Source organism: Siniperca chuatsi, linkage group LG8 (assembly GCF_020085105.1).
Source record: "Siniperca chuatsi isolate FFG_IHB_CAS linkage group LG8, ASM2008510v1, whole genome shotgun sequence".
NCBI classification, from domain to species: domain Eukaryota; kingdom Metazoa; phylum Chordata; class Actinopteri; order Centrarchiformes; family Sinipercidae; genus Siniperca; species Siniperca chuatsi.
Genome location: NC_058049.1, coordinates 27,150,206 through 27,222,294, shown reverse-complemented (window position 1 = coordinate 27,222,294; position 72,089 = coordinate 27,150,206). Strand labels below are relative to the sequence as shown.

At 39.9% G+C, this 72,089-nt stretch overlaps 2 protein-coding genes across 2 annotated transcripts; one reads left to right on the top strand and one right to left on the bottom strand.

The window, feature by feature from the left end:
* Window positions 1-26,067: 26,067 nt before the first annotated feature.
* Window positions 26,068-29,675, bottom strand: LOC122880766. The gene is made up of 4 exons (XM_044206193.1): window positions 29,577-29,675; window positions 28,032-28,127; window positions 26,504-27,584; window positions 26,068-26,072 (listed from the first exon to the last, which is right to left on the bottom strand). Exons 2-4 carry the CDS (start codon window positions 28,101-28,103, stop codon window positions 26,068-26,070), a joined length of 1,158 nt encoding a protein of 385 aa, XP_044062128.1. The 5' UTR covers window positions 28,104-28,127; window positions 29,577-29,675.
* Window positions 29,676-29,785: 110 nt separating this feature from the next.
* Window positions 29,786-34,410, top strand: LOC122880765. The gene is made up of 6 exons (XM_044206192.1): window positions 29,786-30,151; window positions 32,208-32,615; window positions 32,702-32,787; window positions 33,257-33,393; window positions 33,837-33,896; window positions 34,271-34,410. Exons 2-6 carry the CDS (start codon window positions 32,265-32,267, stop codon window positions 34,408-34,410), a joined length of 774 nt encoding a protein of 257 aa, XP_044062127.1. The 5' UTR covers window positions 29,786-30,151; window positions 32,208-32,264.
* Window positions 34,411-72,089: the final 37,679 nt, after the last annotated feature.

Here is a 72,089-nt window from a genome sequence, read left to right as displayed (position 1 = left end):
ACTAGGTACCCCCGTCTTTATCACGTCCTGTGTGAAAACAATGCAATGATCAAGCAACCCATATCCAACCTCTTGATCTTCTCTGGTTCCCGTGTGTGTGTGTGTGTGTGTGTTTGATGCAGAGATTAGCCTCTGAGATTTAACATTTATTTTACTTTTATTTTACATTTGAGATGTTTATTATCCAGACCTCCAACACGGAGCTTCACACAGAAACTTGTCAAAGTACATTTGACATCAGGCTCAGTGTTAAAGACACTAATTGAAACTTTAAAGTATAATCTTTTTTCAATATGCCTTAAGACCATAAAAGAGACATTTCTTGATCTGTCTTCATACAAAGGGCCTTCAAAAAGAGCAGGAAACATTGATCCTTTTAGGGACACAGGATGTATAGATGATTGAGAATTGCCTTAGGCAGCTGTATGGTTTTATTTACTCTGTGTGTGAGGAGATTCACAAGCCGATTTCAAACTGTCTTTTGGGGTGATGGTATTACAGAGGAAATTCTGACGCCCTCATTCCTTGATCTTCACACGATCTGCACAGGAGTTGCAAGAGATGCTGCATGTAGACATTCATCAACGGATATCTGGACATTTATTCAGCTTCAGAACTTTAATCATTTATTTTTTAGTTCACATTTTCACAAAATCATCGCCTCACGCATGCTCCTCCTAACCTGTTTAACCATTGGCTAACCCTCCCTTTGGTTCACGCAAACCCCGCCTACCCTCCCACATCTTTCCAATTCATTCACACCTCACTCTGCACAGGACAGACAACAGAGAAGGATGTGTCTTTTGCTCCTGAAAGATTAGATTTTACAGATGGTAAATTTGTCACTTATTTTTATACTTTTGATACTATTGATTTCACTTAAATGATTGAATTATTTAATCATATTATTTAATTTACAGGGTTTTTCATTCCCATGCCTACTTTACTCCCATTCGCTCCTGCTCACTACGCATGCTTCACGCTCATTGGCTCCTGCTAACCACGCCTGCTTCACGCTCATTGGTCCATGCATAACGCCACGCACTTCCGGCGTGACGCACTTCCGAGGGGGAGAGACGGTTTAATCAAAGGTCAAAGGTCACCATCAATCATTTGTCAATTAAAAGTGACAGAAGGTATTGTTTATCTCTCTCTTATGGGACATAGCTTGAGTTTTTCCTGGTCTCCTGTAAAAAAGGAGAAACAGAAGGGTGTAGTTCTCTTTTTTCTTTTGGTTTTTGCTGTTTTTGCTGCTAGTCTCTGTGGACTAGACTCTTGTATATTTGATATTCCTTATCCTTGATTGACTATTTTGTTGAGTGGTAGAGAGGGACATTTTTGTTACCAGTTAATATAGCATTTTTAGCAGCCTTTTGCATTTTGCATAGAGGATTTTGATAATCTATATCATATCAGATTTGTTCAGCTTTAAATAAAAACAGATTGTTTACTCTACAATCGAAATACAGTTCCTGTAGGACTCTGAACAGCCTCACATCTAAAAAGGTATGGTTCTCGTTGGTATAGGTAGACAATTTAAGTAATTATTTGATGCTAAATTATCAAATTGGTATTGAACAGCTAAATGCTAAAATTGAACCCTTTCAGTTCCACAAATTGATGCATTATTGAACAATTATAAGTCAACTATATGAATTCTTGTTAATATTGTTGAATAATATTTGATTGTTTGCTAATATTATTGAATAATATTTGATTTGTTGCTAATAGTAATAAATAATATTGGGATTGTTGCTAATTCTATTAGATAATCAGTGATTTGTTGCTAATTGTATTGAATAATAAATGATTTGTTGCTAAAAGTTGAGTAATATTTGATTACTTATAACCTTTTCCTGTCTGATAGATCTCAATCACTTTCTTTCTCATTTGTTCCTGAATTTCTTTGGATCCCGGCATGATGTCTAGCTTTTGAAGATCTTTTGGTCTACTTCACTTTGTCTGGCAGGTCCTGTTTAAGTGATTTCTTGATTGAGAACAGGTGTGGCAGTAATCAGGCCTGGGTGTGGCAAGAGAAATTGAGGTGTGATAAACCATAGTTATGTTTTAATAAGTGGGACAATCACTTTGTTTGGATTTTGTTTTCCCTTAATAATAACAACCTTCATTTAAAAACTGCATTTTGTGTTTACTTGTGTTATCTTTGATTTGTTTGATGATCTGAAACATTTAAGACATGCAAAAAAATAAGAAATCAGGAAGGGTGCAAAGACTTTTTCACACTACTGTATACACATGCTAATAGTGGTATGCCGCTGCTGTGTGGCACATAAATCTTTTAGAAAGTGGTTACAGGTTGATGGAGAGATTCACATCCTCCACAGAGAGCAGCCAAATAGACATTAATATTTATCAAATGTAGCAGAATATTACTTTAATGCCAACATTAGCTGCTTAGTGTCAGTATAACCTAATCTTTGTTTGTGTCTTTATCTGTTAATGTCTCTATTTTCCTGCCTCACATTAAACTAAGCCTCCTCATGGCTTCTTGGTGGTCCTATAGTGAAGCCGATCCACCCACCCACATGTGTTAATGATCCTCCCGCTCATTTCCTCTCCACACACTCTCTGCCCCATCTGTTTACGTAATTGGCTGTAATTAATTATGTCATACACAATTAGCAACCTGGTTAGTCATTCAATAAAAGGAACAATTTAAAATGGCCCAATGTATTTATCAACTTCAGTCTGTATCTTAATCTATGTTTGATGGTGCATGTTTGTGTGTGTTTCTGTTTGCATGTGTGGGTTCATTCTTGTGTGTGTGTGTGTGTGTGTGTGTGTGTGTGTGTCTGAAGACTTGGCTCTAGCATAGTAGAATGGTTGATTTGACAATAAGTTTAATGCAGGATGAGCAGTGTTTTAGATTTAGGTTTAATGGAAATAAGCAGCTCACAGCTCAGCGCCTGTCTTCCCTCTTTACTACGCTTCAGCTAAACTTAATCAGTAGTCGGAACCTTTCATTAATTACTCTGGAGCTGAGAGAAAAAAACGCCTTGTGATTGTTTCATGAATTAGGATGAAGGGAATCGTTAAAACAAGTCAGCTTTATGTTGTTGATTTTGTGTTTCTTTTTCTCTCTCAAGACTTTTCCAGTGTGCATTAAGATTACACTTAATAGTAAGATGTGTTAGGAATTACACAATGTTAAAAATAGGCACTAGGTTTTCACCGAAAGGTGTGAACTGAAATAAGCAGCACTTCATTTTTATAACACTTTAACATTAAAAGGTCATTAATCACATTTAAAAGAAATAAACAGAGCAGAGCTGTGAAGACATGCTATTCAACATTTCATGACTAAGGCTGGAGTGAAACAGTAAAAATAAAAAGGAACAAAAAAGATATACTAAATATATAAGTAAATATAGGAATTAGGACTGGGACCATAAGGTTTTTCTTCAGGGAGGAATAAGCTGAAACAGAATACAGAGTACATGATACAGTCAGAGAGTGCGGAATAAGATAATTTTAACAACATTAAGGTTACTTAAGATAAAATGAAAGGGAAACTTTAGGTGCTACAAATTGAAATATTTTCTACTCGTTTCTCCTTGTACTCAGAAAAAACATGGTCGTCGGAACACTACAGATCTGGAAAAGCAGTCTCTTATACAGATTGCTTACTATAAGATTGATTCCTGAACAGTTTGCGATCTATAGTAGTTTAGCTTTTGAAATCACGCTAAAATCATATATTTACTATCACAAAATCCTGTGGTTGGTCTGTTTGCTTTCACACTACAAACAAACTACACCAGAATCAGCTTGAAAGTGGAGACCCTTCTTTGGAAGCATTATTGGTCTGGTTGTTTAGGCCACACCAGAGTTCGATTGACACCGGCTATCGCATCAGCCTAAATGAACTGTACTAACCGAGCAAAAGTGCCAGGGTTAACTACAGGGTAGGTGTTAAAGCACCCTAAAAGAGTAAATGAACAAAAAGCAAAAACAAATGCAACTAAACCAAAAGGATGGCCTGATCAACTTTGTAACACAAACAAGAGGCTACATGACAAACATCTCAGATCATGCCATCTCAGGACACACACACTTATAAGGTCACAAGATGATTAGACATTACATTTGTTCCAAATCAACTATTTAATCCATATATTTAATTATTTCTTAATAAAAACATGAATAGTTCAAACATTACTAGTCTCAAACTTGATTCTTCACATTTAACTTATAATACAATCACAGAATGAATCACATTTCCATTCATATATGCTGATTCAATGATTATGATCATACTCTTACTTACCTTTAGCATTTTAAATCTTTTTCCATCTAACCTCCATCTCCTCTTACTGCTGTTTCCTTGGTGTTGTTCCTCCCTTTCGCAGGGCCTTGGCTCTTCTTTGGTTGATGGCAGATCAGGTATTGGAGACATGCAGGTCCGATAATTGATAACCAGCTCTGGTTCTTCTTTCTCCTTTTCTGGGTCTCCTGTGTTGGAATGGGCCTGCTGCGATTCTTCTTCTAATGGAACTCTTTTTCTGGGCTTCCCTAGTTCTGTTTATGTTTCAACAGGGCTATTATCTACTGCCTATAAGGCCTCCTGACACTGAGGTCCATTTTTCTGTCTTCTTTGACACATACAAAGAACAATGCCTCAGGTAAATCTGCGACAAGGCCAAATCATTAACTATTCACAAAACAGATATCTGAACCTTTACCATCAGATAAACCTGGGGCAAGCAAAAAACTAAATGCTGCTCCAAATGTTTCACAGGCCTCTGCATGGAGAGATTGTCCAGGAGGTTGTCACACATGATAAAACTGCCACTTTCCTGTAGTGTTAATACCTAAATAGGACCAGTGAAGAATTCTGACGTGGCACCCTGTGATGTGTGTGGGGTTACATTATAAAAAAATAAGCATAGGTGTATCATACGTTTCCAGTGTATGTTGTTGTCACAACCATAAGCAGCATGTACATATGATGTCTTTCCCACACAAAAAATATCTTCATGTGTTTTTAAAATGTGGAGAAGGGGAAAGTAAAACTCATGATTTATGTTTAATTCCTTCTGACCATGCAGTGACTAGTGACTGAAAATATGGCCATATGAAAATTGACCTTTGTGAACATTTCTGACATTTGGGTGTAACCTGCCATTCATTTGGCCCTTCAAAATTTCTCATTGAAATGTATGAGAGGTGTCACGTGTCGCACGCAGCAATGTTACATGCTAGAGGCTCTGAACAAATATGGACATGGTCCATTTGGGCCTGGCAAAATCAGGGCTCTGGCATGTTTAGAAAAAATGTCTCACCTCATCCTCCCTTGATTATTCAAATATACCAGATTATTTTTCCCAGATGCTGAAGAGGAGATTTGGTCATGTGGGCTTGCTCTAGGCCCCACCTGTGTGTGCAAAATCTGGGCTCTTTGGGACATTTCTATTAGAAAATATTTGAAATATTAATAACAAAACATTAGGGAACCTGGCAACCTCTTGACCTTTGTGCAGGTTTGTAGGCACCTTAACATGCACCCAGGACCATCAAATTCATGTCAGCGCAACACCGTTCAGTTGGAAAAGGTTGCAACTTTCTATCTCAACAGTCAGTGGACACTTACCAGTATCAGAAAACCCACTCTAATCAAGAATATAAAAAACTGAAATAAAAAAGCTTGAAAGCTTGAATTTTTGCTTGTTGTCTCAAGTACAGTAACTCCCTAGTACTTGTTCTTTTCTTCTGACCCTTTAACATACTGGGGATACTTTTCTATGTTATGTAAGTTTTTAGAAGATTGCAATTCACATTGGCATTCTGCAATCATTCTTTCCTCCTCTCTCTCTCTCTCTCTCTCTCTCACACACACACACACACACACACACACACACACACACAACCTCATAGTGTTGTTGAGGAAGATGAATGCAACATCAGACAAGCTAAACCCCAGAGTGGAAAATCTGACTCTTACATGCCCTGTCATTTATAAAGAAGCCTTCAAACTGGTCATGATTTAATCATAGCTAACACACACACACACACACACACACACACACACACACACTCTATTCAACATGCACACTCTACATGCACACAGACAGACATCCTCTAACTCATTCTCTCTCATGCACACTCACTTAGCACACATGCACATGTTATATATACACAGTACTATAGGGTATCTGTAGCAAGCATAGGTTTGAAATGAAAGATTATTCCTTCCGAATTTTTTACTATTTTCAAGTTCTGGGAATGTCAGGGACAAGATATTAAAAGACTTAAATATACAACAGGGTCATAACAACTTCCCTCATATAAATTCAAAGTTTATTTACAATATTTACACAATATATATCCAGAAGAGGAAATGCCAACCATGTCTATAGGTAAAAGATAAGGATGTAATTCTCACAGCATGTTGGCTTGTTGCGTCTAGACACTGGTCTATCAGATCAGGACCCAGTCACACCAGAATTGTAACAATGAAGAAAATCCATTAATTTTAATGGTTTGGTGTGATTAGTGGATTTGCTGGCGGAGGCTTCGTGCTGGGCTTTTGTGTAGATTTTGGTGAACTTTGACACCTGTTGGTACCACTGGGACTCCACAGATGAGTTTGTTCATTTGTGACTTTAACTGAACTTAGGAGACTGCATGCTCTTTTTTTCTGTAAACAAAAGAGGCCCCATTGAACTCAGACTCTCACAATCCATTGGTATTCACACCAACTGTAGGTGTGAACTCCCCATGGACCCAGGTTCCAGCTACCATTCTGACCTGTGACCTGTGATCTCACCAGGTCAATAAAAGGATCAGCAGCCAGTGTTATTTCTCTCTTCTCCAAGAATTCTTCTAAAGCAGCAGACAGCTGCTGTTGTCTCCCTCTCAGTGTGGCCTGCTAGCCAGCAGACACACAGCAGAAATGAACTCTCAGCCATTTTTAGCATACATATCAATATGCATAAGCACCCGTTGGGTGATACTTGAGAAGATATGAGCAGGTGAATCCATATTCTAAACACATTCAACACAGAATGAAACTTAATGTTATGGTTTTGGTTTTAGTTTTGTAATTTTCTGATTTATTTTGTAAGACTGACCTCTCCTCATGTGTTTTGTAGTTTTACTTACTGTCTTTGTTTGCCTTTCCCGCCGGTTTTGATTAGTTGCACCTGGATCTCCCTCTAAGTGTCAGTGTATATGACCCTAAGTCATTAAACTGGTCATTCATAATTAACATCACTGCAACACTTGACATAATTGTTCAATATTCTGTGTTAATACTGCTGTGCAATATACTCTTTTCAGTTTAAAATTCCCTATTTGATATTTATTCATACTTCTATTACTACTGTGCAACATCCACTGTTTCATTATAATCTTAATAGGCTACACTTAACAGTTCATGCACTATTACTTATTACATTGTATTACTGTATTATTATCATCAACCGGTAAACCCACTTTGTACTTTACACTTATTTTAATTTTATACTTATACCCACTTGGTACTTAATTTATCTGACCTGTATTATAGTGTATTATATTTTTTGCTTAGTACTTCTATTCCTGTGTGCACTGATGTGATAGTGAGCTGCTGTAACAAAAGAGTTTCCCCTCGGGGATCAATAAAGTATTTCTGATTCTGATTCTGATCTTGTTTTGTGTCACCTGTGTCTTGTTATCTGCCCTCACCTAGTGTATTTAAGTCTATGCTTTTTCTTTGTTTGTTGTTTCTTGGACATTTTTATCTCGTTTGTTGGATGTTATGCTTGTTTATTGGTTTATTCCTACCTGCTCCTTTGGACTTTGGATGCCTGATTTGGACTACATTTACTGGTTTCAACCCTAACCATCCCTGTAATCCTTTGGTATATTGTTTTTTTTTAAATTAAATCCTATATCTCCTGCTTGACACCTAAATGTGACACTTAGACTTCAAGTAAACATAACAAGCTAGCGATATCAGTCAAAGTTAGGTTAGGATAACCTAACCTTAGTAAAACCTTAGCTTCACAAGCCTAAACTAAAACAACTTGAACTGTATCACTCACTGCATTTACAAAGAAAATATGACTAGGTCTATTCACATATACTAAACTTTGTGCCAAAATATTAATGATAACATTGCTGTCAGTGGGCTTATTTGCTAGCTATTCACCGCTAAGGACAAAACCCAGCACAAAGACAGCACCTTAAGGTACATGAAACAGGTGATTTACAGTTCATTTTTAATATAATTTAGCAACAAAACTGACAACAAAACATTATACTCTGAGGGAACATTACTATGTTTTTTTTCATGTTGGTTTTGAGAGTCTATGCATCCTCACTAACCTGGAAAAAGTTGTAAACAGTAGTAAGTAAATACACTGTGTCGTTCTTTTTCAGCAACAGTTTGCTTTATGAGTCAGAATGGCACACCCGTATCCTCACACTCCGGTCCCCAACTGAGGGTGCAAAATATTAATCTCAGGGTGTAATGCATGCTTTTGCACCCTCGTAGAACTGGGCCTGTCCGGTGGTCACGTAACTTTCACCTTGCAGGTCGCATAAGTCCACTGAGAGGTAGGGCTAATATGTTTTGTTTTGCCAAATAATGAAACCCATCAAACCCAAAATCAAAGTCCTGCCAACATCATTTTCAGACAACACTGAAGCTGGAACAGCAATTTCTGGGAGCAGTTAATTTTTCACAATGATCAAAGAAATATGGCAGTTTTAAGAGTTACTACTTCTGTAAGTCGACTTACAACAAATTGTTGAGCTGTGTCAATCTCATACACACTCGCATATTCTGTTGCTATATTTCTATGGACGTAGCTAGGTAGCGTGCTACGTAGGAAGAGGATGTCCCTTTTGTTAAAAAAACTGATGAGGTTCATTGTTTCTCCAACCAGGGGAACAGTTCTCAATGAGCTATGGGCTTATATGGACAGTTATTCAGAGGTCTGGAACAAGGCTGCTTTGTGGTGTGACCAAATAATTAATACAACTGGTGCAGCTTTTAATGTGTGTGTGCATGGTGAGCCACACCACAGTTGTAGCTACTTTGGGGATCCCACACTGGTCAAACTGTGATGACGGTTTAGGTCAGGTGCCAGGGCAACAGTCAAATACATGGATTCTGTCTTGAGCAGGCTGGTTCACCCACCAGAGGAATCCACAATGCAAAAAGACATGAACAAGCGACAGGGTGAAAAGGTTACAGCTCTGTCAGAAGGAGCAAGGAAAACATAATCATTCCTACTGGTTATCATTTCATTATCAATCTATATGAGTACTAGACAACAAAGAAGCTCACCAGCTGAAATTACTGCTATCATGGCGACTAACATTTTACCGTGTTTTGTTTTTTAATGTCTTTCATATTGTGTTTATTCTGAGTGAGGGAGAGGGATTAGAAAATGCCATGTTCAACTCATCCGCCATTCATATCACTGTGGGGAAACCTTTTCAAAACAGGTACTCTGTGTTTTTGTGGAGGGTGACATGGAGAAAGAGAACACACACATAAAAAAAGGAAACAAAGATGCAAACAAAACTTAAGTGTCAGCTCTTTAAATGCACTCATATGCCCTAACACACACGCATGCACACAGTCGTATTTCCATCACCTCAGAGGACATTACATTGACTTACGTTCATTTCCTGGAGACTTACCCTAAACTTAACCAGAAAAACAGCCGAGGCACGTTATCTAAAGATATACAGTAGTGTGAAAAAGTGTTTGCCCCCTTCCTGATTTCTTATTTTTTTGCATGTTTGTCACACTTAAATGTTTCAGATCATCAAACAAATTTAAATATTAGTCAAAGATAACACAAGTAAACACAAAATGCAGTTTTTAAATAAGGTCATTAATATTAAGGGAAAACAAAATACAAACCTACATGGCCCTGTGTGAAAAAGTGATTGCCCCACTTATTAAAACATAACTTAACTATGGTTTATCACACCAGAGTTCTCTTGCCACACCCAGGCCTGATTACTGCCACACCTGTTCTCAATCAAGAAATCACTTAAACAGGACCTGCCTGACAAAGTGAAGTAAACCAAAAGATATTCAAAAGCTAGACATCATGCCGAGATCCAAAGAAATTCAGGAACAAATGAGAAAGAAAGTAATTGAGATCTATCAGACTGGAAAAGGTTATAAAGCCATTTCTAAAGCTTTGGGACTCCAGCAAACCACAGTGAGAGCCATTATCCACAAATGGCGAAAACATGGAACAGTGGTGAACCTTCCCAGGAGTGGCCGGCTGACCAAAATTACCCCAAGAGTGCAGGGACGACTCATCCAAGAGGTCACAAAAGACCCCACAACAATATCCAAACAACTGCAGGCCTCACTTGCCTCAGTTAAGGTCAGTGTTCATGACTCCACCATAAGAAAGAGACTGGGCAAAAATGGCCTGCATGGCCGAATTCCAAGACGAAAACCACTGCTGAGCAAAAAAGAACATTAAGGCTTGTTTCATATTTGCCAGAAAACATCTTGATGATCCCCAAAACGTTTGGGAAAATACTCTGTGGTCTGACAAGACAAAAGTTGAACTTTTTGGAAGGTGTGTGTCCCATTACATATGGCGTAAAAGTAACACAGCATTTTAGAAAAAGAACATCATACCAACAGTAAAACACGGTGTGGTAGTGTGATGGTCTGGGGCTGTTTTGCTGCTTCAGGACCTGGAAGACTTGCTGTGATAAATGGAACCATGAATTCTGCTGTCTACTAAAAACTCCTGAAGGAGAATGTTCAGCCATCTGTTCATGACCTCAAGCTGAAGCGGACTTGGGTTCTGCAACAGGATAATGATCCAAAACACACCAGCAAGTCCACCTCTGAATGGCTGAAGAAAAACAAAATGAAGACTTTGGAGTGGCCTAGTCAAAGTCCTGACCTGAATCCTATTGAGATGCTGTGGCATGACCTTAAAAAGGCAGTTCATGCTCCAAAACCCTCCAATGTGGCTGAATTACAACAATTCTGCAAAGATGAGTGGGCCAAAATTCCTCCACAGTGCTGTAAAAGACAAGTTATTGAAAACACTTGATTGCAGTTGTTGCTGCTAAGGGTGGCCCAACCAGTTATTAGGTTTAGGGGGCAATCACTATTTCACACAGGGCCATGTAGGTTTGGATTTTGTTTTTCCTTAATAATAACAACCTTCATTTAAAAACTGCATTTTGTGTTTACTTGTGTTATCTTTGACTAATATTTAAATTTGTTTGATGATCTGAAACATTTAAGTGTGACAAACATGCAAAATAATAAGAAATCAGGAAGGGGGCAAACACTTTTTCACACCACTGTAGTTACTATAGATGGCATTGCCCTGGCCTCCAGCACCACAGTAAGGAACATGTCTTTATTCATATATATAACATTGCAAAAATTAGGCACATCCCAAAATGATGCTGAAAACTAGCACATGCATTTGTTACTTCTAGGCTGGTTTATTGTAATTCCTTACTATCAGGCTGCCCGAATAAGTCCCTTAAGACTCTCCAGTTGATCCAGAACGTTGCTGCACGTGACAAGAAATCACATTTCTTCAATATTAGCTTCTCTGCACTGGCTCCCTGTAAAATCCTTCTCCTCACCCACAAGCTCTTAAGGGTCAGGCACTATCATATCTTACAGAGCTTGTGGTACCCTATTACCCGATTAGAACACTGCTTTCCCAGAATGCAGAATTACTTGGGGTTCCTAGAGTCTCCAAAAGTAGAATGGGAGCCAGAGACGTCAGCTATCAAGCGCCTCTCCTGTGGAATGAGATCCCAATTTGGGTTTGGGAGGCAGACACCATATCTACATTTAAGAGTAGGCTTAAGACTTTCCTTTAAGATAAAGCTTATAGTGGCTCAGGTGAGCCTTGAACCATCCCTTAGTTATGCTGCTATAGGCTTAGGCTGCAGCGATACTTCCCACGATGTACCTCTCACCTCTCCATCTGTATACATTCTTATCCCATTAATGCATGTTACTAACTTGACACTAACTCTTTCCCGTAGTTTTGTGCTTCCTCGTCTCTCTCCTTCTGTTGCTTTTAGCAGGTATTTCTGCCTCCAGAGCTGTGGAGTCTGGATCTATGATTGCGGGCCTCCTACTGCCCCCATGTTCCTGTTATTATTTCAAAATTCTATGTGGCATTTGCATTGTGCTACTGTATTTTCTCTCTCTCTCTCTCTCGTTAGGTCTCTGTAAATAATATTATAAAGAGTATGGTCTAGACCCGCTCTATAGGACAATGAGATAACTTTAGTTATGAATTGGCATTATATAAAAAATAAATTAAAACCTGACCTTAACCTAACCTTAAATCAAGTCTTCACACTATGATTTACATTATGGGGACTTGCATTTTGTCCCCAAAAAGAAGGCAAGTCCCCATAATGTGACTGTGTAAACAGATTTATGTCCCCACAATATGAATAATACATGTCCACACACACATTACTATTTTACTTGGACTCATTGTGTTTGTCACTGTGAAATCAGATGAACTCACATGCATGCCGGGGGTGACAGGGAGTTTTAGCTGTTTGTGTGTGTGTGTTTTAATGCATGCTTACCATGTTTACCTACCCCTGTGTGCCCAGAGATGACTAAGCTATGACTTGTCTGTTCAGACATTGGCTCACATCTGACTGTTTAATGCCTCTCTACATTCTTTCACCACTCATCTGTCTTCTCCTCCACTCATCTCTAACCTCTACACCTCTCTTTCTCTCTATTTTCTCATCCCTTCTTCCTTTATGTTCCCTCCTGGGCATTTTTTCCACCCTGCACCTTTCATCTTGCTCCAGATTCTTTCTGAAAAACCAAAACAATTAACACCCTAAAACATCTGGTAGAACGGAAGGTAACTTCCGAGTTGAGTGTTCATTTTCTGTGGGTTTGTCACTAGAAGCGACAACGTTTGATCTACTGTTACTATATAATATTGATTAGTGCAGCTTTAAGTAACCAAAAGATTAGAATTAGATCTGTCTTTTAATTTAAGGTTAACACCAAAGTAGAGTGTTACTCCCATGTGAAAGGCTAACGAGATGTAATTCTGGTTACACAAAGACACCTCCATGCAGTGTTCATGATAAAATCTTACCAACTCATTCATAGAGACTTGTTTCAAGTCCCAGGTCAAACTCTTAATTTTTTAGATTTGATACGGCTCCTGATAGATTAAATTGTGGGTTGGCAATGAAATTAACAAATCCTTTGTCTTTGAGATGAAACACGACATGAATAAAGGAAGAAGATAACCAACACTTGTACAGATCAAGTGAAATGATCTTAAAACAGAAACTGAATGCTTGTCTGTGTCTGTGTGTAGGTGTGTGTGTATGTATGCGTGTGTCTCTGACAAAAAATTCAGAAGACATTAAAACTAATAAATGCATCTAATAATCAATGACAAAATGCAGCACCTAAAACTACATTGACAAAACGTTGTGTATTTTCTTATAGGGTTAAATTTGACAAAATGACAGTATATTTGACTAACAGTGTCTGATACAAAACACTTTACAAACAATAAAAACCCCATATGAACCACATGCTTCCTTTACAGGTCTGTACTATTTCATCTGAAAAATCCTCTGAAAACTTAGTGTTTCCTGGGGTGATTTGGTGAAAAAGCAGAGCCAACACCCCTATAAGATCAAATAAAATACATCTGTCAGGATCTTCCAAGAAATGATGAAATTATGATGAAATGACACAGGAAGGCAGTGGATATTATTACAACAGCCACAGACCCGAGGCAAGTCTACTATAGGCTGAGCCTCCTCTGACTGGGTGAAATGAACAGCAGTGAGCTTCATATTTAAGACTGCACATTATATTTGGCCTATTATTCAAAATCAAATTAAATAACTTACTTATTGCTCAGCAAGTAGTTATTTATTTTCGGTTGCCCTAAATTTGGTCATTGTCCCCTCTTTTTCTTCTAAATTAGGATCAGTCATTTCAGTTTTCTCTCCTGAATGATCAAATAGCATTAGTAGCCAGTGTTTTTATTTTCTCCTGATAACATCAAATCACATAAAGTGATAATATTTTTGCACAGAGAAAGTTGACCATTCCAATATTTCCTCATCTAAGTACTGGAAATATCTGGTCCATTCGGTGTTGTCCACCTCTGATATGATGCTTTATTAGATTATTTTATTAAACTTGAGCATTTAACCTCATACGACATGAATGATCAATGTGATGAAATGTGATCAGATTCCTCACATTCACATTCCAGATTTATGCAGGAAACATGTTATCATTTACAGCCATTGTAAAAAAAAGTCCCTTCAGGAATTAGTGATTTTGCATTCATATGATTTAACAGAATTTCAACCAATCCCTGCAATATATGCAAGTCTATGCATATTTTTTCAAACCCCTTGCAATTTTTCACCAAGCAAGACTAAGAGTCTACAGTCATGCTAGCAGCTATGTGAGGCTGTGCTTAGGCACAGTGATGCTTTGAGCTAAATACTTATGTCAGCATGCTAACATGCTCTCAAAGACAATGCTAACCTGATGAAGTTTGGCAGGCAATGTTTACCACAGTGACCATGTTAGTTTAGCGTGTCAGCATGCTAACATTTGCTATTTTGCACTAACAGTGTCACAGACACGCCAGGCTCCACAACCCCACATACACATCGCACTCCCTCACCTGAGTACTAAATTCAAACACCTGTCTCTAATCACACACCTGCACTTAATCAGCACTTCACCTCACTATAAAACCCCATTCAGCACCTCAGTCAGTGTCCGGTCTCGTTCGGAAAAGGACAGATCGCAGTATCCAGCCAAAGTACGATATTACGGACTCTACCTCGCTACATCAAGATGCCTTCTTGGTTCCAAAGCTCCCGATCCTGGTTCCGTGTGTATCCAGTCTCCCGTGTGTGTCTTCTCAGCCCCAGATCTCCAGTCTCCCGTATGTGTGTCTGCAGCCTCAGATCTCCAGTTCGGCTAGTCAAAGGACGATATCAGTGCCATTTCCTATCTGCCAATCTATTACGTGTACAATAAAAACCTCCTGTTTCTTACTGGTGTTTCCGGGCCTGCTCTGTCCGTAACAAAGTGCAGCTGAGGTTGATTTTGATCTGATGATGGTGCTATATGAAATCACCAAAGTTATTACAATTTTCCAACTGGGAAACATGAATGTGTGTACCAAATTTCATGGCAATCCATCCAACAAGTGTGGTGACATTTCAATCTTAACCAAAAAATTGCGGCATGCTAGTCGCACTATAGGAAAAGTCAGGCGATCACCAAAATCATTAGGATACATTATCTGGGAACCATCAATGTCTGTACAAAATTGTGCCAATCAATCATTAGATGTTGAGAAACTTCACTGGATGATTAAATGTTGACCAGCTGCTGGCAGTTGATGAAAAGTCAGGGGGTCACGAAAGTCAGTAGGATTCATCCTTTAGGGACCACGAATGTCTGCACAAAATGTCATTGCAATCTATCCAATAGTTGTTGAGATATTTCAGTATGGACCAAAATGGTAGACCAACCAACATTGCCATCCCTGCAGCCATGCTGCTAGTGTAGCTAAAAAGGGTCAAAATGAATGCGTGACAATTTTATCATTGGCCACAGTCCAAATTTAGAACCAGAGCCAAAGTCAATTCAAAAGCATTCAATGTCATTGCTGCAGGTCCTGGTAGTATGGATTAGTAAGTTGATATCTCTCTTATTCCTCGCATACAGCTTGTCATCCAAGTAGAGGAGAACATCTTTGGCTGAGGGGGTTCAGGCCTATGCATGGATAATGCATCACCTTGGTATATGCCACACTTGATGGTAACTTGTGCAATTGGCTTTAAGTTGGTTTCTAGAGTTTTCCACAGCCCCATTGAGTTCTTGATGAAGGCTCTTAGTGTCCTGTTGATCTTGTACATTTCCAAGCATTCCAGTATAAATGTATGTGGCAATGAGTCGTAGGCTTTCTTTTAGTCAATCCAGGCGGTGCACAGTCTCGAGTGACTGCTCTATCGACCAGTATTTCTACCAATTACCTTATGGGCTCTGTCCATGTATTGAGCCATGTGCCTACTCATCTTATAAGCTATGATGCCTGACAGGAGCTTCCATGTTGTGCAGAGGCAGGTTATTGACCGGTAGTTGGAATCGTGCCGTTCTGGGGATCTTTCATGATCAGGACTGTCCGTCCTTGGGTTAACCATTCTGGGTGGCAGTTGGTTCATTTGTGCTGCCAGGTGTTCATGGAGTGCAGTTAGATACTTCCACTAGCCACTGAACATTGGTGTTATGTGATGCCTCCTTCTCCCATATGTTCTTCCAGTACTGTTCCGTCTCAGCCCTGGGTGGATCTGTTCTTGCGTTATTACCCTGCCACTGCAAGTACACTTTGGATGGTTCGGTGGAGAACATGCGGTTTATTCTCCTGGCTTCTGCTTCTCCTGTGTATCTCTTCAGACAGGTAGCCAGTGCTGTGAATCTTTGTTTGGCAGTCTCCAGTGCCTCAGGTAGATTAGGTAGCCCTTTCTTCCTTGCAACTTTCTGTAACTCTGAGAGCTGACTAACTTCTCTCTGTTTTGCCTTGATCTTTGCTTCTAGCCTCCTCCTCCATGTGCTCTCTGTGGCTTATGGTGTTCATCGTATAGCCAAGCATCTCTAGGATCACTGTTGCTGTGGTGTATATCAGCTCACTGGTCTCAGTAGAGATAGTATGTAGTGCTTCATTCACATCTTCTGGCAGACTTTCAGAGGAAGTGACTTTTTCACTTAGCCTTGGTAATCGTGATCGTTGTAATTTGGGGTGCCAGGTGTCCAGCTTGGTCATGATATTCAATCTCAGGTCAGTCGCCCTTGTGTTATGTGAATCTGTGCCGTAAGGGCTTGTTATTGGGCTTGGTACCCAATCTCGGAGTGTGGGAATGATGATGATGATGATATCTCCCCCTGATCTGTCATCCCGGCTCCTCCTTGCCATAGCATGTCTGTTGTACCTCATCAATCTCTAGTTGTGATAGCAGTTACCGCTATTGCCAATGTTAGAACACTGAGCAATGAGTTGTTTCTTTGTCAGTGTAGGTATTGGATATAAGCATCCGTATATCCCATAGCCTCTGCATATAACCCCTTTCACTGGGGTTGCTTGTATAGTAGCATCGCAACAGTTCCATATTTTCTGCTCTAGTCCATGAATGTCTTGTATATATGTGGGGTTCTCTCTTTGTTGCCTCAGGGCAACATTTTGCAGTTAGCCTACTTTTCAGAGTAGTATTGTGCTCACTGAACACCATCGCAACAGTGTGAAAACATACAATACACATTTTTTATGAGGCTTAGCACATACACTACATTAGCAGCTCTGATCGGCTGTTTGTAGACATGGATGTATCATAAGATCTGGATACCAGACCCAAAGATGGCAGCTCTTCAGTCCAGTAAGAATTGCTCACCTGGCGCATAATGGTGGTCTATCGGGAAAATGCTAGGCAACCGCGAAAGTTGGGGAAGGTTTTAAGTTTTTTTTTTTTGTTTAAGTTACATTACAATCCATTCACACATTAGCCATGTGGCAATAAAAACATTTAATTAATGTAAAAAACTCCATACAGTACCTTACATTAAAGAACAGCTTTAGGCTACAAAATAATTTTTTTATTAAATGTCAATGTATACAATAGTGGAACAACGACCAACAATAAATTCCATGTTTTTGCTGCTGTGAGTCCGTCTGCAGACGCTTGAAGTAAACCTACAGAAAGACAAGTGATTGCCTTGAGTGTTTCTTTATTCCGAAGAAATTGGCTCTACAATTTTCTGCATTTTCACTTGTGTGAGAGGACTTGGGCGCTCGGAGCGGCAGGTTAAGACCGTGCACGGCTAGAGTTTGGAGGAAGGGTGGAGACGAGGGGGACTGCTGCCCTGAGTGTCCGAGGCTCGCTCACCGCTGTGATCCAGTGAACCTAGTGGCTGTGGCAGCACTATCTTTCTGGTGAGTTTATTCAAGGGGGCCCAGGGTATACCGATTCTCGCTACCATGAGGGGTGTGAGTGACGTGTCAGCCGGGCAGGTCTGGGACCGCTGTGTGAATCATTGCAGTATTTGGCCAAAATCTTCACTGTTGGACAGGGTGTTTCTTACAGACTGGTTCGTTTCTGCAATTCTTTTCTACACACTCATTGGATTCCCTATTGGGTTATTTAAAGCTTCGTAGTTTGGAACTCATCTTTAAAAAAGAGGAGTGAATGTGTGAAAGGAAAAATAAATAGATGAAAAACAAAACAAAAAATAAAATTATATAAAATATATAATTAAAAAACTGAATGCCAAACGGATGATCTGGGAAGGCAATAAAACAGGCCGCTCTTACAGGCATTGAAGGGTTAATATTATTATTATTATTTTTTTTTTTGGTTCTCAAGTAAGTCTGTAAACTATCTAACTGTCTTTCCCCTAGCAGCCAGCTTCAAGGTCCTTTTTTTCTTTCCTCTTAATTGTGGCAGAAGCGCTCCTAAGAATCCAGCCAAAATATGAAAAAGCACAAAGAGGCCATTTAAAACATCAAACAAAGTTATTATAGTTGGAATCCGGGTTAAAGAATAAATAGCAAAACTTCTGAGAATGAAAGATCAAACCTGCTATCACCTATGTTGAAATCCCCTAATATAAACTACATGATTACCAATTATGGTAAGCAAAGTATTGACCAGCTGGACATCTGGGTAAAAGAATTTGGTTTTCCATCAACCGGCAGTTTCTCTCTCAGACAGATAGAGATATTAAAAGGCAAATTAGTAGAGAAAGAACAGGTCACTCAAAAGAAAAATAAGCAATTTAAAGCAGACTGGAAGGCTTATGCTTGTTGGAGCCCTGAACATGAAGCCCATATCAGGGATAAAAAAATAAATAAGGCAGGGACAGATCAGTCAAACACTTCTGTGTCTCAGTATGTCCCACAGTGTACCAAGCTGGATCTGGACCTGGACTCGGCCCCCATCAAAGGAAGTCAGCCTCAACAACGAGCAGCAGCAGCTACAGCAGCAGCACCAGCAGAGGCACAGCCACCAACTGCATCCTCAATATACCCGGATGAGGCAACGGGAGGACGGATCATTCATTCCCGCACCTCCAACACCCAAAGAGGCCTGCAAATCACATTGGGGTGGCCCAATCACCCCCAGTCGCCTTTCCAGCCCTCATCGCACTTGAAGCAACAAAGAATTCTGGCCCAGATCAAACTCCTGCACCTCCTTGAAAGTGATTACACCAATGATGGAGGTGGCAGCAGGAGATGGAACTCACAACTGATTTTCAGACCATGGACATATGCTGACCTGAAAGAAGCTGCACAATGCCTCAAAGACATTTGAGGCATTGTGCTGGCATACTGCCAACAGTTCAGACCCACCACCATCGAGATACAGAGACTGTTAGGAACTCAGATGGGCACAACCTGGCTTGGGGGGATATAAGGCTGAAACAGACAGAGTGGGACCATGCTGATAACATACCGTATAAGCAGGCCATCACTGACCTCTGTGACAAAATAAAGACTCTCTTTAGACCGTTTCATGAATGGCATCCACCCTGAGATTGCGGACATGGTGAAACGTGACTGTGTGACCTGGGAGTATGGTAACCTGGAGACCATAGAGAGACACGCTATCGATGCAGAAAAAGTCCTCAAAGATGAGCAAAGGAAGAAAAGTACGCAGTTGACGGACAGATGAGGCTGTACGAGAATCAGAACAGAGGCCGGGACCAAGGCAGACGAGGATGTGGACGAAGGGGGAGAGGAAGAAGTGACGCTTGTTTCAAATGCGGCAAAATGGGACATTGGGCAAAAGATTTCCCCAAGAATCACGATCAGGCTGACTGACTAGACATAGTGTTAAAGCCAGGTCGGGAAGGGGCTGGCTTTAACACTGAACTGGAGACGACAGAGCGTTCTTCACATCAGGCATGTAAGAGCACCCACACTGACACAAAAGAGCATGTGAACACACGACACACAGCCACACACACAGACATTGATAAGTGAGGCTATTTCTTATCTTGAGCACATACAAGCCACTGATGACAAAGCCCCAGCAGAGATATACACCGAATATACACATGATAAATACAAACGCATGCCTGAACACACATTGCTGGAAAAGATATTGTTTTTCTTGTAGATTCCGGTGCGACTGATTCTGTCATCAGAGTCAGAGTTTGCAGTCCTTCCAGAAAAGAGCGTCAGATTTGTGAGGACAGTAGGAGTTTCAGGAACACCCCTGGTGGAAAGGTATACCACACCATTGTCATGCAGTGAAGAAATTGAGAAACACTTTAAACATTTATTCATGCCTGATCAATATTATCAGAGGACATATGATGATAAGATTAGGAATTATCCTTATTTCCACTCCCCGAAGGCATCATTGTAGCCAGAATTTCTGACACTGCATCACAATATGTGAAACACAGTAGCAGGGAGCTGATCTCCCTACTCACACAGCTGCTGGCTCTGTAAATAACACTTTGATCACCGAAGTCAAAGCTCTCTTTACAGACAACTATACACGAATAGACATCAAGGAACCACAAGAGTTACACTGCACATCACATGTACATCTTGGGGTTGATACACATTTCGAGGACACATGGTTCAGACAAGACAAAGAGAGAAACACACTAAAGCTGACCTGCTTGTACTGGAATGATAAAAAATGCAAAAATTATAAAAGTCTCAGTAGCTTTCAATGATCCACTTTGTAAAGCTTTGTTTCAGGTCCCTAACACATATCCTCATGTCCCCCTGGTCAAAGCAAAGCAGGATACATGGGAATGCTTGGGCCCTTGGACCAGACGTTGTGAGGAAGCTGCTGGTGGGGTAAAGACATCAAACTCAGGTGTGGATTTTCACAACTAACTTCAGGTATTGTGGAAAAGATTTTCAGATATAGCAACAGGGGTAAGAAGCATTGAGCTCATTCCAGATTCAGAGTTTTTAAGGGCCAGTTTGGTAACATCAGATGATGAAATCAGTCATGACAAAAACATTTTTGTGAAATACTAGTGTTGTGGACACAACACAAGTATGATGTAGGATTACTCAAAGGTGCTGAGCCTGTAGTAATCACACCAAAATCTTCATACAGGCCATGTCAGAATCAATATCCTTTGAAGAAGGAAGCTGTTGACGGTATTAAATCGGTGTTTGATTCTCTTTTGAAAGCAGGAGTGATTATTCCATGCACAAGATCTCCAGTCCGGACACCTATTTTCCCCGTACGAAAACTCCAGGACGCCAGAGAACCACAACATTGGAGGTTCGTGCAAGACTTGCAGGCAGTAAATGCAGCAGTACATGCATGAGCACCCAATGTTCCCAACCCACACACAATGCTCTCACAGGTGCCACCTGGGAGTAAGTAGTTTTCAGTTGTTGACCTGGCTAATGCTTTTTTCAGCATCCCAGTGGATCCTGACAGCCAGTATTGGCTTGTGTTCTCTTTTGAAGGTAAGAGTTTTACATTCACCAGACTCATCCAAGGGTATTCGGAGAGTCCTGGAATCTTTAAGGATGCGTTAAAAAATTTTAGGAAACGTTAAAATTGACAGAAGGAAGTGTGCTCCTACAATTTGTAGATGACCTTATGATCTGTTCAAAAACAAGAGAAGCTTGTGTAAAAGACACACTAGCTCTGCTCAATCACCTTGCAGAAAATGGCCACAAAGCTAGCTTGTCCAAGCTGCAGTTTGTGTCTGAAAAGGTCACATTCCTGGGTCATGTGATCTCAGCTGAAGGGAAGTCCCTATCACCCAAAAGAACCCAGGCAATTCAGCTCATCCCAAAGGTCTCCTTGACAGTAACATACCTTTCACACAGACTGTTGACGAGACGGGTGGGTTCCTGACTTATGTGCTACTACAAGAACATGGGGGGAGACTGAGACCAGTGGGCTATTTTTCCAGCAAGCTTGACTCGGTAGCAGCTGGGCTGCAAAAGTGTCTGAAGGCTGTGGCGGCTGCAGAGAAAGCTGTTATAGCCTCACGTGACATTGTGGGTTATGCTGATCTGACACTGTTGGTTCCACATGCTATCTCTCAACAGCCAGGTGGTTGATACAACACCATATTGCTTGAAATGTCTAATATCACTGTTAAGAGATGTACAGTGCTTAACCCAGCAACTCTCCTCTCTACAGCGGCAGATGCTGAACCTCATGATTGTGTGGCAGTGATAACAGATAACAGAGACTTGATCCCCCAGACCAGATCTGCAGGAAACATCAATGATCAGTCCAGAGCTGGAGCTGTTTGACGGTTCAGCATCATGAGATCCAGCAACTGGCAAAAATTTTGCAGGGTTTGCAGTGACAACATTGTATGAAAGAATTCTGGCTAAACAACTCCCATCAAATTACTCAGCACAGGCTGCAGCGTTAGTTGGGTTAACTGAAGCATGTAAATGTGCTAATGACCAAACTGAACATTTTCACAGATAGCAGATATGCATGGGGAGTAACGCATGACTTTGGAAAACTCTGGGCAAACAGAAACTTCCTTACATCCACAGGCAAACACATTGCACATCACACACTGGTTGCTGAACTCTTGGATGCTGTGCTGTTGCCTAAACAGATTGCCATTTGTAAATGTGGAGCACACACTAACAACCTTGATCCTATCTCACAGGGGAATGCCAGAGCGGATAAGGCAGCAAAAGCTGCTGCCAAACAAACACTGACCACTCAATGTGTTGCGTTAACTAATGAACCTCTGACATCTACAGCTGATCTACAGGAACTGCAGACAAGAGCAATGGCAGAGTAAAAAGCAGTGTGGTGAAAGGCAGGCTGCACTATCACAAAGTGTGGTATGGACCAATTGGCAGACCATGCTTACCGAAGTATCTGTTCCATGATTATGCTGTGTTCAAAGGGGAGCATGGTGCTGGAGCGGAACAGATGCTGGTTCGCAAAGGGATTTAATACGGTGTAGTCCCTCATTCGTCCAGGAGTGTTCTATCGTAGAAAAGGTTTCAGTCGTAGTCATCTGGACACTGTTTTCAGAATCAAGGCGTTTCGGCTCCCATCTGGAAGTCATTCTCAATTGTGAAAAAATTGGACGGGGCGTCAAGGAAGCCATTTTTGTGAAAAAAGAGAACCCCTCTTTGAACAGAAATGGTGGTCTGAGATTTAATCTGCCCAAAGTCTATCAGAGTGTATTATCACCTTGGTCACACCAATCACATGCTAATCAGGTACTTAACAGTGATGAAGTAGATGCAGCCAGAAAACAATAGGCCTGATTACTGATTACTGGGCCATCTTGGAACCATTAGGTCAGTTTCAGGTGAAACTAGCTATTAACAGATACTCAGGCAGATTCCTTCCTGAGGGCAGGGCTTATGTAACACAGAGTAGCTTAAATTTCCAGTTCCCGTCCAATTTTTTCACAATTGAGAATGACTTCCAGATGGGAGCCGAAATGTCTTGATTCTGATAACAGTGTCCAGATGACTACGACTGAAACCTTTTCTACGAAAGGGATTTAATAACTTCTCTCAAAAATTTAATTTTGCAAAAAATGCAGATGTTTCATTGAGCTGACACCCAGTGAGGGAAAGAAATATTGTTTGTCATTGTTGACATGTTCTCTAAATGGGTAGACGCCATCCCAACAGCCAAACAGGATTCAGCAGCAGTAGCAAAGAGTCTTATATGGGATATCGTCCCCCGCTGGGGTATTCCAGATAAGCTCTCCAGTGATAATGGTACACCTTTCATGAGCGCAGCATTGAAGAGTGTAGGAGAGTATCTTGGTATTGATTTAAAACATCATTGTGCTTATCACCCAGCCAGCACAGGAGCCGTGGAGAGGGAGAACAGTTCTCTGAAAAACAACCTTGCTAAGTGTTGTGATGAGACAGGGTTGCCCTGGACAAATACACTGCCCATTGTTCTGATGTACAGGTGGAATGGTCCCTACCAGATATTGCTCACCACTGCAACAGCTGTAAAGGTGGCGGAAAGAGCTACATGGATCCACGCCACCCACTGCAAACGAGTACCTGAGCCGGGGCCAGCAGCCAATCACCAGACAAGTGAGATCGAGATCAGTGAGTGAACCGAACCTTCCTCCCCTTTTGCATTCAAGAGGTATTGGAGCGGAGTGGAAGTCCCATGGTGGAATTTCTCTGAGCACACCTAGAAATTCCACGGGCGATGGAAGGGTGACGGACTATGGTTGGATTCCTCAGACAGTGCTACACGTCTAGAGATCACTTCCTGGGGACTTCAGCATGCAAACAGATTGTCACTACAACATGCGGCACCAGGTGGAACAAGGGAGGCCGAAGCGATTGCAGGGGACCTCAGCCATACATCGCTCAGCTGAATCTGACTGACACCACCAGCTTACACCGCCCAGGAAGTGACAATCCCATCGTCCTGATGCCTACGGAGGATGGATTTGGATCCCTAAGAGAGCACGTGTGGGTATGTGGACAACATGTTTATCAATCCCTCAGACCGGGGTGGTGTGGCACCTGCTACCTTGCTAAGCTGATAACATCTGTGAACCTTCTACCCACCATCACTCATTTTCACACCCACTATGCTTACTATTACTTACCACACAGAGCACGGCGATCCACTACGAGAGTGTCACCAGGGGAGAAAGGAATCAGTGGCATCCTCCCCTGGTGGGGGACTGTGAATAATGCATACAAAATAGACCACCTGGCCATAGATCTTGAGAACTTGACGGCACTGGTAGAGGTAGGGTTTTCCACTCTCACTCCTACCATGCAGGGGATCAAAAACGTGGCCCTGCAGAACAGAATGGCTTTGGACTTGATGCTGGCTAGTCAAGGAGGAGTTTGTCATATTATTGGGACTGATTGCTGCTCCATGTTCCAGACATCACAGACAATATGACTCATGCACTGCAAAAACTCAAAATCTTGCCAAGTATATTTTTCTAATTTCTAGTCAAAATATCTCATCACACTTAATATAAGACAAAATCACCTAAAGAGCAAGATTTAAGTGAGATAAAGGAGCTTGTTTTTAGACAGTGCATCTTGAATATCTTGTTAAGTGAAACTGCCTTGAAAACATCTTGTTTTGAGTCATATCTCAGATGAAACAAGCTTTTTTGACATGTCATAAGGTTTTTAGGCTGGTTTTTATTTGTAAAAGATGCGTCATCTCGTTTCAAGAAATAGATTTAACTTGAATTGAGACAACAAATCTGCTTTATTGAAAACATGCTCAACTCACAATGCACAGTATGGCTATTTTTTTACATTTCCATAAAAAAAAGACAGAGGCAAAAGCTGTAATTATGTTTCCTTCTAATAAGTAAAAAGAGTAATAAGTAAAACAAAATGCTGTCATGAATTACAGTGTCTGTCAGTACTTAAAAAAAATTAATTGCGCACAAATACACTCAATACAAACTCAAGAGTGATGATGTTTGATGATGTCTGTGAGATCATACTTCACTGGAATGTACTTGGTATTATTGAAATTAATACTGTAGTATGGTGTATAATCAACAAGCTTTTCAGCATCGATGAAAACATTGGCTTGAGCTAGGTCAGGAACTTCTACCTCATAAGCTAAATAATGATCATTCCACCCAACTGTAGAGAGAGGTTGGCATTCAAAACAATACACTGAAGCATTTAAAATATAAATGTTTTCACATGTGCAAACTCTGGAGTATCATTAATGACATTAGAAATAACCAAAGATTTTCCACATGTATGCTTATTTCCATGTTCCATAATCCACTGTACCGAAACTATATGTTCAACGTGCTCTATTCCTAAGAAGTCCTTAATCTTTCCTTCTACGTAGTGAACATTTTTCACCTCAGAGGCTGGGCCCATGTCAACTTCACTTGAACAAATTGGATGTTTCTCATGCACATTCTGACTACATTCATAAAGTTGGTTGTGCTTCACAAGAGACTTACATATATTTTTAAAACTACTTTTCAAAGCCCACTGCTTAAAAAAGCAATGCTTTGACTCAAAGCGCATACACATATGCCTCACTGTAGGACCAAGTGCCTTAATCTGAGAAGGAAGATGCAGCAAGTAATGCTGTTTAGGTATAATATTTGCATCTGGAAACAGTTCTTTGAAATGTTGTAAATGTTGCTCTATTAAAAGCTTCAGCTTTGAAAGAGTTGAGAGAGCAATAATAGGTGAAAACAGAATTTTGACTATCTCTAACAACTTAAGTAGTATTTGTGTGTAATCGTTTTCTCCAATTTTGTCTATGAGAAATGGCAGAATCTTTAACAAAACCAGCATCTGCCCAGCTGACTGTTTCAATTTATTGTCATTTGATGACAGTGTATTGACAGATATGGGGCAAGGCTTATCCCTTGCATCCACAGGAGAATAAGGGAAACAAATAATTGCACTGTTGAATGTGTCTAAGTCCATATGCCCTGAAAGCACAAGATGCTTTAAAACACATTTGATTTCATATGGGGCAACACCTTCAAGAATGACATGCATGATGTCTTGTGGGGATTGATTGATTATATCAAAGTGAGGAAATTCTGATAATTTGCTTCTCCTGTTTATGCCATATGTCATTTTTAGATTGTCTTTCAGAAAGTCAGTATTTGCCTTTTCAATGTCATTGCATTGCTTGTTATGACTTGCCATTGTCCTTTTAACAAACATATCTTCCTTAAATTGCTCCTGCATGTCTTCAAAGTTGCACTCGCAGTGCCTGCACTTACTGTAGGCAAATCCCACTCCTATCTTAAATCCAGCCACTTCATGCTGAGCAAGAGTGTCTCCGCACACAGACATAAGTGCCCCATAAATTGTCCTCTCACCATTTGCAGTGACAATCTGGACACCATCATACAGCTCAGTTAAGTCACGGTTAATCCTCTCAAATATCTCATCAATACCACAATGGGAAAGATCTTTTGATTTTACCATGGCAAGCAGACGAATGGCAGCAAGTCTCGATCTGTATTTAGGGTTGATGTTACCTAAGGTGTAATAAATCAATAACAATTTGTTTTTGTTTGCCCGAGATCCAAGAGGATTGCATAGCTCAATTTCATCTGTATATAAAATTAACTGCAGTGCTGTGGGAAATTTCAAAAACAGTGGGTGCGACTTAAAAATGTCTCCATCAATGAAATCATGAAAAAATCCATCCTTGCATGCCTGTGGCCTCTTATCAATCATTGCAATTATTCTTGGATGTGACAGCAGCTGCTCCAAACTTTTCACCAACGGTATATAATGAAAAGAATGGTCCTTAATGGTAAGAACTCGGGAGTCTCCATTTTTCACATAACATACTGTTTGTTTTGCGACAAGAATCTCTGGTTCAACTGGTTTTAACAGTTCTTTGATGGTCTTATCCTGCAAATGGGTGGAAGTAATTTGACAGAAAGGGTCAACAAACTGGTCAAATATCCCCATTGCATCACTCTTTAGTAGATCCAGGTCCCCAGAATGTCTCTCGATCATGTCGCTCATTTGCTGTTTTAGGTGCTCCAATAATGCGGCCTGATATTGCTGGACTCCACTCACCATTTGGTTAACAGCTCTCTGGGGAGTAGAAAACAAACAAACAAAATTTATGTATTATAAAATTCATATACATTTTTTATAATATATGTAAACTCACAGACACTTTTTTTTAAAGTAGCCCTTCAATTACATATTGTTAGTGACATGCAATGATAAAAATAGGCTATTTCCAGCAAAACTATCATTAAATAATATTGCCTTCTGCAGCTTTAAGACCTTGTTTACACTTGGTCTTAAAATACGAAGTGAGATCTGATCACAAGTGGTCACTGAAGAAGCATGTGGAGACACATTCTAATGTCAGGTGTTTCTCTGACACACCTTTAGCTGTCCACCTGTGATCGGATCAACCAAGATGCCAGGTCTGAACAGTGGCTAAATCATTCTACAGATTAAGCTTATTGCTTTTAAGCTTGCTACTAACAATTTAATATAATTAATTGGAAAATCAATGGCATAAATTACCTGTGTCAGTCGATGGGTTTCTCTGGCTTGAAGAAGAAAAGCAGTTGCATGTTTAGAAAGGTCAACATTCATGCGACCATCTTCTTGAAATCCACTCTGAAAGAGATTAACAACAAACATATCTATTAAAACAGGGAAAATATTGGCATTTGTAGACCTACCAGACAATCTGACAACTACCTGGGTAAGCTAGCTCGCTAGATTTTTGTTTCTTCCTATAAAAAGGCACAAGATGGGTGTATTTTTACTGATTGGTGTCCATTTTGAGTATGTAAAATACATACAAAAACAACAACTAATAAAAACAAAACAGTACTACAAAAAACAATAACTTTGACAGCATCATAAAAATCTGTACTTCATGAGTAAGATTGACACACATACTAAATTGTATTCATTCACTTGCTCTCTTGCCAATAAATTAACATTACTAAAGGCCTTGGAACTGAACTTATATTCCAATAAGCTATACGGAGACAACTTCCTGTCACACACTGTCATGAAGACATGTCTCACCAGCCAGTTACAGCTTTGTAAATGATAAGCTAATAATACACATAATACATCCTCTATGCTTGATTCAAACTGTTGAAAGATAACCTGTAATTTTTAATTTGTTGTTTACATGACTAACATTAACCTTACTGATTTTTTTCAATGAAGTCTAGTAACTGAATTACATAAATAATTAAACTAAACAAATTAAACTAATAATTAAATAAACTAATTAATTTCCCATTGGACATTAGATCACAAGTGGACAATCTGTGGGGCGGTAGGCTGCGTTTGACAACATAAGTGTATAACATATAACTACTTATATAGTGATGGGCGATTTCAAAACACTGCTTCAGGAAGCTCGAGCGTTATGAATCTTTTGTGTCGAATCATGATTCGGATCACGTGTCAAACCGTCAAACTGCTGAAATCACGTGACTTTAGCGATCTGAATCATGAATCGATACACTGATTCATAACGCTTCGAATCTTCCTGAGGCAGTGCTTTGAAATCGGCCATCTCTGTATAAGTCGTTATTTTGTTTTGTTTTTTGCACACAAAAACTATTCTCGTCACTTTATAATATTAATATTAAACCACTGTAGTGAGATGGACTTTGTAACTACGTCTTTAGTATCTTTTATGGGTCTTGAGAGAGGAAATGACATTGGTGTCAGTGGAGGCCTTCGTGAGCCATCGGATTTCAACAGAAATATCTTAATTTGTGTTCTGAAGATGAACAAAGGTCTTACAAGTGTGGAACGACATGAGGGTAATTAATTAATGACAAAATTTAAATTTTTGGGTGAACTAACCCTTTAAGATAACTAGCCGATTTAAATCTCAGTAGGTTAACGTAGTTGTATTTGCTTTACTGGTTCATTACTCGTTACTGACAAAAATAGTGGAATTACAGTAATGCATTACTTTCATGCTATTACTTTATCTTAAAATTACAACCTGAGCCTGTCATTGGCAAAAACAAACATGTTTAGTGAACAGTTGACCTAAATAAATGTAAAATTGTAGCTTGAGTAACGACTTACCGCTGGAATGACGATGCTTGAGCTCTCTGCTTCAGCCACAGGGCTTGCATTACTTTGGTTGTTCGCGGCTGCCCGTGCTCCAGGTAAACCGTGGCCCTCCTCCGCTGCTTCAACTTGAGAAGATGATGCGCGTGTGTCCGCTTCACGTGATAATAGAAGGAGTTATACACCCTGTACTCGTTTGGACAGCCATCAATCCCGCACACACGACGCGAAAGTCAGGGCTGCGACTGTGCATGATGTTAATGTGACTTAAAAGTTGTTTCAGAGTCAATGCCACAAATATGTAGCATATGAAGCAACGCCAAATCATGTTGGAAGCAAAGATGTCACAGGCAAGAGGACGGTAAACTGTGGTCACAGGTCGGTAGAGGAAGACTGCCGTAAAAAATCGTTACTATGGTTACACCCGCCAGCTAGCTGCTGCAAATGAGAATGTGGGCGTAAACTAACGGTTTTTGAGACCAACTTGGATTTGAACTAGGACATCGTTTGTCGTTGCAGCCAGCAGAGACAGCAAGGCGAAGCTAACAGCATGGAAGAATTGGATGATGTCGCAGTGTCGATTTTAAGGGGTATGTATGAAAATATAATTTTTTTATCACGAATGCAGAGGCCTAATTGAAGCTAAAAAAAAAAAAAAGAAAAAAGCTAATTGCTTCCTGGCGCTGCTCCACTGTGGGCCTCAAATTTTTTCCCATTTGTCATATCACGCTTCTTATTCTTTCACCTGTTGTGTGAAGTGTTATGTGTGGTCGGTGAACTGTAGGAACTGAATTACGCTTTGGGAACAATATTGTGTATATTATGTTGTGTTCAGACCAAAACCAGAATTTTCGCCTCCCGTTACTCGCGCCATTTTGTTCCCGCTAAATTCATAAACTGTGAAGACTAGTCAACTAATGGCGACAAATAACAATTGTTGGTCACTAGAAAAAAATCTATTTATTTAATCAAGCTCTAAATACGGCTCTTTATGGATCCGATTTGCGTTAAAGGGCTGTTAATCTTCGTGGATGACTGTGAAAAAAAGAAATAATCTTCGTGACGCACCCACCGTTAGCCTAGCTTAGCACAAAGACTGAAAGTAAATGGTTCCAGCTAGCATACTGCTCCCAATAAGTGACAAAATAACTGCAACATTTTCCTATTTACATGTTGTGATTTGTATAGTCACAGCCTGTACAAGATTTAATGCATCTTTTCTGTATAATAATAATAATAATAATAATAATAATAAATGTATTTTTATAGCGCTTTTCTAGACACTCAAAGACGCTTTACAATTTTTATTTTCATATTTAATATAATTAGCCAAGCTCAGTCTGTTGTTAATGAATGCTCTATTGCCACTAATGATCGGATTTGGGTGTGATTGATCTTTATGAGCTTGTTTGGAGCATGTTTTACATGACAGATGACGTTGTCAATGAACGAGTACTTTGCCTGAGTATTGATTGAAACTGTTGGCCGTGTTGTTGATCTGTATTGTTGAAAACTTTAAACATTACAATTAAACAGAACTGTGATGTATTCGGGATCATGTTATACGAGCAGGACTAAATTATGTTTTAGGGAAATTTTAGATTCCTGACCACTTTTACAGTCTATAGGCCGAACCAAGGAGAGTGATCGTGGATAGGTCCCACTCACGCACTGAAACTTTTAACAATGCAACAAAATATTTAAAGAGCATCAAGGTATTCAAATCTCTATTTTGTAAGCACAGATAATATAACATTTTATTAGTCAGTAATTTTTACTAGGTTAAACAGTGATTTGATAACGTTTTTAATTTAAGGGCCACCCACAATTACTCTGGCCCATCTAAAACTGGAATCCTGGTGCCCTGTCTGGTTAGCACTAGCTACCTAATTTGAATTAAGTGTCAACTTCTAATAGTCTCGTGCAGTTTCATTTCTAGGGCACTCATCTTGCTATGTTTGTCTTCCAATGTTTTCATAGCTGCAAACATCACAGAGACAATGATGAGCACCCTGTCTCGTGAAGACTTGCGGGATCTTTTCCCAGGCCCAGAGAACTTTATACGGAGAAAAGCGGTCTGGCGTGCCTGTCATGATGTGTCGGAGGAGGTCAGTTTCTCACTTAAGTGGCCTAAATTGACCACATATTTAAAGGAACACACCAACTTTTTGGGACTTTAGCTTATTCACTGTATCCCCCAGAGTTAGATAAGTCCATACCCTTTTTATCTCTGCGTGCCATAACTCTGTCTGACGCACCCACCGTTAGCCTAGCTTAGCACAAAGACTGAAAGTAAATGGTTCCAGCTAGCATACTGCTCCCAATAAGTGACAAAATAACGGCAACATTTTCCTATTTACATGTTGTGATTTGTAAAGTCACAGCGTGTACAAATAACAAGGTCACATGAGACACAGCCATCTTCTAACCGCAGCACATTGAGCTGACAGCAAAGTGTTTTTGGAACAGGCATGGTAGTCTACATGTGTGTTCAATTCAGTTTAGATGAATTGATAGGTGTTCAGTTAGTTGATCTAAGCGATTTCACCCCTAATATGGAACATTGCTTATTTATACGTGTGCAGAGATGTCAATGCTACATTGCATTTTGTGTTGTCACCAAAAACAAAAATGTTGCTTTTGCAGGAGTCTGGCCAAGAACACTCAAAATTATCGGGCAGTTCCTCCTTCAATGCATCACCCATGCGACAGACATCCACTCCTGTGAACGCAAGTCCTCCAAAGTGCACAACCCCTGAAAAGGTTGTGAAGTTATCCTTTCCAGAATATGTTTTGCACATCGACACAGAACTTGAGCAAGTCCGACAACAGTACTTTGAGTTGGCGAAGACAGGCAAACAGCGCAACTGCCAGATGTCAAAGGAGCTCAGATGCCGGCTCATTCGAAACACCATGACCAGTATGATTGCAATCCTGAGGGCAAAGGGGGATCGAGATTCACACAGATACCCATCAAAGCCAGAAATTACTGCAATGGCAAAGAGAATAGTACTGTACTACCCCATGCTGCAGGACCAAGGCCACCATACATGGGTAAGTGAAATGCACCCAGTTGATGACTGTTTCATTTTGGACATTTTTAGTAGCGGTTTGAAAAATGTATTAAATGTCTTGTGCAGGTCACTGTGTACTCACAGCTATACAAAAGATTGCAAAATGTGAGATCCCCCCAAAAAAGAACTCCAGATGGGAGACATTCAAAGAGGTGAGCTGTAACTGATTATTTTCAAAGATTCATCTGTTAATCGTTTTCAAGATTAATTTATCAGTTGTCAAGGCAATGTCCTCAAAAGTCTTGTTTGGTCCACAACCTAAAGATGTTAATTTCACTGTCACAGAGGACTAAAGAAGCTAGAAAATATTCACATTTGAGAAGCTTAAATCATATTTGGACATTCAAAAAAAAAAAAAAAAAAAAAAAAAAAAAAAAGACTCAAATGATCAATCATGTCAGTCAATGTCCTGGGTGATCTGTCTCCCTCACTTCCCTTTTGAATGAATGCTCTTATTTTAGTGTTTGACTGCAAAATAATTGCTTTGGATGTGTGTGGGGATATTGCTATTTATTACTAAGCACTTTGTGTTACATTTTGTTTGTATGTGCTATGCAAATAAAGTCAGATGGATTGATTTAGCAGTTGACAACTAATTGATTAACTGATTAATCTTTGCAGCTCTACAAAGAGGCGCTGTCTTGAGCAGCCAACAGACATAGATGAAATGGATTCAAGTGACTCAACAATCATTCTAGATGGGTCCACAGAAGGAAGTGGCAGCCCAGGCTCAGACCCTAAAGAAAGTGATTTAGAAGGTAAGTTTCAACTTTGCATAAACTAATAAACCCATTTTATTGGTCAAGATGACAGTGCTGACATGACTGAAGTAAAAGGCTTTAAAATGGACATCAGAGGATAGGTGTTTACACTACACTTGTTCTGTTTTATTACCAATTTATTAACATTATTGTAGAAATTGAGTTAACCAAAATTTGGTATTAATAAAAAGCTGGTATTGTATCAGGAACAGCTGGGTACAGCAGTACCTTTAAGTATCAGTCAACTGTGCAACATTACTTTATATAACCTCTCCAACATATCAAATAATGTTTATGTTTAATGTTAATATTTAAAATCCTTGTGTCTCATTAGTGGCATTTTTGCTCTTTTTAATTGAATGTAATTTTTAGTACCAAAAGACCGAAATGATCCTTACAGTACATTATCCTATCAGAAATATGTCTGTTATGTGTTGAAGGAAAAAGAAAATCCCAAAGCCTACCTGAATATCCACCCTCTGCCCTGTCCAGTCCTGATGGTGAGTTTGTCCAACTGCCTTATGTGTGTAGTGGGGGTGTTTTGTAGGGTTGTACATGTGTGCCTACATGCAATTGTATGTGATTGCATGACCATATGAGTTTCAAGCAAATAGTTCTCATGTATTTATTATACAAAAAATGATTACATTTTTTACAATGGCATTTAAATGGTTAAAATTCCAAAAATAAATGGGTATTTGGTAGTTATGATCAGGGCTTATATTTTTTAAAAGATTTAATTCCATGAAAGTTTAATCTAATATTAATTTATGATTTTTATGGCAGTTTTTGACATATTTTTGTCATGCAACAACATGAGTTGAGCTTTTCTTTAAACTGAAGCATTTTAATTATGTATTTTTGTGTCTTACAGCTAACAAGTCTGCAGATGGTGACAGTCCAGACACCAGTCCAGCAACCTTGGCCAAGCACTACAAGGCCCTACAAACTTTGTATAAAAGAAAAATCCAAACCACCAGGATGTTTCTCATGTCTTGGATTTGGAATTTGTAGCTAGAAGAGCATTCATTGACTCAAATACCATTCATGAGGAGGACAGACATGTGAAGATTCTCGAAGCATATCCTTGTTTCAAGGTCGTTGTACATGTAAGTCATTTATTGACTGTGCATGATTAAAACCATGGTATCACACACAATGTTTAAAATACCAATTTCCTCTTAAATGATATTCAAATGTCTGTATTGGTATATTTGATATATCATAGGTGATGGAGGAGCTTCAACGCATTTTGGATAAAGATAACAACAACTTCATTGATGAACTGAGGGAAAGATGGCATGACTTCTGCCAGAAGGTGCAGTTTTTTGGGGTGTGGAAAAAGGTGCTGAAACCCCCAATGGGAATGGACAAAGGTAGGGAATGCTGTTTTGGTGTTATTAGTGAATAGGGTTTAGGGTGGACCTTCAGGCATGTTAAATGTCAAGTAGAGCTAGTTTGTCGTCCTTCTTTTTATCTATGATGGCTATCCCATTATTTGCTGGATTTTTTTTTTTTATAAAGCATTGTGTCTGTTGTATACCTTTTGATCAGATTTGACCTTGTGCACTTTGTCCAAGTGTTTATGTAATGAATCTTTTCCTGTACAGCTGAACAGGCTCTTGAGATTCTACGTTCTGTGCTGCCATCACTGTTCCCCTCCACATCTGCTCCTCCAAAGAGGGTTCGAGATGCGAGTGAGGCTCTGGTGCATGTCCTCGAGGTGAGCTGTGTAAAATGTTGCAGGATCGTTTTGTCTGCAGTATCGGAAAAAATTATAATTGAAGGTGCTGCCCCTGACGAGTCCCAATGTATTTCCTATTCACATACTGTATGTTCTAAGCCTTCAAAGACACCTAAAACATTTGTTTTTAGAAAGAGGATTTTCACTGTGTAAATGTCTTGGCTGCGTCACAGTATTTTAGCAGATTTTATCACCCTAATGATAACCAAGCAAGACTAGCCTAGTCTTGGTTTTTACTTCTTTTTGAAGGCTAGACATGTGTAAGCAGTAAATGCATTGGGGATAGTTAAAAAAAAGCACTTTCAGATGAAGATTTCTCAGTACTGTACTTTTGTCAGAATTTTGCTTTGTAAAGTTATGTGTTTGTAAACAACCCTCTACCCTAGGTACCAAAATGCATTATACTGACAGAAGGATGTATGTGTTATGTGTTACAGGAAACAGAAGACCCCAATTCCTACTTAAAGAAACGCCCTCTTTCCTGCCCAGTTCTGATTGTCGGTCCGTCCAACTGCCTCCTAGCGGTAGGAGATGTGGCAATAACCACCTTTCCAAAAGACAAGCTTACTGAGAGTGCTTTATACCTTATGGCCTACTATTACACCCTACACCTGACTTATCCAAAGTGTGTAGCCACTCTGCTTTCAGTCATACAGACGGAGGTCCTCTTAGACAAAATCCATGAGAGAGATCTCACATCGTCTTACAAGAAGAGCATGGCTGAGTGGAAAGCTTTTATTGGCCAATAAAAGCAGTGGTCATGTAGGATAGCACTTCCTCCAAGGGTACTAGTGTTCATTTCTTGGTCAGAATTTGGCTAAGTTAGCCCAGTGTTCATTTGGGGTGCACGACAATATTAGCCAACATGCTGATATCCTATGATGTTATGTTATATTTTGTGTTGTTTGCACAATTCAGTGCTGATTCTGCTTGGTTTTAAGTTAATTTTAACTTTTCAGTTAATATTGAGTTTAATAAACTAATTGTTTGTTCAGCAGATGCAGTCACTAATTTAGGCGCATCTACTGTGAAAGAGTATTGACTAAGCAGTTAAGTTGAGATAAAAGTGAAAATAGTGATATTGGTTATTGTCCTGTTGAGTTGTATGGTGCATCCTTAAGGGTGATGTTACTAGGACTGGGCGATTATCCGCGATATATCGCCCAGCCCTAGATGTTACAATGGTGTATTAACAGACTAGTTGTTTATGTAAGTCCAAAACCTTTCATTTGAATGTTACATAAATACTGTGAACCAAAATGCTGTGAAGAAAAATGAAGCTATTTCCCTGCAGTCCTCTGGGACTTTTTGCTGTTTAAATAAAATGTAAAGTTGGTTAAATGCAAGACTAGTTTTCATTTTTTCTGTCTTATAAGTAGTAGTTAATGTCTTGAATCTAGGACAGTATTACTTTTGTAGAGCTTACAATAAGGTAAATACACTTGGATTGAGTAAACTGTGGCTTATTATGGCAAAAGAGCACTGCCTAATGCGAGTCAGGAATGCTAACTTCAAGACATTTTGTCTCAAAATGCCAGTTTCTAATCTTATTTCAAGTAGGTGGTGGACTTAAATCTAGAACAGTGTAACAATTATAGAACTAAAAATTAGTTAAATACACTTGAAACAAACAGGATGACAAAAAAAGATGCTACTTTTGAGGGGAAAATACTATTTTTGAGCATTGCAAGCTTATTATAAGACACAAAACATCTCAATACTAGTAAAATATAGCTAAAAATGAGTTTTCCCAGCTAATTTCAAGATCACTCTTATCTTGTAAAGCTTAAATATAATGTCTTATTTCAAGAAATCTTACCAAGAGAATTTTCACTTGTTCCATTGGCAGATTTTTTTGCTTATTACAAGCAAAAATATCTTGTTTTAATTTTTTTTTGCTTATTTTTGGAGTGGCCTTTTTTCCAGTGTGTTGTTTCCCACCTGAACGACCTACTGCATGAGGAGAAAAGCCTAGCCTCCCAGAGTGTGGGAGGATGGGATATGTGGTCATGGCTGACTATGGGAGGATGGAAGAATGTGTTGATGAAAATGTTGGCACCCGTGCTCCTAGTTATTGTGCTCTTCCTCCTTTTGACGTGCTGTGTAATTCCCTGCTTCAGATCAATGATTGCTACAGCAATTAAATCATCTATGGGTCAGTATATGAATATGCCAATAGAAACATCCAGCTCTGTTGAATGGATTCCACCATTTGACAATGAGATGATTTGAGGAGAATAAAGCTGCATGTAACCACACTGGATTTTGAAGTATGATGCGAATTTAGAATAAAATGCTCATGTATGCTCATATATTACCGCTAGAGCTATTTACCTAATGGTTACAGTTATAATAATAATAATAATAATAATAATAATAATAATAATAGTTCTGTTGTTTTGCTGATTCACGCATGCTTATTGGTTATAACTTAATTTTTTGGTTTAGTCTCATTAAATTTTTTAGTTCATTTCTGTTTGTGTCCAGTTATAATGATGATGATTGCTAATGACAGGCTATTGAATTGAAGTTTGCTGGATAAGCTAATGATAAGTATATGTGGGCCTTTTCTTCCTGTGACACTTGAGGTTTTCCCCACATTGTCTGGTTGTTTAATTTTTTTCTTTTCCTACTTAACGTTTGTTCTTAATTATTTTGATTAGCATTTATTTTAAGATGATTTTATGCTAAAAAGCGAGTAATTCTAATGGCAAGAACAAACAGACTCTCTGATATAATAACATACAGATATTGTTATAATTGTTTGACGTTAATACTTCATCTGTATATGATTGTTTAGACTGCGAGATGAGAACAGTACACTGATAATGATGACATGGAACTACAAATTATCCTATTGACTGTTATGTCCAGACTTCAGGGACACTCTTCTCCTCAGGTTGAGGAGCTTGACCCTGAAGACTGGATAAATAACTGATGCTCTTTTTTCTCTACTCATTCAGAGCAGATTATACTGATGTATGTTTTTGCTGCAGTGAGTCCGTCTACAGATGCTTGAAGTAAACCTACAGAAAGACAAGTGATTGCCTTGAGTGTTTCTTTATTCCGAAGAAATTGCCAATACAATCCGTATATGCCGTATCTGAAATGTAGCAAAGTACAAAACTTGTGTTAAAAAGCAGTAACTCACTTTTACTTTATAAAACTTTTATACAATACACTATTCAAAAAAGTACACAAAAACAACAAATTAGTTAAGGTAATTCATTACTTCCACCCCTGGTAAATAGTTTTAAATTTCTTTGGAAAAGGAGCTGTGAATTCCGTGATGTTGCACTAAAATAGGTACTAAAATTTACAAAAGCAAATGGCTTCCTTGACGCCCCGTTCAAACCAACTCTTCTCTCTACTAAGAATCTTCACCTCGCTGTCTTCAAATGTGTGGTTTGTAGCTTTTAAATGCAAATGCACGGTGCTCTGTAATCCTGAGTTTCTTAGTAGAGAGAAGAGTTGGTTTGAACGGGGCGTCAAGGAAGCCATTTTTGTGAAGAAAGAGAACCCCTCTTTGAACAGAAATGGTGGTCTGAGATTTAATCTGCCCAAAGTCTATCAGAGTGTATTATCACCTTGGTCACGCCTATCACATGCTAATCAGGCACTTAGCAGTGATGAAGTAGATGCAGCCAGAGAACAATAGGCCTGATTACTGATTACTGGGCCATCTTGAAACTATTAGGTCAGTTTCAGGTGAAACTAGCTATTAACAGATACTCAGACAGATTCCTTCCTGAGGGCAGGGCTTATGTAACTCAGAGTAGTTTAAATTTCCAGTTCCCGTCCAATTTTTTCACAATTGAGAATGACTTCCGGATGGGAGCCGAAACGTCTTGATTCTGAAAACAGTGTCCAGATGACTACGACTGAAACCTTTTCTACGATAGAACACTCCTGGACGAATGAGGGACTACACCGTCCTAGTTGATATTAATACAAATAAGTTTAAAAAAAAAAATAGGATGCATAAGATAGAAAATAAAACCTACTGAATAATAATAATGTAATAAAGTTAAAAATATAATACATAGAATGCTTAAAATCAAGTTAAATACAGCATTTTTTTTAAATGCAGCGATAAGTTTTTAGCTGTCTTTTAAAAAATATTTAGCAACCTGTAGGCATGGGCAACTGGTTATATTTTAAAATGGGGGAGTAAACTTGGAAAGATACATAATTGGTGGGGGGTCTCTGGGTCCTCGCCCAGAAAAAAAAAAGTAATTTAAAACAAATTTCCAGCATTTCTACACCACCTAACCTGACTTTTGGTAACAATAGGATAATTTCCAAAAAATAAAATCATAATTTTGTATAGGGCCTACTCAATCGATTGATTGTTCATTGTTAAATGAATAATAATGACTAACACTACTCTAAGTTAGTCTGCTGCGAGGGAGAGAGTGGGGCAGCAAATTACCTCAAGATATTATCAGTAATTGGACACAATCACAGAGGGGATGTAATGGTAAAATAAAAGGTGGGTAAACTATAAATGTCGGCAGGCTAAACTGTCCAATGTTAGATAATGGTAAACTCATAAAAAGGTGAGTAAACCCTATGTTGCATTTATGTTGCAAAAAGGTGGGTAAACTGTGTTTTTGTGTGTTTACCCTCCGCTACATCCCAAATAATAAAATAAACATGGCTAATGCAAAATATTAATAGTCACATTACACTTAAAAGAGCAAACTCTTTGATTTTGCTCCTTCGCCAAAAAATGTATGATTTTTGAATGCAGACGTATTTAAAAAAGCTAATAGAAAGCTAATCTCTAGGGCTCCAAAACTGATAAAAAACACATCAGACATTTTTCCTCTACTGGCCTGATAAGGGGTGAGAAAAGCTTTTCAGAGAGTTTTAAGATCAAAATCTCTCGGACACAGCTAGAGACTGAGCTTTTTAGCTTGAGATGTTATAACATGGACTGTATGCACACACAAAGATGCACTCGGAAGCAACTTAGGCATTTATACACATGCATGACTGAGTGCATGAACACTTGCACTATACATACACATACTATACTATACATTTATTATTATTATTTATTATTATTGTACAAGTATTATTATGTAACGCACATTTGGTGTCTGTAATGAGCCGATGTCTGATGTCCGGGCTAACCTCTGTTCCACTAGCTTCTTTAATTCAAGGAGTCTCTCAATAAAATAATGAAAAAATGTATCAGTAAAATGAAATAGTGAAATGTTCCTGGGGTTTACTATCCATATTCTAAAATACATTGGCATCAACTACAGCACTTATGTGCTATATAAGATGTGGCCTTGTGGCTTTGTGGTGTGTGACCACATGGGAGATGTGTTGGGACACTTGGGACACTATCTTATCACCACACAGTGAAGCATTGTCATGGTACAGCTGTACCATTCCTAGTGTTTCTATCTGTCTGTCCCCTGTTGGTTCTCCTCCTGTGTATATGTGTGTGTGTGTGTGTATATGCTGCAGGGCGCGGCCTCCAAGTAACTGCCAATCAGCAGCTGACACACCTGCTACCCATCTACTGCTGCTCACCTGTTTTCCATCCACAATCACAATCTTCGCCAGATTGTCCGTTTCTCTCAGTGGTTCGCTCGTGTCACCTGCCTCCAAGTAGTCTATGTATGTACATATGGAAAAACCTCCGCTCTCTCAATTGACAAAGAGAGGGGTAAAAGGCCACTGTGTCTAACTACTCTATCAGTACCACGAGAGAAAAAACCTCAAAGGCTGGAGGAGGAAAAGATTTCTTGAGGCACTCAGTCATCTATCTAAAGTATACATGAATAAACATAGTTCAAGTTAATGCCAACATGGTTACAAAAAATTAAAAATGTAAAATTAAAAATAAAATGTATCAACAACTGTATCAATAAGTCACAAAATTTTAAGCAGATCTGAATTCAGGTCCATACACATACAAACACAGTCCTGTAGATCAGTTTAGCTCAGGCATTCTGGTTATAATGATGTTAGCTCTCCATTATTAGCTTTAAAAAACTACCTGCTGATTAAAGCACTCAAAACTGGTATTTTAAAGCAAACATCGCGAAAACTTGAAAGGAAATGGCGTTCCAACAACCTGGAAGAATCTCGTTTAGTCTGGCAAGAAAGTCTTAAAACATTAGAAAGGCCTCCGTAATGTCAGAGCATGTTTAACCTGCCTAGTTTCATTTCTTTGAACAGAAATGGTGGTCTGAGATTCAATCTGCCCAACGTTTACCACAGTGTATTAGCACCATGGTCAAGCCAATCATATGCTAATCAGGTACTTAACAGTGATGAGGGAGGTGCAGCTAGAAAACAATAGGCCTGATTACTGATTACTGGGCCATCATGGCAACAAAATTAGGTCAGTTTCAGGTGAAACTAGGCAGGGTAAACAACAGAAACTCAGGAAGACTCCTTCCTGAGGGCAGGGCTTAAGTAACACAGAGTAGCTTAAATTTCTGAGTTCTCAGACCATTTTTCACAATTGAGAGAATGACTTCCGGATGGGAGCCGAAACGTCTTGATTCTGAAAACAGTGTCCAGATGACTACGACTGAAATTTTTTCTGCCATAGTACCACTTGTAAAATATTTTCATAATACTGCTCTATCCTGCATTTATGCACACACTTTATATTCTGCACTTGCTTATTGCACTTCTGGTTAGACCTAAACTGCATTTTGTTCCCTTGTACTTGTACATGTGTAATGACAATAAAGTTGAATCTAATCTAAAACGTGAGAGGAAGAAACTCAGGATGCAACAGTGGAGACATAAAAATGAAAAAAAGAAAAGAAGGTGCATTTGATACACGATTCAATCAGGTTTTATGTTTGGTCTTGAAAATGTGATTATTTCAATGCCAAAATGTTTATGTTGTGTTGTCTTCATGCATGTTCTCAAAGATAAAGTAACTATTTCTACAATTTGTAAATGGTTATCTTGATGTATAATAATTACAAGGTATACATTGAATACATTTAAACTACAATAAATTCATTCTATAATAATTAATTTGGGGATAAATATTTATATCCAGTACCCATTTAATACCAACACTGATGTTAGCAAATACTAAGCATCCACATGCTAGACACCTAACAATGTCTTTCAATAATGTCTCAACATGTAAGCTAAGTGATAGATTATGTTTATGCAGTGAACTAAAAAGAAATTCCTTCGAGATGCACAAAGCAGAAGGCACACTTAAAATGTCTTCAGAAATGTGTTATTTCTACATATTGTCATGTTTTTCTGCAATTAAAAGTAGATGAATAGTGCTGGTAGTTTGAATTATATGTTGCCCCAGTGTTGACTGGGTTCTACTCTAAAACCTGGGAGGTGCCATCATGAAACCAAAAAATGACACATTTCTCTCTTTTGGTTTCAAATTTTTCTCAAATGAGAATACAGGACAAGTGATTTACAAAGCAGATATGTGGATGGTAAATGGACTGTACTTATAGTGCCTTTATAGTCTTTTATAGCTTCGCGCTATAAAGCGCTATGCTGTTGGACTTTAAGACAAGTAATTAAATAATTCTTAGAGGCATTTGTTGGAATTTACAGTGGTTAAAGGGGCACCAAATTGTGTAGGTGCGATCAATTAACTATGGCTATCAGAATTATCAAAGATAATCATAAATAACTAATGAATAAGTCCTCGGGGGCACCACTCTTCTTATATAAGAGAAATGATAGTTTAGCGTATTTTATGAGACTCAATCAATTAATTGGATATCAATTTGGATCTCTAATAATTAAATTAATAACTATAGCCAACATTACCATTAATAGTTAGTAGGTTGAAGGATTTGGAGTTCAACATAGAAAAGGTTGCAAATTATTCACTCTTGTGCAACATTAAAGAAAACTGCGTAATTATACACAAACATTTATTAAAAGATAAACAAAGCAAAAACACACAATGTGAAGTCTAACTCAGAACTGCAGAGACTAAACTACAAAACAAAAGGGTGTGTGTGTGTCCAAAATGGCTGCCTGGGTCCAAGATGGCATCAAACCAAAGAACTTTGACTCAAAATGGTGGCCGAGTAGAGCAGCAGCCGCATGGCTATACAAAGAAAGGAAATTCAAAAATGGCATCATGGCCATATAGGTTAAAGAGTGTGGCTTTGTTAAAGTCAAATTGGAGTGGATGTGTGGACTGTACAGGATAAATGGTGCCAAGTTAAAAGAGAGTCAGTTAGCATGCAAAGACTCTGTCTGTGTGAAGCATAACATTAACTAACATCAACTTAGGTTACGTTGGTAGCCACATGCTAACAGTGAAAAGCACATTACGACAATAAAACTCAATGAACCAAATAAATACATATACATTCACAAAGTAGCACAGTCCTGTACTTAGCCAAGTATATTGTTAAGCTATGTGAAGCTATGGAATGCCAAGTTATAGGTTCACTGGTTACGTTACCAGTCTGTAAAGGAAGAAAGGTTGCTTTGAACGTGCTGCTGTTGTCTGGCAGTTTGGTTGATGAGCCAGACAGGGAAGAATGTTGGTTCTAATTGAAGAAAACTGTGCTGTGCAGTCCATTGTGCAGATGGAGGACCCGGTCGCTTCGTCTGTAGTTCTCCTCAAAGTCAGTTCTTAAAGTTAGCTGGCAGACTGTGTGTCAGCCTTGGCGCTAAACTTTTTTGCAGAAATCTTACGCAGGCTCTCGCAGTGCTGTGATAAGAGAGAGAGAGTTTGGTTCCATGTTTCTGCTCCTAGCAGATTATACGGTGGTAACAGCTGTTGCTGAGCAGCAGTGCTGGAGACGAAGCCAGAAGGAAAGAGAGCTTGCTTACTCTTGGTTAGCGGTGAGCTAACCAGAAATCTTAGGACAAAGACAGGCGCTTGTGTTGTGGCCTAATCCTTTATCCTTTTGTCGGTGGGTCTGCGCCGAGCAGACCACGCCGAGGTTCAGCAAACCATCCGGTCCGGGCATAGAGAGAAGAGCGGAGAAAAGAGAGAGAACAGTGGCCGCCGACCCCTTTTCTTGACCTGGTGACATCACGGGTCACAGAGAGTTAAAGTCCCACAAATGAATGAATTCAATGATAGAGTGGCAGTGCTCCCAACACATTTCATGTTGAGTAACTTAAGGGCTCTCAAACAAGAACCACAAAAATACTATTATTATTCCATAATGATTGTCCATTCGTGTCAGGTTTCACACAAACCCATAAATTCAAGGTTATAGTCCTTTATCATATCGCAAATAAGTAATTTATTGTGATAAGTGATCCAATGTTAATAAGGCCAATATTTAAAGTAACATTTTAAATGTGTTTTTTTTTTAAATCATTTTTTAAATCACAGAGCCCTCTCCATATGCACTGTGTGGTCTCCTCAAAATGAATGTGAGGGCTGTGTGTTTTTTCATGCAGTACCAATGTCTGTTATTCAGTTAGTGTTTGACAAAATTTACACTGAAATGGCAGGTGTAAACATGGCCGCTGACCAAATGTGAGCCCACATGTCAGATGCACAAGAACTTGTATTTCAGATAAGGAATAAGAATTCTTCAGTAGTGTTGATCCCACTGGTTCCATTGGAAGGTTTAGCCATAATTGCCTGGCTCTAGGGTCGGCAATGTGATGTGATGCCATTTACTAGATGGATTAACAGAATTTTGGTATAGACACTCATAGTTGCCAGATGATGTGCCCTAATGAATTTCGTGATCCCCTGACTTTTCCCCTTGCGCCACCATGAGATTGACATTTGTATACAGACCTTGGTACAGACATTCATGTTCCCCTCAGGATGAACTGTAATAACTTTGGTGATCCCTCAACTTTAGCGCCACATTTAAGTCAACATTTCAATTTGTCCAGTATTTTGGTTTATGACCAAATACCTGCAAAATTAATGACATTCCCATCAGCCTCAGCTGTACTTTGTGTTTAGTGTGAATTAACAAATCTTAGCATGCTAATGCACTCAACCAAAATGGTGAACGGTAATCATACCTGCTAAAACCAGCATGTTATGCTGTTGTGTTCACATCAGCCTCCAACTCGTAGTTCCGAGTCGATGATATCAGGAATTTCACTTAGCACTAATACAGTCGATTAAGCTAATGTTATAGGAGCTAAAAACGGATCTGGTTTCACTTGGTAAACTGCAACAAGTAGTTAACACAACAAAAGTAGCCAATTTAGGCAATTTATCTGGTGTGACTACAAGGTAGCACCATTATTCCACCTTGGAATAACCTTGGAGTGTGTGCACACTCCCAAGTCAGAATGAGGGTGTTTTTCCTGTTCCTCTCACTGGGCTCTTCTCATTTTTCCAATTTTGTGCCTCCTCATCTCCTTGCTCTTCCGTCCTCCTGACTGTGACCCGGAAATCCATCACAGCAAACCTCTTTGCTGAGGACACACCAGTGTATCCTCGCTCATTGCGGAAGTCTTTTTGGGACGTGTTGTACACAAGATGCATGACACAAAGCTGGAATATACAAACCATGGGGGAAGAAGGACTCCACAAGTGATCCTTTTGTATTCACAAGGTGTATTAATGATTTAAGATGATCAAATGCAGTCAAACTTTCTACCCTTCACTGTTTGTTTAGCGCCTCATAAGGTGTGCTCTGCATTCCTTAATGACATTTAACCTTTATTAATTGTTTTTATCAGCTACACCAAATTTAACTGCTATAATCGTGACAAGATGTTTAAAAGGAAGTTTTTGCTTGCCACTGTAGCCAAATGCTTGCTCATGGTGGGATTTGTTGGGTCTCTGTAATTAATATTATAAAGAGTACCGTCTAGATGTGCTCTATAGGAAAAGCGCAATGAGATACTTCTGTTATGAATTGGTGCTATATAAATAAAATTGAATTGAATAGAAGTGCAAACAGCTGCTAATGCCACATTATCAACAAGAACATTCTGTTCTCAGCACTAATTTGCTGTATTTCATGATGTCATATAGTCTATTGCCCATTATGTTGTCTGCAAATGACATTCCAAAAGTAGTCCTGTGATGACAGTTGCAATTGGGGCTGTAGGCTGCATCTGAGATAAATTTTACTTTGTCATTGTGTTTGTGTGTAGGCCTATATATTATACCGTAGTCCATATCACTCAATCACATATATAATACACTTCATATCCCTCAATCATTATATATCGTATACTGTATGTCACTTTATTTGTATAGTACTTTTCATACAAACAAACAAAATAGCTTAAAGGCCAGGTACATGTAGGCAGACAGGCACGTAGGCAGGTACGCAGGTTCAGGTCAAGGTTACGTTTAAGTTTAAGGTTACACGCTCCAAAGCAAAACCACAAGGCAAGATAGCAATTAAGACAAACTGACAAAGAAACAAAGGATCTGGGCCAGACAGGGCCATGTAGGTTTGGATTTTGTTTTCCCTTAATAAAAACAACCTTCATTTAAAAACTGCATTTTGTGTTTACTTGTGTTATCTTTGACTAATATTTAAATTAGTTTGATGATCTGAAACATTTAAGTGTGACAAACATGCAAAATAATAAGAAATCAGGAAGGGGGCAAACACTTTCACACCACTGTATGTATATGTGAGTGTGTTTCATAACTTTATGCAGTTTTGAACATACAGCCATGCATTTCATAAGTGTTCCAGTGTGAATATATATGCTTTTAGTGCATGTGAACATGTGTATATACATGTTTTTTAGATGTCTGAAGGGAATGTTAGAGGAAAGTGTGAGTGTGTTTGGTGGCTGTCTCTGCTTCCTCAGCTCTCTCTGGTGATTTCCAGGCAGGGTGAGGCTGCGGTCAGCAAGGTCTGCTCACCCTGAGGGCAGGGACGACCCCTGACAACACAATCACCGCACAGAGCTGCACAGGGGTCTGCATGTGCACACACACCCCTACACACACAGATGGGCAATCATATGCTTATACTCACAAATATGCATGCGCATAACCACTCACATATTCAGGGTCACTGGTTGTAACATTGCTGTACTGATTCATTCATTGTACAATTCATACAACGTAGGCCTCAGGCAATGAGCCCTGGCCCTGAAGAGATGAAAACTTAGTGTCACTTTTAGTCCCAAAGTAAAGCAACAAAAATATAAGCAACACTACCAAAACATAAGTAAAAAAAATATCTGCAAAATAAGCCAATGAAATCACAATACATTGCCTTTTTATTATATTATTATTAGGTTCATCAATGTTCTGGTCTTGCCTACCTCATCCTCCAAAAGCCTACCAGAAAACCATGGTTAGGCTTTAAATCTGCAGAAAAGTTTTGGTGTCAATAATAACACCATAAGGTCTGGTCACACCAGCATTTCAAACAGCGAAATTTCCAACTTTTTGCACAACCAACTTTGGTGAACTTCAACATATAAATTTGTGTCATTGACCAATAGCTAACTGTCTTGACAGTGCTGAAGCTATCATAGCTTATTAGGTGTGTTGCACCATCCAGTTTAATTTAACGTCATCTATCGGTGTATAAAATGCTCCGCAATAGAGGAATGGTTTGCAAACAATAATGAGGCAGGAATCTTTTGAATAAACTGTGTGCTTTTATTTTCCAGTTAGGGATTGAGCTAACTGACTTTTCAAGCATGCCATTTTGGAGAGCTTTTTTACCCACTTCAGTAACTCTTTATTGAATTAAATAGTGTGCAGCCCAGTACTAAATTCCTTCTTTTTTTTACTATCCTTGTGCTACATAAAGGAAAAACAAAAGTGTAAATTTCATACTAAAAACATTATGACATTACCCACTTGATTTGGCGAACTGGATTATGGAGTTTGTCCCCATCACTTACATTGAAGTCACTTTAATAAGGGAGCTGTTTGCTGCCAGTATGGACAGGAGGAACAGTTATGTGACCAATAACCCTTTCGCTATATATGGGCATATCAGTATTTTAAGATAGAGTTAAAAAAAAATGTAAACCTATCCTTTAAGGTCTGCGTATAGTTATGGTTCTTTTTGCTATTTTATATAACACAACATCTTTTGGATACACTTTACTGTATTGAGGCTTGTGTCATTTGAATCTTGATGGAAAATAGTGATGCTTGACAGACATCATCCATCTTTGATTCAGTACTGTTAACATTTAAGATAGATTAAAAAAAGTTTTTCCTTTCATCACATTACTGCAGCCCGGAAAATCAATGACTTGGAATCATGTTATCTGTATTTGACCACCAAATCATGGCCCCAAAAACATTGCTATAAGCAGTGTAGAGGTGGATTTATTTGTTAAAGTGTCCACTGTATGTCAAAAGATAAAATAGCTTAGACTGAGACAACTGCTCTGACTGTAGCTTGATCCATAATGGTCCAAGGAGACCATGATGAGAAGATTAGTGATACATGTGATGTTGATGGACTCTGGACCTCGAGTTTGAGATAAGCTATAAGCTAGAAGACCATGTTATGACTGTGAAATGGCTGTGATTGTCAACAGTATTAGGATTGTTCACTCATGCAGTCTGAGAAAGGTGATATTATGTGCTATAATAATAAAGAAAGAAAAAAAGTCAGAGAAAAGCCTTAAGGCCAAAGCAGCATTTTTAATAGCTATGTAGCATTGACTTTTTTTTCACAAAATGACTTAAATTAATTATGAATTAAATGTCAAAGAGATATCAGAGGTCAGAGAACAGACGTTCTAACAGTGGTGGTTGGTGGAAAATATTCTAGTGGGGGTTTGCCATATTCAGTCAGTTTCAGTAACCATCCCAAAACGATTTAACACAAACTGCAGGATACCAGTGTTCTGTGAAATAGTCAATTTATTTAATGCCAATATTAAAAAGTTGAGGCATTCTTACACAAAAACATAAACAGCATATTGCACAAACACAAGCTTAACATTTGCATTTGAAATTTAACTCATAAACAATTGACATTTTTACACATAACATCTGTTGGAAAGGCCGTTGACTGTTACACCAGTGCCTCCTTGTGGCGGAGGTGCACAGCTGCGCTGTTGGGCACATGAAATTGTGCTGTTAGTAGTAAATAGGCAGCGCAAGAGGCACACTGTCAGAACAGAGTGGAAAGTGGACTATATACACAATAACATCAAATTATATAAATATACTTTGTATAATGTATAATAAAGAAATGGAGATAAAGGGGCTGAACTCCAACCTTTGATTGGATGAATAGCGTACCCTATTTTATGATGAAGCTAAATTGTACTAATTGTTAATGTGCTCCAGAGCTGCAACGATTAATTGATTAATCAGTTAGTTGATCGGAAAAAATGTCGTCTGCAACAATCTTGATAGTAATAGTTTCATCGTTTGAGTGAGTGATTTTTTTTTAAGCAAAAATTCCAAACATTTGTTGGTTTCTGTACCTTAGATTTAGCGTACGTAATTTCCCCCCTTAGGTTTGTTAAGTAAGGTGAATTGTTACAACATACCTATGAAATGATACATCATTTTTATAAAAAAAAGAGGAAAGCACACATAGTAAACAACATAATTACATTTTCACATCTTTCAGGCTAAATAATGAGCATGTTATTTTTATAGCAAGGACAGCTTACTGCTTAATATCAGGAATGTTAAATAACCACATATAAACACTTCAGTGTCTTCCTCAGTAGCTGTGTGGTCACATCACATGGTAGAATAAAAAAAATGTATAACTCTTTTATTATTATACAGGAATTGAAGAAGGCAGACAGTGAAACATCGCAGAGGGTAGTTTTACACACTTTACAGATTAATAAATAATAACAAGTAAAAACACCTAATTGAGTGTCTTGTAAACAGAACTATGTTACAGCTTGCTTATATAGCCAACCGCTGTTGTTCTCCTTGTCTCCTCCATTTCTCTGTGGGCTGCTGCTGCACAGATCCAATGTATTCCCCATCAGGTCCCTGATCTGATCAGCATTTTTTACTCCCTCCAGAATGTAATCTTTAAGAACTGACACCATGCAGTCCAGACGTTTCTTTTGCACAGTCTTTGAGGTGCCTTTGAAAACAGTGCTCCTCTAACACACTGTCCAGCAAGGTGACAAGATCTACTAAACCCCTGAAAACACCAGGGTTGTCAGAGAATTTTGTCTCATTGTAGATGCGCATGGCCAGCTCAAAGGCCCCACAGAATTTAACACAATCAGTTATCTTTGATAAAATGTGCCTGTTTTTATCCACCTCTTCGTTGTGTTTCCTCACCCCAATCCTGTGGCCTTCATCCAGTTGCATAACGTTAGCGATGTTAACTCTGCCTAGCATGGCTAGCTTGACCATATTCTCCATGTGTGCTCGTACACTCATGTTTCTTATTATTCTCAGATAAATGTTTCCTGTACTTAACTCCTGTAACAGTCCATGTTGTATCTGTCCCCGCCATTTTAAATAGTGAGCATGGGAAGCAAAATACGGCAATTACATGACTGCATCCAGCTAGCCAAGCCTTTCTGTTATACCAATTACGCAATTGGTTGCTCTGCTGCACTGACTGGGCAATGTTTCTATCGCCCCAGAAAAGATGGGATGAACTGTGAACAGGAAGCTAATTTTCCCCCAAACATAAATGATATATATTTTATATATTGCATGTTATTGTGCATTTTAATCTCACATACTTAAAATAAGTAATTATTGTTTATTTTAAAAATAAAAATCAAAAAACACTTTCCACCCTACTGCCCTCCTACCTGCCTGGCTACCATAATCAGCTGGATGACTGCTGACTCACAGGCCAAGACATAAATGCTGAGCAAAAAGAGCAGTGCAATAAAATACAGAGTAAAAGCAGCTTAGTATTAGCTGCAGTTAGATGCATACTGTCAAACTTCAATTAAAAGCAGAGTCCCAATTAGACGCTGATCCCTCTTACTGGCCGGGTGTGGCTACACGTTTTGACAAATAAACCCAGGTCTCAATTAGACGCCCCGGTCTGGTTTTTATAGAATTTCTTTGGATGTGTAAAACCTCTTAAAGCCCACCGTTTCGCCCACTTGAGCTAGTTCTAAGATGCTTACATTGGGCATAGAAATTATAAATGTTTAAACGTATGTCAGTATGGACATGCTACACATTGTTAGATTCTCCATAATTTAATCATTCATATTCATTTATTTTTTTGCATGTTTGTCGCACTTAAATGTTTCAGATCATCAAACAAATTTAAATATTAGTCAAAGATAACACAAGTAAAACACAAAATGCAGTTTTTAAATGAAGGTTGTTATTATTAAGGGAAAACAAAATCCAAACCTTCATGGCCCTGTGTGAAATAGTAATTGCCCCCTAAACCTAATAATAATAATAATAATAATAATAATAATAATACTTTATTTATAGAGCACTTATCAAAACAAAGTACAAAGTGCTTCACAACAAGAAATATAAAATACCACAGTGAATGACGAAATATAAAGAAATAAAACACATAAAATACACAAAAGCAATAAAATAAACAGTAAAATAAACAGCCAGTTCAGGTAAAATCAGGATATGCTTTCAGATAAAAATGTGCTTTGAGACGAGACTTAAACAAAGACACTGACTCAGACAATCTAATTTCTTCGGGTAAGTTGTTCCAGAGCCTCGGGGCCCTGATAACAAAAGCTCTGTCCCCCTTAGTTTTCATCCTGGACTCAGGAACAGACAGGAGACCCATGCCTAAGATGTCAAACTACAAGAAGGTTCATAAGGGATAACAAGGTCTAAAATATAATCTGGGGCCAGGCCATGAAGAACCTTAAAAGTAATCAACAAGATCTTAAAATCAATCCTAAAACCAACAGGGAGCCAGTGTAAAGAGGCTAAAACAGGTGTGATGTGGTCATACTTCTTGGTCCTGGTTAACAGCCTAGCAGCTGAGTTTTGTACAGTCTGCAGTCGTGTCAGAGTTTTTTGATTAGTTTTTCCCGATTGTTGGAAGAATCGGGAAACACACTGCCAGGAGAACTGAACAGTGTACAGAATTTTGAGGCACTATGCTCATTAAGGACGCGTGTGTACTTAGAGCGGGATAAGACAGTACTAGCAGCATGTAATTCACAGTTAAAAACAATGCATAGGTGATCAGATACAAACATGTCCCTGGTTTCCACAGATGGGGTTTTCAGGCCCAAAGTAAAGACTAGGTCTAAGGTGTGGCCACGGGAATGAGTTTGGCCAGACACATGTTGTTGTAAGTTGAAAGAGTTAGTGATATTTAAAAAATCAGCAGCAAGGGCATTAGAGGAGTCATCAACGTGAATATTAAAATCACCACAAAGAACAATTCTATCATAATTTAACACAAGACTGGATAAAAACTCAGGGAGTTCCAACAAGAAGGAGCCAGCTGGTTTAGGGGGGCGATATATAATAGCAAATATGACTGGAAGGGGGCCACCGAGTTTAAACATGAGCACTTCAAAGGAGGAAAAATCGTTGCAAGCTATGAGGTCACACTTAAAATGCTTCCTATAGACAGTAACAAGGCCCCCACCACGACCACAGACCCTGGGGCAACTAAAGCAGTCAAAATCAGGAGGGCACAATTCAGCCAGCTGACTGTGATCACCAGGACGTAACCAGGATACAAAACATAAAGTCTAAATCAGTAGAAGAGATAAAATCATTTAAAATAATTGTTTTGTTAGAGAGGCATCTTACATGCCGAAGAGCCATCTTTAAAAGTCTGTGCTGGTTCAGATTTGATGTTGAGACTGGAGGTCGGGTTTTGGCCCGGATCTTTATTAAGTTATTATTGTCGCTGTGTCGGCTGTGTCTGTTTCGCATTAAGGACCTATCAGAAATTACCACAGGAATGTTAAAGGTGGCACTAGAGGCATCTGGGCTCCAGATAGCAGCACTATGATCCACAAGGGGGAGGTAGTGACAGCAGAGGGTGCGTGGCAGTTTTTGGTGGGCAGAGAAGAGGAAGAAGAAGAGCGAAGGGAAACAGGTGATGTAAATAGTCAACTACGTGAGGAGGACAGCACAGCGTGCTGCAGGTTAGCCGCTAGCATGCGACTACCTGACTAATAACTGGTTGGGCCACCCTTAGCAGCAACAACTGCAATCAAGTGTTTTCAATAACTTACCATGAGTCTTTTACAGCGCTGTGGAGGAATTTTGGGCCACTCATCTTTGCAGAATTGTTGTAATTCAGCCACATTGGAGGGTTTTCGAGCATGAACTGCCTTTTTAAGGTCATGCCACAGGATCTCAATAGGATTCAGATCAGGACTTTGACTAGGCCACTCCAAAGTCTACATTTTGTTCTTCTTCAGCCATTCAGAAGTGGACTTGCTGGTTTTGGATCATTATCCTCTTGCAGAACCCAAGTTCGCTTCAGCTTGAGGTCACGAACAGATGGCCAGACATTCTCCTTCAGGAGTTTTTGGTAGACAGCAGAATTCATGGTTCCATTTATCACAGCAAGTCTTCCAGGTCCTGAAGCAGCAAAACAGCCCCAGACCATCCACTACCACCGCCAAATTTTACTGTTAGTATGATGTTCTTTTTCTAAAATGCAGTGTCTTTCACGCCATATGTAATGGGACACACACCTTCCAAAATTTCAACTTTTGTCTCGTCAGACTACAGAGTATTTTCCCAAAAGTCTTGGGGATCATCAAGATGTTTTCTGGCAAAAATGAGACGAGCTTTAATGTTCTTTTTGCTCAGCAGTGGTTTTCGTCTTGGAACTCTGCCATGCAGGCCATTTTTGTCTCTTTCTTATGGTGGACTCATGAACACTGATCTTAACTGAGGCAAGTGCAGCCTACAGTTCTTTGGATGTTGTTGTAGGGTCTTTTGTGACCTCTTGGATGAGTCGTCGCTGCGCTCTTGGGGTAATTTTGGTCGGCCGGCCACTCCTGGGAAGGTTCACCACTGTTCCATGTTTTCGCCATTTGTGTATAATGGCTCTCACTGTGGTTCGCTGGAGTCCCAAAGCTTTAGAAATGGCTTTATAACATTTTCCAGTCTGATAGATCTCAATTACTTTCTTTCTCATTTGTTCCTGAATTTCTTTGGATCTCGGCATGATGTCTAGCTTTTGAAGATCTTTTGGTCTACTTCACTTTGTCAGGCAGGTTCTATTTAAGTGATATCTTGATTGAGAACAGGTGTGGCAGTAATCATTCCTGGGTGTGGCTAGAGAATGGTGATAGACCACAGTTATGTTTTAATAGGAGGGGCAATCACTTTTTCACACAGGGCAAGATAGGTTTGGATTTTGTTTTACCTTAATAATAACAGCCTTGATTTAAAAACTGCATTTTGTGTTGTGACAAACATGCAAAAAATAAGAAATCAAGAAAGGGGCAAACACTTTTTCACACCACTGTATATATATGTATATATGCAATTGAAGACTTAATTCTATCTGCCCTATGTTTTGGACTCTTGCTACTGAGTCCATTGTCTGTTGGCACCAGCGTGACAGTGTACAGTGTTCTTTTTAGGACATTTCAGACTCAGCTTTCATTAATCCTAGCTGTACTTTTTCAGGTTAATCATCGGGTTCAACTGTCCTTTCACAGCTTTAGCTGTACTTAGGCTCAGCATGCTTTGAATTTAATGCTAGGATTAGCAATATGCAAAACGTTACCATGCTAATATGCATATATGATAAATGTTACCTGCTTACCACTGGCATGTTGATGCATGCCAGTGGTACATGCTAACATTTTGCATGTTGAGATGTTAACATGTTATGTTATGCTGTCCTTAACTAAAGAGTTAATAAGTAAAAAATAAATGTACCTGCTCACACATATATTTTCTGAGGCTCAGCCATTGGAATTCAACTTTACAGAAGGTATGGTGATCTTTGGACTAACATTTTGGAGAAATGGACAGATGAAATAAAGAGCTGTTGTACAACATGTTCAACATCTAAATTCTATCGATCTGATATTTTTTCTATTTAAGTTTCCTCCATTGTAATAAGGACCTCATTCATTTCATGTGCAAGTTTAACTTTAATATGGCACATATTGGCTTCAATTTGGTATGGCACATATTGGCTTCAATTTGGTATAATTTGGTAACAGCAGAATGACCTTGTCAATGGTACAGACACCTCTATGTGACGTATTGGATGTGTGTTGGTTTATAATCTTTGCTGCTGATTTCCATTGCATCCAATATTGTTAATAATAAAGATTAATCTATATATTTGTTATTGATGTTGGATTACTTTAGCAGAAAGTTTAGAGTGATGTTCCTACCAGTCTTTTACCATGCCTGTTACCAATATACACAGTTCATTCATAGTTTGTTGACAGGTGAAAGGAACAGATATGTGAATAAAAATTATAAGTATCATGATAGAAGTAATTTCCGTCTGTAGATTTAATTTTGCATTAAACTGCAAAAGTTCAAGAAATCATATTCTACAGGGGTCTAATTATTCTGCTGTATCTTAGTCATCTGCCTCCTTATTAAAGGCAAGTTGGGCAAGTCAGACTTTTTAGAGATATGCTTTACTGTGGCTCAACTGTTCTGCTGTGGTTTCGGGATAAATTGTATGGAAAACCATGCACAAGGACTTGCAATGCTGCATATTAAATGTAAAATTTTGACGGACAAATTCACAGAAGGATTGCTCGGATTTTGCAGCCGCTAAACCTATGCACCATACAACAAAAAAAAATTCTCAAAGCACCCTCAAAGGGTGAACTGCACCCCTAACTGCGCTGCCAAACAAATAGCGTCTCAGCACTCCGGTGCTATTTGCAGGTGTGTAAATTATGTAATATGCATACATTTGGCGCAAAATTGGCCCCTTTCTATGCAAATGAGCCTCATTGAAAAACAAGGTCAAATTCACAAACGCCAGTGCCAGTGTCACACACAGTTAGAGTGAAGTTATTAGCATCTTCAGACAATTGGTCATAACTGAAGCACATTTATAAGGGGCGTCACATCCGGACTTTCCAGTGATCATGGCAGCAGTCATTGTAGCCAGGCGAAGCAATAGCACACACACAGTTAGCGGTTGCAAATGATTCACAATACATGGTGCTATCAGCAGCCGTAATTCATTCTTTGTGAATTTCCCCCTGAGTGTACTGCACCAACAGGTTTTTATTCATTTGAATAAGCAATAAAGGCAAACCACAAACAATAATGCAGCATTTCCATTGTGGTACTGTATGTCTCAATTATGACCTTTGCACTTACTTTGCACGTTGTTAAAAATATGTCCCATCATAAAAGGCTGCTTGTGTGAAGTTACAAGATTATTAGAGACAGAGTCCCAATAGCTACAAAGAAAGGGGCTCTTTGACATTATAATTTGTGATTATGCTGTATGTATGTGTGTGTGCGTGTGTGTGTGCGCGCGCATGCCTGGGAGTATATTTATCATTGTTGCCCTTCCTGCAGGGTACATTGAATCTCTATATTTCCCCTTCTCTAGTCGTTTTGATAGTACTCCAGCCTCTGTTGGTCTCATCTATCCACATTTGAGTTTGTGTGAATGTGTGCGTGAGAGACTGTGTGTGTGTTTATAACCCATCCATTCCCCCTAGAATGTGATTAATGGTAAGTGATGCCAGAAGCATTATCCCTATCATGCCAGAGCAACAGGACACCTCCATCCTCCAAATGAGTTCTCCAACTGTGTGTGTATGTTTGTGTGTACAGAGCTGCAGCAAGAAAGAAATACTAGAGGAACAGCGAATGGAAATAAATGGTGAAAGAGAGACTGAGGGATGGATAGACTCTTCAAGGAAGACAGATGGGGTGATGCAGAGAAAAAAAAGACTGGCTTGTTTATATAAACTGAAGACTAAAGGAGAGGAACTGAATAACATGAGTTATATGAAGAAGCATCTCAAAACACGCAAGACAGGAAGACAAACCTACAGGCAGAGCTGGGTAGCCAAAAACTGTAGTCAAGTCAAAGTAGTGTTAATTTATAACAGGGATTTTCAGTCTGACACTGTGGGCACCCCTTCAGAAAAAATTGAGACAACTGCTCCTCAACCTCTACATTTTGGCAAATTGGCACCAGTATGTTGAATTAGCTATTAGCAGTTCCTGTTTGCAGTGTACCCAGGGATGTACAGACAACTATCACTGGATTACTTTGATACTGAAGAAAACATAAACACCTGATGATTCTCAAGCAAGTTCTGGAAGATCTTTTTTCTATGATTTCTACTGTAAATGGATTTATGGATGTACTGCAAAAGTTTCTACTGAAAAGAAAATACTTCATGAGAAAAAAACAAGTATGAACTCAACAGACACAGACAAGTTAACATACACCTGTATTTATAGCCAGTGTAAGTAAGCATAACATAGTTTGCCTGTTGTCTCATTCTTACAGTGGAAAATTCATGATGATCCGTGCAAATTGTTCCTTATGTATAAAGGAAATATGGTCTGTTGATATTTGGTACAAATTTTAATTCCATACATAAAGTATCATAAAAAACAACTACAGTATAGAGTTCTATGTGAATCAGAATTTAACTATGTTAATATGTTTATATACATGGCTATTGGCTATAGAAACAGGCAGCTGTAATACCCCCTAAACTTTATGTGAGTTAGGTGAGACAGAGGATGAAGTCATATTTCATTGTTCATTATGCTGACTTAAGGGCTACGCTTTTTAGCAAAATGTCCTTAATTTCTGATGAGTTAACTTATTATCATTTGGCAAAGAAATCAGCAAATCAAATAACCACGAACACTTAATGGTCATGTTAAAAAACTCCATATAACTGGTAACAACGTGTTAGTGTAATTATGCGTAGTCCTATCCTAGGAAGAGTATAGTACACAAATTAAGTCTTAAATGTATAATACCTTCTCAGAGGTGAGGCCACTACATCCAGGTCTCCAGTCAAACAAGTTTCCCCTTGGGGATCAATAAAGTATTTCTGATTCTGATCTGTCTATGGGGACACAGAAGTGAACAAATCAATCTGGGCCAGAGGTTTTCAAACTGTGAGGCACGCCTCCCCAAGGGGGCGTGGGAGAGTTGCATGATGATACTGCATGAAGTGAAAGGAACAAATGCATGTGAGTGTTCTTAAAACAACAGAAGTTAGTTAGTGTAGTTTGGATCACAAATCAAAAATCACACTCCTTGTCATAACTGAGTCATAACGCAGTCAAATCTGAACACACACCATGATACACATATTTTTAGATTTAGCGTGACTTACGCTTCCTGAGGATATCAGAATCATCACATTTTTAAGTTTTCTTTAAAGTATCAAAGTATCAGTGTATCAAAGTAATCCAGTGATAGTGTCTGTACAACCACATTGCACACAGGAACTTCTAATTTGGCATACTTTTAATGGTGCCAACTGACTCCATGGCAACATTATTCTTCCTATTTACAGCTCCCAAATTATAAGGACTTTATTTTCAAAACTTATGATGATTATTAATAGAAATAAGACAGAATAAAATAACTGTGACCAAATCCATTAAAATTCAATTTTTCTAATCCACAGTGTCATACTTTGAAAACCCCTGGGCTACATCAATGAACATGTCTAATTACTGTATATGTTTAATACCATCACACAGACACACAGCATTAGCATTATGGCTCAGATATTTACATTGTGAGGGAAATCTCTCCATGCTCAGACTAGTGTTCACTGCTGATGCTCGCTGTAGTTTATTAGCATGAGCTGTTAATGCTGTTTGAAAGCCATTCTCCTACAGAGGACAATAAAACAAACGTGAGGTCTCATCTGAACCACTGTAGCTTCATATTAGCCATTATTTTACTGTGAATTGAGTCAGGAGAGGGCATGGCCACCTTATAGCATCTACAGACATATGTCCAAAAGGCAAGACAAGACAGAACCAACATAGCAACAGGGACAAACTGACAAAGAACGAAGGAAACACAGACACTATATACACAGGTGATGGCAGGATAACAGGTGAAACTAATTAGGGCAGGGCTAATAATCCAAACTGGCAGGAAAAGCAAACAAAGACAGGAAGTACTACCAGACACATGAGGCAAGAAGAATATTTCAAAATAAAACAGGAAATAACCAAACACAGACCCTCAAACCATGACACGTTAACCCCAGAGAAAGTCATCTCAGGCTAAAAACTTACTGGAGCTGATACATTCACAGCGGGCCCGGTCTTGGGCCCTCACCAGTGAGTTTCTCCTCTTTTTCTGGTTTGGAAAATCTGCCCTTTCACCACTGTGGGCTCCTGTACAGAGCCCGAGCGAGTATGTTGTCCTTACTCCGGGTCTCAGTTCCGTGTGGCACTTTTTGTCATTTGCTGGCTGTGGGCTTCCTTCTTTTACAGTTCCACTGAGGCACTGTCAGCGGAGGTTGCTGAGCTAAATATGTATATTTATATAAGAATACAGTCTAGACCTGCTCTATAGGAAAAGTGCAATGAGATAACTTCTGTTATGAATTGGCGCTATTTGAATAAATTGAATTGAAAAAGTGAAATGCGAGCCATTGAGCGGCTCATTGACGATTTCCTCCAGTGGCAGACAGAGCTGTGTTCCTGGCTAACATGTCTCGAGCCTGCGGGTATCCAGCGGCCCTTAGCCCCGGATGCAGCAGCTACTCGTGCTGATGTCCCTGGCCTAACTTCACCTTGTCCCCCTTCCTGGGCTTCTGTAGTTAACACTAGAAGTGCCAGAATTCCACAACTACTAGAATTGCCGTAAGCTAGATTCCAAACTCTATATTCTCTAGTGATAAATACCTAAATGGGAGATTAATGCATTTGATGTGTTAGGCTATCTTTTAAAAAACTAAATAACACCAAAACGTACATTTAAAAAAGTTTAATTATACATTTATCAATATTCACATCATTGCATATAGTAAACCGTAATTATTGCATAAGCTAAATTCCCACCAGTATTTTTCCATATTTATTCAGCATAACTCAGAACAAGATAATAACAATTAATTTGATTCTGAAAAAGTTTGTTTTAACATTTATAACACATTTATAACACAGAAAATAATCGGAAAAGCTGGAAACCAGCAGATCTAACGTTAATATATGAGCCACGAATAAAGTTAAGAACCATAAAAGAATTAGGCTACTAATTTTATATTAACTAATTACATCAATAGCGTGCTTGGCTTATTTAAGCTAACTAGCGCAGGGCAGCACAAGACAGGACAGTGGTGCAGTGGTTCTTCTCTCCTCTGGCTGAGGTTCCCCCAGAGCCTGTTCATTCTCCTATTCCTCCTCCTGCTCCCGGAGCAGACCATGTTTGGTTTGCCATCAGAAAGTGCTTCACATTTGTCAGTTTCACCTCGTCCATGGGCTCACCATCTCCTGCGTTGGGGCTCCCCAGGTGCAAATGTCCCTGTTTGTTACTTCTGCAGTTGGAGGCTGACAACCGGTTCCACTCTGTGTCAACTCCAGTGACTTATTTTCCTTCACCACAGCCACCTGCTACTATCTTAGTGCCCCCCCCGATGCAAGCATCAGGGCAGGTGATCAACCACGCAGCTCACCTGCACTCAGCCAGTTCATTAACAATCAGCCTTAAACTCAGACTTAGAAGCTTTCAATTTAAAAATGAAACCCTGAAACTGAGCTACTTGAGATTTTAATTGTTGGAGACTCTATCATCAGATTAGTAAAGCTTCCCGGTGCAATTACATACTGTCTCTCAGGAGGCAAAACAGCTGATTTTATTGAACTAATTCCAGCTCTCCTTGACATCCATCCCTCTGTCCACACTGTGATAGTGCACACTGGCACCAATGACATCAGTTCATTAAACTTATGAACTTGAGTCTCTAGCATCCACAGCTGAAAGCCCACTCCCACTATGACCAAGAGCTCTAAATGTTTTTGCTGTGTTTTAGTCTGCACCTGTTTACTACTGACTTGGTTTTATTAGTCATTTTGATTCCAGGTCAGACTTGGTCTGGAAAATGGTTGCATCCTAACAGGAAAGGAACTGGAAATTTGATTTGGAATTTTATTAACTTTATTGCTTTTAGCCTTAATTGATGGTTTCCCCAGCAAGACCCCACTCAGCATCCTGGCTCTGTATTTCATAGCTCTGTCCCAGAAAGTGCGGGTCCTGCTGGTGCTGGTTTTGTTTTTGTTTCCCCTACTAATTTATTCATTCCTGTTAGGATCACTGAAAGGCAGTGTGCAATACCAAAACCTACTCACAGTCCACACAGAAACAATCTAATCACAGTTTAAACCACTTCTTCAATCCCTGTCAACCTTGCTGCCTCACCTCATGACTCCGTGGCCGGTCCTGTTCCATCTCCGTTTCACAACTCAGTAGTGTTTAGGTTGTTGAATGTCAGATTAGAAGCAGTTAGATTTCTTTATACTTACTGAGACTGTGTTAAATCTAGGTGACTGTGTTGTGCTGAATGAAGGTTGTTGTACTAGTTTTGATTATTTTCAGCAGCCTAGGATTTCAGGTTGTGGAGGTGGACTAGCTGTGATTCACAGAGAGAATTTCAAATGTCCCCTGTACTCACATGAACACTGTTACTCATTTGAATCACTTGGTTTTATGATAAATGGCAAGGCCCCCAAAATCTAACTCTGGTTTTATTCAGGAATGAATAACTGATCTTTTAACTTTTATTATGCCTTGTTCGAGTCTTGATTTTAGGTGATTTTAACATTTTAACATGACATTGTGTCCTGATGCTAGGCTAGAAACTGGCATGGTTCTGTGTTACTCCACTTCCGATCTCCTCACTTTAAATAATAATTTCATCCCCAACTGGGGACACTCTCAAAGACTGTGGTATTGCTCGCCGACCCAGCTGTTCAGTCTCCCGGTGCAGGTTTATTTACAACTCCATTCCTGTCAACTCCATCCCATCTCTGTGGATGCAGCACTGCACAACCACTTCCTCATTACATCAAACAGCACTGCTCTGTTGTCACTAAACAACAAAAATCTCATCCTCACTTAATTTATTACTGTGAATAAAGTTGATTGTCTGTCTCCCTTAAATCTGGCAAAAACCCCTGGACTACCTCACACTCATCCAATCTACCCCTAATAGATACCACTACCTGGATAAACCACACCTTGATGGTCATGGTGGTAGAATTGCTGCCCTTCACATCTGAATTTCTTATGCAGCTCTGCACCTTCCATCCTGCTCCTGGGTGATTTCAACAACCACATCGACTCCACAGACTGTAAAATAACCGTAGAATCTCTGGACATGCTTAACTGCTTCAACCTCACTCGACACATCATCTTCCCCACCCATAACCGTGGGCACATCCTCGACCTGGTCTGCTCCACTGGAATCACCATCAGCCACCTCTCCAACTCTGACCTCACCATCTCTGACCACCTAGCTATCATCATTGACAGTGAAATCCCCATCCTAGAACCCAAACACACGTACCATCACTTTCTGTAATATCAAGTCCATCTGTCCCTCATCCCTGTCTGCTTCACTGAAAATGTATCCACCCTGACCCTTCTAAGCCCCTCCACCCACAGAATAGGTAAACTATCCTGCTTTGACCTTTGGTGACCATTGCCCCCCCTTCCCGACTCTTCCAGTTCCAGCCAATCAGAGAAGAGAAAGTGGAGTTGGCATGATCCAATGAGAGAAGAGGGGGTGGAATTAGCATGAGCCATTGAGATAAGAGAGGGTGGAGTTAGCCCTAACCAATGAGAGAGGACAGGGTGGAGTTAGCTCTAACCAATAAGAGAAAAGAGGGTGGAGTTAGCATGGACAAATGGCCGAGGAATGGATTCAAAGAAAATTAAAAGGAGAACCTGTTTTAGTCTGAAGCACTGAAAAAATTAAAGATGACCAAGAGAACCACCAACTTGTGGGTGATCAGCGAGATGCCTGTGATAAGCTACCAAGATGCAACACCTGGGGGAGCACCCTAGAAAAGGGTGTTTTATCTTTGCCAGATACAGACACATCCAGCTAACACGCTTCAGAAGAAATGAACTTTAGAAGTGGGAGGTGTCTGGGGGTATGTGTCCAACTATAGCGCAAATTTGCTACTTTGCTTTTACCAGTTGGAAGAAGGGAAACCTTTTGGACCCCTCACTGTAAAAGTAACACTCACATCAACAGACTGGGCAGTGTTAAATCAGTTGGTTTCAAATGATCTCAGAGGTGAGAAAGGAAGCTATGAAAAAAGAAAAAACAGATGCAAACAACGGTACAGGTGGTTCTACCATTTAAGCCATCAGGTGTCCGTAGGAAAGGAACCCTCGGATGAATATTTCTTGGAGTATTTCAATTCTGAATGTGGGGTATTTCAGATGTCATTATGTGTCCCTGTCACGGTTTGGCTGAAAATGATGGATGAAAAAGCGGCAAAGCTTAAGGCTCTTTTCCAAAGGAGTCAAACCTCAAGGGACATTGTGCTGGTGAAAAAAGATTCTGATTTTTCCAGAAGGTTCCTCCTCAAGCTCCACCCAGTAATCTCCATCCTCCCTAAAGCACATTTAAAGTGGGTACCCAACAGACTCCAAAAGAAACCCATGTCTCTCCCTTCTGCACTACCAACACTGCAGGCTGGGTGTGACTAACTCTGAAAAAGTCCTGGTCTCTCCCTTCTACATCATCATTACCGCTGGCTGGGAGAAACCAAACAGAGAACATCCATTTCTCTCCCTCTACTACTTTGGGCCGGGAGTCGGGATTTTAGTCTCTCTCTAGCACCACCATTATCATCACTGCAGGCAGGGAGTTTGGATACTACTCTCCCTTCATCACCACATTTAGAACAATCGGATACTACTCAAAGAGCATCACCACCATCATCACCGCAGGCTGGGAGCCCAGATACTATTCTCCCTACACCACTACTGAGGATTCCATGGTGGGATCAGTATCATCCTCCATCTCCACAGTCCTCATCCGACCGGTCTTCTTCAGCATCCTCAGCCCCTCACCACCCAGCTCTCTCCAAAGAGCAGAGAGCAATGAAACAGACGGGTTGCTATCTGCCAAATTTCTGAACACGGTGAAAGCCGTGGTGGTTTGACTGTTGAGCAAGGTTCTGTTCAAATATAGAACCTGAAATCTGTTATGGGTGTCAGGTCAATCATCCGGGTCAGAAACAACACCACTTGATGAGCTGGTGAAAAGGCTTTGGACACATCATTTTATTCCTACCATTCAGTGGGCACTTCCATTCAGTCACGTCACATCCAAATGTCTAAATACAGGGACCAATGGCGCTTCTGAAGCCGTTCTTCACAAGAGTTTCCCCTCGTGGATCAATAAAGTTTTTCTGAAATGACAAGACACATTGGAGAGATTTATGACACTCTGATCAGAGCAGATGTTACCAAGATCAAGGCGTTGGAAGAAGCTGTGGACTTTTGGCGTCGAAGTGAAAAATGGGTAATTACTGCAGAAAAGATATTTTATCTGAGCAGGACGCTTATACTCTGCATAAACCTGCCAGGATACATTTTGTCAGAAATATAGTTTTTGTACCATGACCACTAAATCAGTTTCAGGCAGATCTTTAAAATATGCAGGCCTTGGTTGGTCATCAACGTATTTACAAAAAAAGCTTATATGAGACCCCTGAAGACAAAAACAGGCGTCTATTTTAACGGCAAAAGGACCCCTGAAAAATTACAAATGGATGCGGGCAAAGAATTCTTTAAGACCTTTGAAGCTTTGATGAAGAAATTAGGTTTTCATCATTTTGCAACAGCCAGTGACCTAAAAGCATCTGTGGCTGAAAGATTTAATCATACGCTGAAAACTCGAATGTGGAGGTATTTTATGGCTAAAAACACCCGTAGGTACATAGAAGTATTACAGGATTTGCTTGACGGCTACAATACGGCTAGCCGCGATCACCAGCACAGGTGCTGGTGAACGCTTCTATCTTCTTCCGGATTTCTACCAGCATGTCTACCCGACGCTACGGACCCGTCTGCCTGCCTGGATCCACACTGCACTCAACCCGAGCCAGGCCAGAGAACGGCGCCGAAGACACCACTCAGGAGAACTACACCCCTTCCCACTGAAACTACATATTTTCTAATAAAGAGTGACTTTGTCATTAGACTTTTCCAATTGTATTCTGCATCTGTGGGTTCGAAGATCGTACATTACGACACCTATTTCTTAAAGCTTGCTGCCCCCATCATTGCTGAGCCTTTGACACAAATTTTTAATTAGCTGGACAGACCACAGAACTATTTTACCTAAATTCCATCAGCATGTCTACATCCCCACCAGGGGAACAAATACAGTGGAGCATGTGAACGCATCCTTTCTGGCAGCTACAAAACCCTCCCACGCGCCCATTTTGATCAATTGGACCATATGTGTGCGCATGCGCCAGCCCGCATGCTGCCCATTGCCGTAGCTCTGTCTCGTCATCTTACCTTTTGTTCTGGTTAACAACAGATGGTGTAACCCTGGTCACGTTACTATCAAGCAGAGTATCTGTAGCCCGGACATTGAACTGTTAGCTGTGGAACTCCGGCCATATTATCTGCCACATGAATTTTCACATGCCATTATTGTGGCTGTTTACACCCCCCCTCTGCTAACCCGGAATCTGCGTGCAACGCCATACACACCGGCATAGCACATCTACAGACTCAACACCTGAGTGCACTCATATTAATCTCGGGTGACTTCAACCATGTCAGTGTTTCAACAACACTGACTAATTTCACCCAGTATGTGTGTTGTCCTACTAGAGAGGAGAGGACACTGGACCTGCTGTATGCTAACTTTAAGGATGCATACAGCTCTTCCCCCCTCCCCCCTCTGGGTAGGTCAGACCACAACCTGGTTTACCTTAAACCCTGCTATGTGCCTCTGGTTAAAAGGCAGCCCGCGACCACAAGAACAGTGAGCAGATGGTCAGGGGAGGCCTATGAGACACTGCAGGAATGCTTTCAGGTGACAAACTGGGATGTACTCTGTGAGCCTCATGGTGAGGACATTGACAGGCTCACTGAGTGCATTACTGGCTACATTAACTTCTGTGTGGACTGCAATGTCCCAACTAAGATGGTCCATTGTTATCCAAATAACAAACCGTGGGTAACAAAGGACATCAAGGACATCCTGAATGCCAAGAGGAGGGCCTTTACGGATGGCAATAGGGAGGAAGTGAGGGCTATCCAGGCTGACCTGAAGGTGAAAATCAGGGAGGCTAAGGAGAAGTACAGGAGGGAGCTGGAGCGGAAACTCCAGCAGAACAACATGAGAGAGGTCTAGATGAAGGCCATCACTGGCTTCAGACCGACTGGCAGCAGAGGAGTTGAAGGCAGCTTGGAAAGGGCCAACGAACTTAATCTGTTCTTTAACAGATTCGAAACACTGGCTCCTGCTCATCCCCCTCTAACTCAGCTGCTGTCGGCCCTCAAGCTCCTCTGGTGGTGATGAGTCTGAGTACAGGGCTGTGGTGGGGAACTTTGTCTCATGGTGTGAGCAGAACCATCTGCAGCTCAAAGCGACAAAGTCTAAGGAGCTGATTGTGGATCTATGGAGGGCCAAGGCACCAGTAACCCCGGTTTCCATCCAGGGGGTCAGTGTGGACATTTTGGAGGATTACAAGTACCTGGGAGTACACTTGGATAACAAACTGGACTGGACCAAGAACACTCAAGCTCTTTACAGGAAGGGCCAGAGCCGCCTCTATTTTCTGAGGAGGCTGAGGTCCTTCAACATCTGCTGGACAATGCTGAAGATGTTTTATGAGTCTGTGGTGGCCTGTGCTATCCTGTATGCTGTTGCATGCTGGGGCAGCAGGTTGAAGGTAGCGGACGCCAACAGACTCAACAAACTGATCCGTAAGGCCAGTGACATTGTGGGGGTGGAGCTGGACTCTCTGGCGGTGGTGTCAGAGAGGAGGATGCTGGCCAAACTACATGCCATCCTGGACAGTGTCTCACACCCACTCCATGACGTGTTGGTCAAGCAAAGGAGCACCTTCAGCGGAAGACTCATCCCACCAAAAAGCACTACAGAGCGCCACAGGAAGTCATTCCTGCCTGTGGCACCAAACTTATTAACTCCTCCCTCTAAGTGTCAGTCTGTACGACCCTAGGTCACTAAACTGGACATTGATCATTACATCTCTGCCATAATTGAATAATTGTGCAATATTCTTTATACTACTCCCGTGCAATATTTATTATATTTATTATATTTATATTTATTTCCTATGTTAGTTTTTTTCCTATTTATTGACATTGATATATACCTCCATTACTGCTGTGCAATATCTTAATAATCTCAATAAGCTACACTTAACTCGACAGTACATGCACCTCTGCTTATTACTTATTACTTATTTTATTACATTGTATTATTATACTGTATTATCATCATCAACCGGTAAACCCACTTGGTACTTCACACTTATTTTATCTTATACTTAAACCCACCTGGTACTTAATTTATTTTCTGACCTGCTTTTATTGCGGGTTCATATGTCCCTGCTTCTCCTGTCTACTTACACCCAGCTAATAAAAAGGGTCAAACCATCATTAAAAACAGTTCAAGTGTGGATAGATGAAGCTAGAGCAGCTCTACAGGACTGTTTTGAGTGCACAGACTGGCTCATGTTCAGAGATGCCACCACCCAGGGGAACCACGTCAACCTTGAGGAATATACATCATCAGTGACATCATACATCAGCAAATGTGTTGATGATGTGGTGATCATAAAGACACTAAAATCATTCCCTAACCAGAAAGCCTGGATGAATGGAGCGGTGAGGGCTGTACTCAGAGCCCAAAAAAGCTTCTTTTTGGTCAGGAGACAAGGAAGTTTACAACACCACCAGTGCAAGCCTGAATGCTGGCATCAAGGAAGCAAAGCGGAGATATCAGGAGGGACTGGAGAGAGGCCTCAACGCCAACAACACCAAATATTTGAGGCAGGTAATCAAAAACATCACAGGCTACAAATTGCGCCCCCATCATGTGTGAGGCCACGTTACCAGATAAGCGAAACACATTTTATGCTCATTTTAATCTCCCCAACAAAGAGTCAGCTGTAAAGTCTACTCCGCATCCAGAAGACCGGCCTTTGTCAGTGTCCACAGCGGATGTGAGAAGAATTCTGCTGAGAGTGAAAATGAGTAAAGCTGCTGGGCCTGATAACATCCCTGGCTGTGTGCTAAGAACATGTGCCAATCAGCTAGTTGATGTCATTACTGACATTTTTAACATATCACTATAACAGGAGATTGTTCCCACCTGCTTCAAGACAGCCACCATCATCCCTGTACTTAAAAAGTCTACAGTGTCTAGTCTAAATGACCACCCTGTGGCTCTCACCCCCATTATGATGAAGTACTTTGAGAAACTGATTCTCCAAAAACAACATCCCAGCCAGCATGGACCCTCACCAGTTTGCTTTCAGAACCAACAGATCCACAGAGGATGCAATCTCCACTGCCCTCCACTCAGTCTTCACATATCTTGAGAACAAGAACACCTGTTTGAATGTTGTTTGTTGATTTCAGCTCAGCATTCAACACAATCTCCCCCATGAAACTGATTGGAAAACTTAGCACTCTGGGCTTGACTACCACACTCTGTAATTGGACCCTTCTTGATCATTTTTACAGAGCAGCAATAGAAAGCATCCTGACTGGAAACATGACAAACTGGCATGGGATGCGCATGGCAGGAGCGAATGAGCGTGAAGCAGGCGTGGTGAGCAGGAGCGTAAAGTAGGCGTAAAGTAGGCGTGAGAATGAAAAAAACCCTGTAAATGAAATAATATGATTAAATAATTCAATCATTTAAGTGAAATCAATAGTATCAAAAGTATAAAAATAATTGACAAATTTACCATCTGTAAAATCTAATCTTTCAGGAGCAAAAGACACGTCCTTCTCTGTTGTCTGTCTGGTTCAGAGTGAGGTGTGAATGAATTGAAAAGATGTGGGAGGGTAGGTGGAGTTTGCATGAACCAATGGGAGGGTTAGCCAATGGAAAAATAGGTTAGGAGGAGCTTGCGTCAGGCAATGATTTTGTGAAAATGTAAACTAAAAAATAAAATGATTAAAGCTGAATAAATGTCCAGACATCCGTTGATGAATGTCAACATGCAGCATTCCTTACAACTCCTGTGCACACTGTGATCTGAATGAGTAGCATCTCTTGCAGCTCCTGTGCAGACTGAGGAATGAGGGTATCAGATTTCCTCTGTAATACCATCACCCCTAAAGGTCAGCCATCTGTGAAGGCAGTTTGAAATTGGTTTGTGAAACTCCTCATACAATGTAAATATAACCATAAAGATGTCCATGGCGTTTGTTGCTCTTGAAGCAGACTGTGTGAAGCCAGACAGTGTAAAGACAGACAGAGTGTGGCTTTTTATGGCTTTATGATATGCTGAATGCATGTCATCTGGACAACACTTTCATACACACTTGGTACAAAATAAGGGTAAATACTGGAATCTGGAGGCCTTTACTCACTCTTATGTTGAAAAAGATTATACTTAGTTTCACAATATCATAAGGGGAAATTACTATTAGTGTCACAGAGCCCGATGTCAAATGTACTTAAAGTTTCTGTGTGAAGCTCCGTGTGTGAGAAAGAAATAAGTTAAATCTCAGAGGTTAATCTCTGCACCAAACACACACACAGACACACAAAGAGGAGCCAGAGAAGGTCAAGAGGTCAACCCTTGTTTTCACACAGGAATCCTATAAAGACAGGGGTACCTATTGAAGTAGACAGATATCAAAGTGAGACGCAGAGAGCAGGAAAACTTCTTGTCATCTGACAACGGAAAATGGCTCAAGCAACCGGTAAATTACCAATATCTTTAAAACTATATTTTATGCGTTTAAACCTTTAGGCAGAAACATAAGGAGTTTTTTCATTCTTTGCAGTGACTCTAAACGGAGGGCTGAACCTTCAAGCACAGGAGTCTGGTAAGTACAGGTCTACATTGTGTATTTTTAATACTGAAATATTTAAAAGACTTTTATTTCCTACCTTGATTATAAATTATATCCTTCAGAGTCATCAACTGACAACTCAACATCCGAGACCTCATCTGATACTGACTCCTCATCTGTGCTTTCAGATGACGTGATATTACCCGATGAGTTGCTTTTTTTTTTTTTTTACCTAATACTTACACAGAATATTTATCAAAAACTTTTTTTTCTCATGCTAGATCTGTGGGGCGGTTTGGACCAATATTTCCAAGAAGGGCTATCGCCATCATCACAGCCACAGGATGACACAACCAGGCATGCCTCAGGCAGTCAAAACATTAAACATTCTCTAGAAGCTGTCCGGTTAACCAGAGGAGATCCGGGGGATGTGATACCGCATCAAAATATTGAAGAACAACCGCCATTTCACCGAGAGCCTGTCTCAACCACTAATCAACCGCTGATGGTTGTGGAGAGGTCTAGGCCTCAACCAGCGGACAGAGATCCAGGATTCCCATCGGGTCGCAACCACAAGAGAACCAGTTCCAGTTCTAAGAATCCACATCTGAGATCCCGCAGGGCTTCCAGCGAAGGATTTCCATCGGCACGCTGTAAGTCTATTTACTTTTTTAAATTGTTTTACAGTGCATTGTGAGACAATTCAATCACGCCGTATAAATGTAATAATTACCCAGCAGGGAACACAATGTACCTTCCTTTTCTCTCATGTATGTGTGAAATTAAATAGGTTGTGCTTTAAAATGTAATTTTCTACAAAGATGAGTCTCATAAGTTATATTTGACCGTCTGTTGTTATAAGCTATTATTGTTGTTGGTTTGAGTTGTAGTGTTTCTCATAAGGATCATGTTTGTGTTTTGTAATATAGGAATAAGCTGCTATAAAAATGAAATTCTAGGTTTTTTGCATTTGTTATTCTCATCAGTCTCTCTTAAAGTAAAAACAGCTGTTTTTTGTCCTTACCCTTGTCTTCACAAGTTGTGACTCACACACACAGACTCTCTCTCTCTCTCTCTCTCTCTCTCTCTCTCTCTCACACACACACTCACACACACACTCTCTCTCTCTCTCTCTCTCTCACACACACACACACACACACACACACACACACACACACACACTCTCTCTCTCTCTCTCTCTCTGATTTGAATGAAAACAACACAGCCACTACATCTAACAGCTCTGAACAGCCGGTAGATCCTCTCCTTGCTTTAAATAAAGCTCTCACTAAACTTGAACAGTTAGAGAATGAATCATCACCAGACGAAACAATCAAAATAAATAATGTCCAACTCGAACAAAATCCTGCTTTATCAGACCCTCAGACGCCCACAAACCATATCGATCTCAGCATACCCAGTCCTCCTGTGCAGCAAGGAGGTGCTCGTATTTCACCACAACCAAGCGTTGTGCGGCAAAGCCAATTTGCAAATTATCAAATCAGACAGTTGTTAAACTTTCCACCCCCTCTTAACGCAGACGGAATAGTGGACTACAGCGTTTATTACAACACCACTTTGCAACAAGCGGATGCGTTGCTACAGCAAGCATTGACATACGCGACTCCTCGAGATGCGGTACAGTACAGAGCTGCGCGGGCAAAATCTCCATAGTAACGTCTCGGTCGTCTTATCTAATGACGAGCTCCCCAGCCTAGCCGACTTTGTAAGGCTCTTACTCCGTGTTGTGCAGTCTAACTGGGCCGTTAAACGAATTCTGGGGAAAATACTAGATTGTGAAATCATAAGAAAGACGTTTTCTGTACATTGTCCAGAACAGAGAGAATCAACTATGTTTTGCCATCTGTCTGGCTCATCTGCTACATCCCGATATCAGTGATAGAGAAGCCCTCGAACACAGTAGACAGCTTTAAAATGAAGTAGGGTTAGACGATCAGAGCGCTGTATCCTTTAGCGACATCCCAAAATTTTAAACCGCGTTGGACTGTAAAATTGTGTTTTACAGAACCGAGGATGACAGGGCTCTCCACAAATTCTTGACAGATAGCCCTGAGATTGTTTCTCTTCCAAAATCAATACTATGCGGTTAAAAATCTCAAAGCCTTTCTAGGTTCGCC

Excerpts from the sequence above, each read along its gene's own strand:
- LOC122880766 (XM_044206193.1), bottom strand. The coding sequence starts at position 28,103 with ATGAATGTTGACCTTTCTAAACATGCAACTGCTTTTCTTCTTCAAGCC. Across the intron at positions 27,585-28,031 it reads AAACCCATCGACTGACACAG|AGAGCTGTTAACCAAATGGT; the intron begins GTAATTTATGCC and ends TCTACTCCCCAG.
- LOC122880765 (XM_044206192.1), top strand. The coding sequence starts at position 32,265 with ATGCGACAGACATCCACTCCTGTGAACGCAAGTCCTCCAAAGTGCACA. Across the intron at positions 32,616-32,701 it reads ACCAAGGCCACCATACATGG|GTCACTGTGTACTCACAGCT; the intron begins GTAAGTGAAATG and ends TGTCTTGTGCAG. Across the intron at positions 33,394-33,836 it reads TAAAGAAAGTGATTTAGAAG|GAAAAAGAAAATCCCAAAGC; the intron begins GTAAGTTTCAAC and ends TATGTGTTGAAG.